This window comes from Sesamum indicum, linkage group LG9, assembly GCF_026168435.1.
Source record: "Sesamum indicum cultivar Baizhima isolate 11 linkage group LG9, ASM2616843v1, whole genome shotgun sequence".
NCBI classification, from domain to species: Eukaryota; Viridiplantae; Streptophyta; class Magnoliopsida; order Lamiales; family Pedaliaceae; genus Sesamum; species Sesamum indicum.
In genome coordinates, this window is record NC_142665.1 from 9,659,474 (window position 1) to 9,731,562 (window position 72,089).

Here is a 72,089-nt window from a genome sequence, read left to right on the forward strand (position 1 = left end):
TGATCTTAGGATTTTCCTCCTTCGACCTTGTAGTAAAAATCTGATACACATCAACCATATTTTAGTTATTGATTCAATTATCATATATATACATATGCATATATAATCAAAGAGAGCAAAATCATGTATAATCAACCAATATTGAATAATTTCATTAGTTGATTATTGATTAATTCTAATTAGTTGTTATATGATTTTTAAAAAAATGAATGCTTTAAATTAGCAATCAATATTTTAGTATTGCAAACATTCCATAAAAATTGACTAGGTTGTAAAGGACATATAACTATGGGTTTACATTTCTAGAATTTTGCATCAAAATTGATAACCTTATTTAAAAATTTCTTAATTTATCTCCCATTTTTTAAAACCTTAAAGAGGGGTTTCAAATTTTAGATCTTATACATAGGGGTTAAATTTTGTGTTGAAAGACACCATCTATTTGAACTTCTTTTTGTGTTTCCCTCTAGCATCTTGACCTCCTTTTCATTAGTATTGATAGATTGTTCATTGGATCATGTCCTTGCCATTTAAAATAATTTGTGTAAGAACTATTCAAATATATGATTCAAATAAATTTAATAAATAAATTAATTTCAAGACATTGTTTTTAAGGAGCTCAGTCATTTTTAAATATTTTGTTTTTATTAGTTCTGTCTTTTAATATATACCTACGTCATTGTATGTTATTTTTATTTTTACTTCTCATGTGTTAATTCATAAGAGTTTTGTTTTACATAATAATAGAATAAGCTGGTCTACTGTGGAGTCGGTGACATTCCCAAATTTTCTTTAAGATGTACTCCTGCGGTTTCCAATTTGTAAATTTTACTCTCTATTTCTGTTATAAAATATAATACTCACACATACATTGGGTTTATTTAAATTATATCTTGCTAATCGAATTATACTCATTTTTAAATTTTGGCATCTAATCTCTTTTTTTTTGTATCAACTTGTCATCTCAACTTTGCGAAATTTGCGGTACCATAAATGATTGTTTTTCTGCTGATCTTTTTATCGATAAAACATCACATGTTGTGCATATGTGTAAAATATCGCGTCACATAACCATTAAATACCACATGTGCATTGCATGTGACTTTTTTTTACAAAAAACCTTGGAGGAAAAATAGTTATAAATGACAAAGTGTAAAATTTCGTAAAGTTGAGCTGGTAAATTGACAAAAAAAAAAAAAATAGATTCTAAATTGTAAAAACGGTCATAATTCAAATGGGAAAGAGTAATTTACCCTTTCTTTTTTGTCAGTCAGAGTTTTAATTGAATTTGTATTTAATTAAAATAGTATGCATTTTTAACCATGTCATTAACTTTTAGTTGTTTAATATACAAGATAAATTACAATGACTTCCCCTAAAATTTGGCATAATTACGAATACCCCCTTGTTGTTTGAAAAGTTACAAATACCCCCTAATGTTAACAGCCGTCTAACAGTTAGCCTATTTAGTTCGTCTCTGTTACGTTTTCATCCATTTTTTGTAATGAACCGACAAAATGCCTTTGTGGACTAAAAATTTTAATTTTATTTATTTTTTAAAATTTTTATATTTCGCTTATCGACTAAGTAAATAATTTTGTTTTATAATTTTTCATCCATCCCGTCCTTTTTTTTTATAATTTTTTTTCAAAAAAAATAGAAAAAAAATACAGTAAAGGCATAGTTGAGACTTTTATACCTCCATCCAAATATTATGCAATTTCATCAAACATTAAATTATATTTGTAATTTTTCAAACAATAAGAGAATATTTATAATTATGCCAAAACTTAAGGGATATTATTGTAATTTACCCTAATATATATTATTAATAAACACGTCGATATATATATGATAGCTCATATAACTATTATATTAAATATTTACGATAATGCTTAATCCTATATAATTTATTTGTTGCTCTTAAAACATAATTTTATTTGAAACTACTTTTGAATTATTATGCGATATGCTTATTTAATTAATGCATTTTATTTTTATAAATGTATATATATTTCAATCTTGCTTACACAACTTAGTTGAACTATATATATTTATCCTATATCCCGTGGGCATAAATGGAGTTTTCATTCATATCATAATTACTTTTAAAAATAAATGTGATATATACTCATATATATTATTTGAAAATCATATATAATAAGAAGCATCAATTTGTTGATCATACATTATTCATAAGATATATAAAGAGATATAATTTATATTAATTCTTTTCTAGATTTTATGATCTTTTGTTGTATCTAATAAAATTTTCTCATTCAATAACTAATGTAATTTTTATTTTTTTGGGGGGAAAATGTTTATATTATTTGGGTGCTTTTATTGATAATTGACGTTGCTTAATTTTTTTATTTTTATAATGAATTCTTAAATTAAATTTATATAATTTTTTTAACATCATTAGTATTTTCTAGAATGAAGTTATATGAACTTTTTATTTAGTCTATCTCCAAAATTAATTACATAACATGAAAAAAACCTATATACTTTTATAAATTATCTTTGTGCATAGCACAAGACACACATTCATATAATCCGCTCGATTTGAAGAAACTCGAGTTTGAGCCAACTTGAGCTTGGGCTCAAATATTCTGTTCTCAGTTTGTGAGCTTTTTTTATTTTAAAAATTTTATATATTTAAATTCATTTTCAATACTATATCAACTTTATATTTAAAATTAACCATATATTATAATTAATATCATATATTTAATTTTAGATAATAATAAACTATGGTACTTTTATTATATATATAATTTCTATACAAAAACAAATATAATCACCCATTTAGGTGCATATAAATTTATGTTAGATTCAATATCCATTTGTAATATCTTATAAATTCTTACAATTAACTTATAATTTTTTATATTTATACCAAAATATATAGTATGCAATCTATTTTATTGCTTATGCTAAAGGCCTGAAATCAATAAAGAAAATGAAGATGGGTCCTCGCTCCCGATCGAGCAGAATTTCCTCCTCTAAGAATTTATGAAGCATCCTTCCTCTTTAGAGTGGGGGACTGAATGATGGGTATGACCCAATAAGTTGCTAGGCTTAACCCAAAGAGGGGGCACCCTACAGTCTGGTTTGACCTAAAGTGGTGGCCCGCTGGGCTCAGCCCAAGAGGGAGCCCCTCCCAAGCCAAAACTTGTCCGAGGATGAAGTCTATCTAATCCAGCTTGGCCAAGAAGGAAGCGCAGTCCAGAGGCCCCCAAAGCTATCTCTAAGGAAGGTATGTGCCCTTGAGAGGTCGGACTCTTGAGTCTGAAAGGACTCTTCACCAGCAAGGAGTCCACGCGAAGAAGGAGTCCCCCTTCATCCGGGGACTTGCTGCTTAAGGAACAGATAAGGAGGAACCTTATCCAAGAATCTCACCTTCCTCGTCATGTATGCAGGTAGCCCTCAGCAAAACTCCTGTTAAAAAAGAACTCCTATATAAATAGGGGAGGTATCCCTCGACAAGCAGTCTTTTCACACTCAAGAAATTCTCTTGCTGCTACTCTGCTATTTTGCTCCATAATCTTGCTTACGAAACTCTTGTTTCTCCCATAATTTCTTTTCATAATTTACTTCTATAATTATTTATTCTTAAATTTGATACTAACTTAAGCATCGGAGTACTAATATGTTGTTTTGCAGGTCCTCTTTCTTAGAAGATTTCTATCAATTCGCCCAGATCCAGAGGCCTTGGACTTGTGCTAAAATTCTACGTATCAACAGTATATATATGTTCAATGTAATATTTTAAATTTATATTGATAATTAACTTTTTTAAAATATTAAATATATAACAACACAAGCAAATTTCATGTAAATTTTTTTACCAATTATGTTAGAAATTATAACAAATTGTAAATTTATGGACTTTATACAGATTCTATACTCAATATAAAAGTTATAAATTTTGAGTAGTGTTTATTTCAAATAAAAAAAATTATAATAATTCTGATTATAATTACATAAATCAATTGAGAAATATAAAACGTGATATGATAAGTATCGAATCAATCAATAATATTAGTGGTAATAATATTTCATAAGTTCAAAGTAGTGGAGAATAACATAATTATGACTTCTATATATGGGCATCTTTTTTTTGTTCAATTACCAAAATAAATCTCTTTTGTTTTTATATATGTGGGTGAATTATATTAACATATATTGAAATTAAGTTCAAATAAATTAATACCTTTTGTTATTTATAAAATTACGGATACATCTTTTTAAAAAAGTGTTAATATATCATACTTTAGAGGAATTTATATAAATTTTCACCATTCAATAGAAAGTGTACTTATAATTACAATTATAACCTAAAAAAATATAAGTCTAATTGTACAAATGCCAAATAATAATCGGAGGCCCAAATAATGGCAAACTCATTTTTCCATTAAGGTCCAATATTTGTTTGTTATTGAACATTAATTTAAAAGAGAGTACTCAGCCCGGCCCAATTGAAAGTAAAATAGGGTTGTAAAAGTGGACATTTTGTTATCGTTGTGAAATGCAAACACACACTATAAATATGGAACATTCGCTGAAAATGAAATAGAAAAATAACAAGGAAAAACAAAATTTATTTGTTCTATTCTAACGTTCTCATCATCTCAGGATGCAGCATTCCTTCGCCTCCAGCCCCCCGCCTCCAGCCCCATTTTCTTCTTTGTTTAGGTAGGGACCTCCTGAAAGTCATCAACTCAAAGCAAGTATTTTCTTTCTTTTTTTTTTTAAAAAAAAAAAGTTTCTTAATTTAGGGTTCTTGCATTGTGAAATTAAATGTATCTTGGTTAAAGGAATTTCTTTGTCCGACGGAAGATTTGATATGGGTACTTCTTGAAGATCATCGAATTCTTGAATTACACGGTCTTACTCTTTTTTCACCCTCTCCTTTTTGAGGTTTTGGGTTAATTATTTCAAGTTTCTTGAAATTCAACTACTACATGGGTTCTCTTGTATGCTATGGATTACTATTATGAGGACAAGGGTGCAGGATTTAAATGCAAGAATGCCAGTGGAGACATTGATGTTGGTTCAAAACTTGTGAGGAGAATAGCCAAGAACACTCCCATCATTCGAGATTCTCAGGGCTCTTTCCTTTGGATATGGTTGTTTTTTCATTTGATTATATTCTATGGTGATGTTGTGATTTTGGTTGCTCTAAAATACTTGGTACGAATTTTTCTTGTTTACCTATTATCAATTATGGCAGGAAGATAAAAAGGAGGAGAAAATTCACACTCTTCTTTTCTGCTCTCACATCACTGATTCTTTGTGTTTCTTCTCAACGGGTATGAATATATTTTTTTTGAACTAATAAACTGGTCACTTTTATCTGATATTGGTATTCACATCTTTGAGGCTTCTTTCTTAAAAAAGACGTAACTCTTCTTATTCCACTTGCATCCCGTGTGTCTTCAATTCATTGTATATTTCTAGTTATTCTTCTATCATTTTGCTTTAGTGATACATATATCTGGTCTTTATATTGTTTTCTTTTTGGGTCTGATTGGTGGTCTTTTCCCATCTTACAATGTAATTTAATCGCTTTTCAATGCTTTCACAAGATATTCCTACTGGCTTTTAGACTGGAATCCATGAGATTATTGGCATTCCTTTGGTGAATATGTTAGTCTTTTGCATGTTCCTTGAGCCATGCTTGTGTTAAATGCAATTCCTTTTATCAGATTGTGATGAGTTTAATGACATAGTCACATTGTTTCTCCAAATCTGCCATGAGGGCCTTATATGCTTTGGATTGGATTCATTTTGGAGTGTTAGCAATAATATAAATGTATGCATGTTCTGTTTCAGAAAAGTTCTTTGCTGGAAGTTATAAAATATAAATGCATGCGAAGCTGTATTGGAATTGATTTTCTTTTTTTGGAAAAAAGTTATCTGCATTAATGTAAAAGAATCATATGTACATTTACAAGCTTTTTAGAAAAGGTTTTTTTGGAAATGATTATCTATCTGTGTAAAAGGTTAGTGATACCTTTTCAAGTTTTCTGGAAATTGCTGCCTATGGTCCTTGGTTCACGTAGGACTTTGGTACTGAAACGTTTTGGCTCCACTTGTTAAGGTATGGAGCTATAAGTGCAAGATACTGTTGTTGTCATTTACACAATTTTAGAGTAAGACAACTGCTTGAAAGTAATGGGAACTCCATGTATGTCTTCACTTAGATCTGTGATTGTGCGTGCACTTTAGGAGCAACAAGATTATGTTTTCCATCAATTTGCCCATCTCCTCTCTTTAATGTGTATACGTGATTCACTGAAATCTAAGTGTCGTCCGTCCACTCTCTTGTACTCTTATTTGAGCTTGATTTTAAGTATCTTATTATTTTCTTGGGACTATGAGGAAACTTCCTAAACCATTTAATGGACCAACATGATATTTTCCCTTATGTACCATGTAGCAAGGTGTCTTGGTTATGCAATATCTGATTTTATGCCTTTAAATTAGAGAATGCCACAATGATGCATCTATGTTGTTTTCTTTCGTGCCTTCATAATTCTATCTTAATGCAAAGGATATCTGTCCTATTATTTATAGTCTCTTAGAGAAGTGTTGTTACTGGTAATTTAGAAGGATCTGTTGAAAGCACTGTACTACAAGTTTGACGCATAGCAACGCGGTCAACTAATTGGTCCCTAAAACCTATATTTATTTCAGTTGGTCATCGTATATCGAATATCTCTTGCTAGTTCCATTAAAATAAACTGGACCATTTGAACTGATTATGGAGGCGCCATGTGATTTTTTTTAGCCTCAACACATGTAGCATGCAACTATAAAACACCGTACTTGATATATCATTTTTCAGTTATACGTGTAACATGCATTCATTTGATTTTACAAGTGAAGTATGTGAGTAGTTTAAATTTGGTTTCCCAATTTCGTGAAAAGAAGATAACCTTGTCTCGATAAGGATTGTGTGGGAATCAAAAGGTTAAGTAGGAGTTAAAAGCTCAATATGTGTTGGCTGCTAAAGTGTGCTTTTTGACGACATTTTAGAACCTAATGCTAGCCTACTTATCTTCATATTCCTCTCTTCAAGTTTCTAACTCAAAAGTAACCGGTGCCCCTATTAATTCTTTTTTGTCAAATTTTCTTCCATATTTTGAAATTAAGAACGTTGAACCATTGATTTTAAACTTCATATAATTCGAAGCAATATTTTAGTGCTTTGATTTCATTGAAAAGCCACGCAATCACCATTCTCGTTTGGAAATAAACGAATTATGGATTTTTTAGGCTGCTCCAAATGTGAAGGATGCAAGGATAGGGTAGAGACCTAAATTGGAGAATAAACCCTCCTCTCTTTTCGTAAAATTATTCTTGGTTCATTTATTGTGTTGGATTTTCTTTTCATGCGCTTGCCTTTTAATTTTTTATTTTTAATACACTTGACATTCTTGTATGGATTTGCAAAATCGATATTGGTTCATGTTATTAGCCTCTTATTTTTGCAGGTGTATCATAGAAAAATTTGTTAAAAAATCTATTTCATACAATCATGAGTTAATTTATTTGTCAACTTTGAGGATTTAATTCTATGCTAAAATACCAAATGGTTGTCTAGATGCCAGTTTAAAATTTCTTTTCCAGAGGACTTGGTAAATCTTTTGTGAGGATTGAAATTTCATGAGTTGATAAATGGTTTTTGAGGAACACATAGTTTTTGTAACTTAAATAGTGTTTGAAGAACTTTTTAATTTTTATTTTTAAATAATATTATTGAAAATTGGCTTTGTCCACTCAAAGATAAGTTTTCCTTGTCAAGTGTTCTTCTGTTATCAATTCATGTTCTCAAAATCGATTTTTATCTTTTACTCAAAAATTTATTTTTCTTGTCAAGTATTTTACAATAAACTCATATTTTCAGAATCAGCTTGGAGTGGACTTATAAATATTGAAGACTAATTAATAAAATACTTTGATTAGCAATAAATGAATTCATTTAATTGTTTCTGGATGAAAGCATGAAAAGTCATATGTTTGAACTTTAAGTAAAGTTTGTTATTGAATTTTATTTTCATAAAAGTTACAGACTTTGAAACAATTTTTGAAATATTTTGAGAAGCATTCAGTTTATTATTTCTAGTCAAATAGCAATCATCGCCATATTTGTTTAGATTTCCAATAAAGTACATTATTAACTTTTCTTTCAATAAATGATTACTCAGCTAAAACTTGTCAAGATGTGTTGAAAATTCTTTTAAAAAAATTTTACCAGTAATTTTAAAACGAAAATGAGATTGGCATCTAGGACCGTTGTGCAATTTAGTATATGATATTTTATGTTTTAAGTTCACGAATTAACTACTTTCTGATTGTATGCCATAGAATTTTCACCGATACTTAGATACACCTGCAAAGTTAAGAGTCGATGATATGAACAAATATGGTGTTTTTGTAAAATTTGTACAAGAATCTTAAATGTATGACAAACAAAAAGATTTTAGAAAACAAGATGCATAATGATCAAACTGAGAATAAACCAACATATTTCTCATTTAGGCCTCAACTCCAAACTGTCTTGCATCTGTCATATTTAAAGCAGTCTCAAAATTCGTGATTCTATTGCTTCCAAATTAGAATGTTGAGAACGTGAGAGTTTCATAGAAATCAGACACTTTTGGGTTTGAATTATACAAAGAAAATTGCAATGGTTTCAACTGTACTTGATTTCTAAATATGAAAAAATTTGATAAAGAAGAAATTGATAAGGACAAATTTCGCTTGTTTGGCCAGAATAATGGCAAAAAGGAATAGTTTTAAGTAGCCAATATGAAACAGTTGAGTGTTTGAATTTTCTATTTCAACCTTTAAATTCTTGCATAGTTCTTAGAGAGAAGATGTTATTTATGTAAGTTGTTGTTGCATGTTTTTCTCTTTAATTGTTGATTCTGCACTTGTTTGTTCTTTCAGTTAACAATTTAATGCCGGTGAAGATGATCTTGCACTAGGTTTTATGTCCACTCACTGATTTGGAGTGTGACCCTTTTGCACTAGTTTTCATGTTGATCGGGTTCAAGTAGTTCGAAGTATGAGCTTGAAGAAATCAGCGACCATCTTTATAGTAAATAAGAATCAAGTGTGTTTGGTACTTTGTGAAAAATTGTACATTATTGAAACTCAAATTGACTGTTTGTTGGGAATTTATTTTTATATACTTCTACCACTACTCTACTTACAATTGGAACACTTTGAAACTCTATTCACCATATGGAGAAAACACTGCTAACCAAAAACAAATAAAAGAAAAGAAAATTCTTTATTATAGTTAGTCATAAAATATATGTGATATTATTTATGTTTATGTCATCAAAACAATAGTATTATACAATTACATTTTCAAAACAAATTGATAAAGAAATTATTTACTTGTATTATTTCTAATTCACTTTTTAAATTTAATTGATACTACTCAATATAATATATTTTCCAAAATTAAAATTTTGTATTTCGTATTCACCAATAATTACATTTCATAATTTTGAATCAGCCAATTAATATGAAAATAAAAATAATAGTATTCAAAAATTCAATAGTAAAATAAAAATAATTAGTTAAAGCTTGTTATTTTGGAGAAGTTTTATTTAATAAAAGATTAACAATATAACTCAATAAGAGTACAATATGAAAATATACCCCAGTAAGGGTACGGATATTTTCTTACTATAGGAATAAACACTCGAGAGATTCTCACTATTTTAGTGGCCCCTTCTAAAGTCTGTCTTCCCAATAAGGCATAAAAATTGCTTAGGAGTAAGTCCTTCCAGAGATCACGCAGGCTTCCAGCACTAAAGGGACCTCCTGAGGCTCCCATCCTAAGCCCTCATTTACATTATTATTTTTTACATCTTTTTATGTATTTTCAAACACTCATAGGAGAAAAGGGCATATCCCACGTTCCTCGCCATGTACGCGGGAAACCCTCAACAAAACTCTTGTTACAGAAGAACTCCTCCTCTATAAATAGGGGAGGTACTCCTCGGCAAGTAGTCTTTTCACACTCAAGAAATTCTCTTGCTGTTACTCTACTATTTTGATTCATACTCTTGCTTATGAAACTCTTATTTCTCTCATAATTTTTCGTCATAATTTACTTCTATAATTATTTATTCTTAAATTTAGGACTAACTTAACCATCAAAGTGCTAACGTGTTGTTTTGCAGGTCCTCTTTCTCAAAACATTTCACTCAATTCGTCCAAATCTCATATCAAGATCCAAAGGCTTTGAACCTGTGCTAAAATCGTACATATCAACAATATATATATGTTCAATGTAATATTTTAAATTTATACTAATAATTAACTTTTTAAAATATTAAATATATATAACAACACATGCAAATTTTATGTCATTTTTTTTATCAGTTATGCAAAAAAAATAAAAATTATAAATTTATGAACTTTATACAGATTCTATACTCAATATAAAAATCATAAATTTTGAGTGGTGTATATTTTAAATAATAAAAATTGTAATAATTCTAATTATATTTACAGAAATTAATGGAGAAATGTAAAACGTGATATGATAAGTATAGAATCAATCAATAATATTAGTGGTAATAATATTTCATAAGTTCAAAGTAATAGAGAATAACATAATTATGAATTCTATATATGGGGATTTTTTTTTGTTCGATTACCAAAATAAATATTTTTTGTTTCTATATATGTGGGTGAATTATATTAACATCTATTGAAATTAAATTCAAATATATTAATACCTTCTGTTATTTATAAAATTATGGATACATCTTTTTAAAAAAAGTATTAATATATTATACTTTAGAGGAATTTATATCAATTTTCACCCATGAATAGAAAGTGTACTTATACTTACAATTATAAAAAATATAGATGTAATTGTACAAATGCCAAATAATAATCGGAGGCCCAAATAATGGCGAATTCATTTTATCCATTAAGGCCCGATATTTGTTTGTTATTGAACCTTAGTTTAAAAGAGAATATCGGCCCGACCCAATTGAAATTAAAATAGGGTTGCAAAAGTGGACATTTTGTAACCGTTGCGAAATGCAAACACACACTAACACACTATAAAATATGGAACATTCGCTCAAAATGAAATAGAAAAATAACAAGGAAAAACAAAATTTATTTGTTCTATTCTAACCTTCTCATCATCTCAGGCTGCCGCATTCCTCCGCCTCCAGCCTCGGTTTCTTCTTTGTTTAGGTAGAAACCTCTTGAAAGTCATCAACTCAAAGCAAATGTTTTCTTTCTGTTTTTTGTTTTTTAAAGTTTCTTGATTTAGGATTCTTGCATTGTGAAATTAAACGTATCTTGGTTACATTAATTTTTCTGTCTGATGGTAGATTTGATATGAGTACTTCTTGAAGATCATCAAATTATTGAATTACACGGTCTTACTCTTTTTTTGCCCTATCCTTTTTGGAGGTTCTAGGTTAATTATTTCAAGTTTCTTGAAATTCAACTACTACATGGGTTCTGTTGTATGCTGTGAATTACTACTACGAGGACAAGGGTGCGGGATTTAAATGCAAGAATACCAGTGAAGAAGTTGATGTTGGTTCAAGACTGGTTGGGAGAATAGTCAAGAAGGCTCCCATCATTGGAGATTCTCAGGTCTCTTTCCTTTGGGTATGGTTGTTTTTTCATTTGATTATATTCTATGGTGGTGATGTTGTGATTTTGGTTGCTATAAAGTACTTGGTATGAATTTTTCTTGTTTACCTATCATTAGTTATGGCATGAAGATCAAAAGGAGGAGAAAATTCACACTCTGTCTTTTCTGCTCTCACATTACTGATTCTTTGTGTTTCTTCTCAACGGATATTAATATATTTTTTTCTAAACTAATAAACTGGTCATGTTTATCTGTTATTGGTATTCACATCTTCGAGGCTTCTTTCTTAAAACAGACGTAACTCGGCTTATTCCACTTGCATCCCGTGTGTCTTCTAAATTCGTTGTATATTTGTAGTTATTCTTCTATCATTTTGCTTTAGCGATACATATATCTGGTCTTTATATTGTTTTCTTTTTTGGTCTGATTTGGTGGTCTTTTCCCATCTTATAATGTAATTTAATCGCTTTTGAATGCTTTCACCAGAGATTCCTACTGGGTTTTAGACTGGAATCCATGAGATTATTGGCATTCCTTTGGTGAATATGTTAGTCTTTTGCATGTTCCTTGAGCAATGCTTGTGTTAAATGCAATTCCTTTTATCAGATTGTGACGAGTTTAATGACATATTCACTTTGTTTCTCCAAATCTGCCATGAGGGCCTTATAGGCTTTGGATTGGATTCATTTTGGAGTGTTAGCAATAATATAAATGTATGCATGTTCTGTCTCAGAAAAGTTCTTTGCTGGAAGTTATAAAATATAAATGCATGCGAAGCTGTATTGGAATTGATTTTCTTTTTTTTGGAAAAAAGTTATCTGCATTAATGTAAAAGAATCATATGTACATTTACAAGCTTTTTAGAAAAGGTTTTTTGGAAATGATTATCTATCTGTGTAAAAGGTTATTGATACCTTTTCAAGTTTTCTAGAAATTGCTCCCTATGGTCCTTGGTTCACGTAGGACTTTGGTGCTGAAACGTTTTGGCTCCACTTGTTAAGGTATGGAGCTATACGTGCAAGATATTGATGTTGTCAATTACACAATTTTAGAGTAAGACAACTGCTTGAAAGTAATGGGAAGCCATGTATGTCTTCACTTAGATCTATGACTATGCATCTACTTTAGGAGTAGTACCATTATGTTTTCCATCAATTTACCTATCTTAGTGCCATCCATCCACTCTCTCATACTCTTATTGGAGCTTGATTTTAAGTATCTTAATATTCTCTTGGAACTGTGAGGAAACTTCCTAAACCATTTAATGGACCAACATGATATTTTCTTTTAAGTACCATCTAGCAAGGTGTCTTGGTTATGCAGTATCTGATTTTAATCCTTTAAATTAGAGCGTGCCACAATGATGTATCTGTGTTGTTTTCTTTCGTCCCTTCGTAATTCTGTCTTAATACAAAGAATATATGTCATATTATTTATAGTCTCTTAGAGAAATGTTGTTACTGGTAATTTAGTAGGATCTGTTGAAAGCATTGTACTATAAGTTTGATGCATAGCAACGCGGTCAACTAATTGGTCCCTAAAACCCATATTTATTTCAGTTGGTCATCGTATATCGAATATCTCTTGCTAGTTCCATTAAAATAAACTAGACCTTTTGAACTGATTGTGGAGGCGCCATGTGATTTTCTTTAGCCTCAACACATGTAGCATGCAACTATAAAACACCGTACTTGTTTTATCATTTTTCAGTTATACGTGTAACATGCATTCATTTAATTCTACTAGTGAAGCATGTGAGTAGTTTGAATTTGGTTTGCCAATTTCGTGCAAAGTAGATAACCTCGTCTCGATAAGGATTGTATGGGAATCAAAAGGTTAAGTAGGATTTAAATGCTCAACATATGTTGGCCGATAAAGTGTGCTTTTTAACGATATTTTAGAACCTGATGGTAGCCTACTTATCTTCATATTCCTACCTTCAAGTATCTAACTCAAAAGTAACCCGTGCGCCTATTAATTCTTTTTTGTCAACTTTTCTTCCATATTGATTTTACACTTTGTATAATTCGAACCCAATATTTTAGTGGTCCTTTGATTTCTTAGAAAAGCCACGCAATCACCATTCTCATTTGGAAAGAAAAGAATTATGGATTTTTGAGGCTGCTCCAAATGTGAAGGATGCAAGGATTGGGTTGAGACCTAAATTGGAGAATAAACCCCCATCTCTTTTTGTAAATTTATTCTTGGTTCATTTATTGTGTTGGGTTTTCTTTTCATGCGCTTGCCTTTAAATTTTTTGTTTTTAATACATTTGACATTCTTGTATGGATTTGCAAAATCCATATTGGTTCATGTTATTAGCCTTTTATTTTTGTAGGTATATCATAGAAAAATTTGTTGAAAAATCTATATCATACAATCATGAATTATTTTATTTGTGAACTTTGAGGATTTAATTCTATGCGAAAATGCCAAACGGTTGTTTAGATGCCAATTTAAAATTCCTTTTCAAGAGGACTTGGTAAATCTTTTGTGAGTATTGAAATTTCATGAGTTGATAAATGGTTTTTGAGGAACGCTTAGTTTTTATAACTTTTAAATAGTGTTTGAAGAAATTTTTAATTTTTATTTTTAAATAATATTATTGAAAATTAATTTTTTTCCACTCAAAAATTAGTTTTCCTTGTCAAGTGTCTTTTTGCTATCAATTCATGTTCTCAAAATCGGTTTTTATCTTTTACTTGAAAATTTATTTTTCTTGTCAACTGTTTTACAATAAAGTCATGTTTTCAAAATCAGCTTCGAGTGCACTTCCAAATATTGAAGACTAATTAACAAAATATTTTGATTAGAAATAAATGAATTCATTTAATTATTTTTGGATGAAAGCATGAAAAGTCAGATATTTGGACTTTAAGTGAAATTTGTTATTGAATTTTATTTTCATAAAAGTTACAGACTTTGAAATAATTTTTGAAACATTTTGAGAAGCATTAAGTTTATTATTTCTGGTCAAATAGCAATCATCGCCATATTTGTTTAGATTTCCAAGAAAGTACATTATTAACTTTTCTTTTGATAAATGATTACTCAGCTGAAACTTGTCGAGATGTGCTGAAAATTCTTTTAAGAAATTTTTACCGGTATTTTTGAAACAAATAATGAGATTGGCATCTAGGTCCGTTGTGCAATTTAGTATATGATATTTTATTTTCTAGTTCACGAATGAACTAATTTGTGATTGTATGCTATAGAATTTTCACCAATACTTAGATACATCTGCAAAGTTAAGATGTCGATGATATGAACAAATATGATGTTTTTGTAAAATTTGTACAAGAATCTTAAATGTATGACAAACAAAAAGTTTTTAGAAAGCAACATGAGAACAAAACCAAACATAATGAACAAACCAAGAATAAACCAACAAAAATAATGGAGAGTTATTTCTCATTTAGGCCTCAACTCCAAACTGTCTTCCGCCCGTCTATTTAAAGCGGTCTCAGAATTCGTGATTCTATTGCTTCCAAATTAGAATGTTGAGAACATGAGGGTTTCATAGAAATCAGACACTTTTGGGTTTGAATAATATAGAGAAAATTGCAATGGTTTCGACTTTACTTGATTTCTAAATATGGGAAAATTTGATAAAGAAGAAATCGATAAGGACAAATGTTGCTTTTTTGGCTAGAAAAATGGCAGAGAGGAACAGACAGATATATAGGTTATCATGTAGTTTTATATGATGTCAAAGTTGCACTCTTTCTTAAGTAGTCAATATGAAACAATTGAATGTTTGAATTTTCTATTTCAACCTTTAAATTCTCGCATAGTTCTTAGAGAGAAGATGTTATTTATGTAAGTTGTCATTGCATGTCATTATATTGCATGTTTTTCTCTTCAATTGCTGATTTTGCACTTGTTTGTTCTTTCAGTTAACAACTTAATGCCGGTGAAGATGATCTTGCACTAGTTTCCTTGTCCACTCGCTGATTTGGAGTGTGAACCTTTTGCACCAGTTTTCATGTCGATCGGGTTCAAGTAGTTCGAAGTATGAGCTTGAAGAAATCAGCGACCGGCTTAAAAAATTTATGTACTTGTTCTTTCAAATTATAGTAGTGAGAACGCGGAGCTTTTATAAAAATTATAGCTGACCTTTGATTTTGAAGTGTATAAAGAGGAATACAATGATTTTTCAGCTTTTCTTATTTTCAGACATGGGAGAAATTGACAGAGGAATTGCACAGGAACATAGAATACTTTTTAAGATAGAAGAAGAGGGAGAGAGAGAAATGGATCGATATATAAGTTGCAATTTGGTTTTAAATGATGATAAGGTACATTATCTTAGCCTGTGTGTTGAGTAGAGTGTTTAAATTTTTTACATAAACTTTAGATGTTCCACACAAGTTTTAGGAGGACGAGGTTATTTAGGTCAGCACACATGGCAAATCAATGATATGCTTAAAGTCCCTCAACCTTTAATAGACAAGTATAGACTAATTGTTGCACATGTTTCTGATTCTTTTTCTTTTGTTGTTTTCAGACTGACATTAAAATGAAGTTGAAGAATTTTTCGAGGGCACGAGTTGAAGGACATTTGCAACTTTCTAATGTAGAGAGTCTTGGTTGTAAATTAGAATACCTTGTTCATGGGAGCTTTAGCCTTCAGGGTAAATTTGTATACTTTGTTGTAAAGCTTATCCTTTAGCCAAAGAAATGAAAAATTTCTTCCAAGAGAAAGGGAAATTGTCGCCTGATTTGATAAATCATAATAAAGTGTTCACAATCCAACTCGTTGTATCTCAAAGGCTGATAATCAAACATTAAAATTCAGAAGTAATAAAAACATAATCTTTTAACTCATCACGAGCAAAACCAAAACTAAAACACATAATCTTCACTTTTCCCTTCAGAGATATGTAAGCATCATTTAATCAGGTGGTGTTCAAACAGCTCTTTCGCTTTTGAATTTGAAAAGGAAATAATAATAATTATACCAATAATAATAAAGGACATATCGGAAAGAACCATTCATGGCCTGCTCATCTTGTGTTCGAGGGCTGTCATTTGTCGTGACTGTTGGCTTATAACAGAGCTTGTTGATGGAGTCTGAAACAAATCAATTTCATATCCATCGGAGTATGATTCCATTCCTTCAGCCACAAGTTGCCAAACCAAGCCGCCTCCAATTCCTCCACTTCTTGCGAGACTAAAAATGTTACTATATATGGCACTGAGGAATGAGTCTCTTGACGCTATGCTGAAACCTGGATCTTTACTCGACTTGCCAAATTCAGTGAAAACCATTGGTTTCTTCAGAAGGGTCCTAGAATCCGTCCAGTGACTTGTCATCCACCTTCGCATGAATGCCATCTGCGCATCATCATCCTGCCCCGATAGCCTGTTACGAAATCAGAGGCTAAAGTCATGATCTTTAATCATGACAAATCAGAAACTTTGTTGGAGATAGTATGCTTACCAGGCATCAGGATATGCATGAATAGTTGTGAAATCAATCTCCTTGATAAGATTGCTGCGAATGAAATCTGTACCGACTTGGTAGCCCGGATTGTATTGTTTCCTGTCAGTAATTGAGTCTCCGTAGAACCCTTCCATGCCTATTTCCAGCAGGTGTTTGTTGTCAATGGATTTGACATACGAGGCCATCTCTTGCACCCAAGCCTGCATTACATAGATCACAGTGAATAATCAATAAAACTGATCACTCCTGATATATATATATATATATATATCAAAGTTAATTACTAAAGGTTATTGATTTATTATACATTGACGGTGTTGCCAGAGTAGTCTGCTTGGCAGCGAGGTTCATTTATGAGTTCCCAAGCCATGATTGTTGGATCATCTTTATAAGCAACTCCAGTGATTGTGTTGATTCTGGTAAGTACTTTCTGCAGTACATAAACGTTCATTGGAGTTAGCAATTTTGAAGAAGAATGAAAACGACATTGTGGAAAATCATTTCCATGTAATTAGGAGGATTATAGATGTGCTGGTGAGAGTAAGTACCTTTGCATGATTCTTGTAGTATTGCTTTACAACGACATTGGTGTAGAAATCATCATCAGTGCTAGTTCGGATGCCGGCATTTCTAGCCCAATCCACATACTGAGGTCTCCCACCAAAATCTTGATAATTGTTGACCAAACTAAGAATCAGGCGAACCTTGTTTTTAGACGCCTCCGAGACCACAAAATCAAGCGCCTGAAAGACGTTTTCATCATAGACACCGGTCGATATTTGAAGAGCTAATTTTTTGCCTCCATCACTAAATGCCCATGTTCGACAAACAGTGAGACCAGCAGCCGCAGCCTCACGAAATACATTTGAAACTTTGTACCTTTGGCTCGGCTGTGCAGCAACTTGCATCATCCAGTAAGCGTTGAATCCATTGAAGAGAAACAAAGAATTGTCCAACACAAAATGTGTTCCTCTAGTTTGAACAAATCCTGAAGCTAAACTCATTCTTGCCTCGAATGCAAGCAAGAATAGGCAAATAATTAGCAAACTGCATACACTACTAGTATTGTTAATTCTTGCAGAGAAAGCCATTGTATACTATGGTCTGAATAGAGATGTGGAAAATGGAGGAATGCAGATGATTATTTATAGGCGTCGGGACAGGCGGCCGACGAGCTGCGTTTGTGGCGGGCGGGCTACGTTACATGGAATGGGAGAGGGAAGAATTTAGCGGAAGATAAATACATGCATGCATGTCTAGAGGTTGTTTGAGGAGGTAAAGTAGGCGGTGGATAGAATAAAAAATGTGGGTGACGAATCAGTTTATACAGTTGGTAGCTAGTCATAGTTTTGTGCATGAGAAATTTTGGAATCCAATGGAAATTCCTTAGATCTGCCTGAAAAAAGTGTTGCTTAAGAATGAAACAAAGCTGATATGTTTGCAAATTGCAATCCATGTGGTTAGTTTCTTCTCGTTTTCTTGATTTTTCTATTGTTAAGAAAGTAAGGGTAGCACCCCATAAACTCGTCAGTCAGGATTGTGTCTTTATAATTATGTATGTCGGTCATAATTTTTATAATTGATTTATTGTCGTTAAGAATCAAAAAGTAATCATGTGTACTTAATTTCTTCTGATTTTCTTAATTCAATCAATTTATATATATATATTTATATATATTTGCAATCTGAAGAAATGACATAAACAAGTGAATTTATTTTGTGGTTAGTTATTTATTTGTCAAAACTACACATATTTCATACGTACACGAATTTATTTTCTAATTCTATTACGTAACGTACATCTATTTATAGAAAGTGATTAGATCTATTGATACGTAATTGTGAAATGTAGGTGGAGGACAAACTGCAACAGAAAAATTGTTGAATGATATATATATATCAGACCTTTCATTAGGAATTTAACTTATATAGCAAACACAAATAAATCAGGAAAATTAATTACCTGTATTAATTTAATTTGACGAACATAGAGAAATCTATATATATATATAAATATATATAGGCTTAAAGGCAATTTTCGTCGCCTAACTTCAGGCCATTCTCGTTTTAGTCCCCTAAGTTACTAGGGTTCCATTTTGGTCCCGTAAAACTGAAAAACTCTCAATTTTAGTACAAATTTGGTCGGAAAGTTGAGTCACTCGCCGAAAAATATTATATGCCAAACATGTGACTTTCTAAATTGAGGCTTCCATTGTGATTGGCTGAAAAAGATGATGTGGTGAAGACATGGCCTGAAGTTAGGGGACTAAAACGAGAATGACCTGAAGTTAGGGGACGAAAATTGCCTTTAAGCCTTTTATTTTCAGTCAATCACAATGCAAGCCCCAATTTAAAAAGTCACATGCCTGGCATGTGACTTTTTCCGGCGAGTGCCGACCAAATTTGAACCAAAATTGAGATTTTTTCAATTTTACGGGACCAAAATGGAACCTAGTAACTTAAGGGACTAAAACAAGAATGACCTGAAATTAGGGGACGAAAATTGCCTTTAATCTTATATATATGTATATAGCAGAATGAAGTTTAACCAAAATCAAGTTAATTTTGACCAAATACTAATTTTTGATAATTTTTTGAATTTTTAAATTATAAAAAAAATTATTAGTTAGAAACACCATCCATTTTAAATACATTTAAGTATTTATTATGCTATTTAAATATGTACATCGAGCTACAATTATTCATTCGTACTTTTTGCTGGATTTTGCATAAAGTCTGAATCTTCTGTTGCAGAATAACATATATAGAACTGATCCATATTTCCCCCTGCAGCTCATCACAAGATATGAGTACTTATGCACACAATAAAAATGGAGATGGGACGGTGAGGATTTAGCATATTGATGGGGATATGTATGTTAGCATTCCTAAAGCAGATGCAGTTTTACTGAAGCTCGATTTCTTAACATACATATCATGTGTGTTCTTGATCAACAGATATCTCTCACACCATAATATATACGCTAAATTGAGATAACGCCAAACCATATCACGTTTCCATCCCTGATTCGTTTCTTCCCACAGTTTGTGACCCATTATCTGGATGAAACTCTTGAGAAACGCTTATGGGGCGCTGCCCCAAAACGGGAAGGTGATCGTTGGAGTTTAAGGCTTGTGCAAGAACAAAATTATGACTGTTGGTCATCCTTATTATGCCTGTGCCATCATGGAACTACACAAATACTAGCTACTTGATTGTTCTATCAATAACCAACTAAACAATGAGTTGAGACCTAGAAATGTACAAGGATGTCCAAGATTTCATCAGGCTGTGAAAAATTCAGTTGCCCATATGTTTAGTTAGTACTATCTATAGGTATCAATTTTCTGATATATGAACTGAATTCTTCTTTACAAGAAACAGCAGATTAAGGCAAAAGGTAAAAGAATTTAATAAAGAAAAGGGAAAAAGATTAATTTGGTCCAATAAGTTTCTCCGCGTTCAATTTTAGTCCATTATGTTTATGCATTTTCAATTAAGTCCAGTAACTTGCAGAATCGCTTAAATTAGGACAACAGACGGAATTTTGGACACTTTTACCCCTAAGCAGATTTTAAAAGAGTTGTTTTAGTCCATTTACACTAAAATTCTAATTTTTCATCCATGCTTGCCAAAATGGTATCAGAGCCAAGGTTTATTGAAAAAATATATGATTATATTATATTTTGATATTATTTATCCACTAATGGAGGAGACTCTTCGAGAGAAAATGGAACTGAACGAAAGTTCAAGTTACTCCGAAAACAGGGAATATTTCCAGATTCTGAAAATACAAAGAAGAGAATTTCTCATGGAAATTCTTGACAAGTGTTATAATGGTCCTAAGAGGATTGATCCTAAACTTCTCACGCTAGAAGAATAACAAGAGTGGCTGAGAAACTTTGAGGTTCGACAAGTACTACCAGGAAATGCAGTGAGGCGACGACACTCCACTGAAGTCCATTTTAGAATCCCAGCCAGGAGAAGCAGAATGGGTAAATTCCTACATAATTTTATTTCTAAAAAATTATGACTGATTGGAAAGAACTCGAACCGGATACATCGAAAATCTCTTAAGATCTGAGGGAGATACAAAAGACAGTTCAAGACTATGGACATAGGTTAATCTATATACCTATGAAAATAGAATTTTTGAGCCAAAAGGTGGACGAGATCCTTAAGATTCTTCCCAATCTACACAAAGGCCTTGCAAATCTAAGGGCAGAAATTACATATCTGAAAAGAAACCTAAGGGAGAACCCTGAGATGTCAAGATCCAAACAGGACCGAATCAGGGATGCCCTTGGAACAGTACCTCTTCTACACCAGAAGGGTAAGGCCACGGAGATTCCAAAGCCGAAGTTCAGAGAAGATCTGATCATCGCATCTATAAGATCTATAAAATAATAGAGGTACAAGAGCGGATCTATCAGATCTACAAAAATTGGCAGAATCCTTTCCCAACTCGAGATTGTGGATTTGGTCAATATCCAAACAAATAAAATCACTCCTGCACTACCACCACCGGAGGAAGTACATGTTCTAATGATCCTCGATAGGATCAACCGATGAGAGATAGCCACACTAATGCCACTCCAACTTTTGTGGGAACTAGGCTAAAGGAAAATCTAGGGAGAAATCCAAAAAGAGTGCCTGAAAATACACCATGGGCAAGGACCATGCTCCAGCCCTTACATCCATATGGCACTATACTGAACCTGGATATTATCGATTTTTGAAATACCGAGAAATTGATAGAGGAATGGGTTGCAGCCATCAAGATAGCAACAACTATCCTAGAGCTCAACAAGGAAAACTTCATAAAGCTTGTGGAGTTGAGCTTGGAAGGATCTGTGAAGATCAGATGGGATAATACCCCAAAAGATTCCAAAGCCAACATCCTTGCCGGAGATTCAAAAGGAGCGATAGCAGACCGGCTATGAAGGCTTATCAAGATACACTTCATTGGAGATGGATACTTCGAAGAAAGTAGAGCAGAAAAGGCTAGAGAATACGCACAGGCTCTCTTCAGTCTTGAATTAAGAAGTATTTGTGCAGTAGATGGATGTATGTTCCGCAAGTATTTCTTCCAGAGTGGAGTAGCAACAGAAGCGGCAGCTCCAATGTTCTTCACAAAGATATGGAGTCCATTGAGGAAAATATTGATCCAGTTATACAAAATACCTTAAGGACAGCTAGATTCAGTGGCGCGAATAATATCTTTCCTTAAAGACAAACTGAAGGATTGGTGTTATCAATCATCCATCCAGAAGACATGAAAAGACTGAGAGGTAAAATCAAACGAACTTCTCTCTATTGTGGTAACAATGATTTTTCAACTATTATAGGAGAATCAAGCGAACCAAGGAAAAGGAGGAAGTTGAATGCCAATATTATTATTATAATATTGTCGTTATAAAATCTCATGAAGATGTTCTTGCAGATTTCCTGACGAGAGATGGAGGCATCTAAAGCAAACTCCATCATGTTGAGACTCAGGCACCTCTGAAAAAATCTCGAGGAGCCTGACAGGAAGTTCGGACAGCTAGCGGTGAAAGCCCAAGTTGCCGGACAAATTCAAAGAGCTGATTTAGACACAGTCCAGGTCGCAATAAGGAATTCCTTATTAGCATCTACATCGCTATGTAACGACTTACGAGAATCAATTCGGAAGGCATCACCTTTGGGGATGACTCACGAGTTGAGGGAGCATGACCCTAAACATGCCCTTAGAGTATAGGGCTCTAGACCTGTGCGTCGGATTTAAGTACCTATTGCACAAGGCCATCACTAGACTTTGGTGAAACGACAACAATTGAGTCACAGGAAGTGCAAACTCCTGTAAATTCAAGTCAACCCAGCACCTCTAGGGTAAAAGAGGGGGAGATTAGCCTTAGACCGATGACGGACACTTCTAAGGTTAATACTAACGAGTTAATATCTTCTTCTGCGTGACTGGACTATCAGCGTATGTGAAAAAAATTAATTTCTCGCAAAGGAGTGAACCTGGGCAGAACAACCCCTACTTAAAGAGAGGCAATATTCTGGAGATAAAATTCGTACCAGTAGCTCTAGAAACTGCAGGAATGGGGTCTCATCCAGCATTCCATTTTATGAAGCTGCAAATGCCAGATATGACAGCTTTCAACAAGATCAAAGCTGACTCTGGAGAAGCTCCCTTGGTATCAGCCATTAGTGAAGACAGTATCTCTACCAAGAGAACGTGGGAATTATGGGTCTGTCTCACAGAGATGGACAAACTCAAGTATCCATTTCAGATTTTTTCAAACAAAATGAATGCATCGTTCCTGTTAAATTCCATGACAAGAAAAAGCACTCAGTTCGCAGAAAGCTTATTTAAAAAGAAAAGGATGTTAATCTGGGAAATAAGGTGCTGACGATTGAAGCAACAATGATGAAGACGTGCAACATATTGCATGTTGGGAAATGACATAATCATTTATGCCCTTGCTGTGAAAAACAAGAGAAGCCCCTGTTCGGGATAAAAATTAGGGTCACACAAAATAAATCCAAACCAGACTAGGACAAGTGAAAAGAAAAATTTTTACAAAAAGAGGTAAAAATAAAAAAATATAAAAAAGCAAGGATAAGACTGTCGGCAGAAAACGAAGCAGGAAAGCTAGCTGGAAATCATGTGACCGACAAACCATTATGACCAACAGCTGAAAATTACTAGGGGATAACGAATGCAATGATGTCATCACAAAACAAGTTTCGATTCCGAATTTGAAGTCCGCGGACACCTATAAATATAGATGCAATGAAGCAGAAGGGGGACATCAGAAAAACTTCTCCTACTCTTCAAAGTATTAGAAATACTGAGTCTTTTAATCTTTTGTAGCATTTTAATCTTTCAGTTTATGGGGGTTTCCTCAACAAGTCAAGTCCTCTACACTATGAGAAGCTAAACAGTTGTCTCCTCCAACGGAGGAATAATATCTATATTATATTCTCTATATTTATTCAATAAAAGTTAGGCTCCTGTTCAACCTGCTTGTCCAAAATTATATTAATTCCCTGTATTGGAGTCCCTTTTACGCCCTAAGGTAGGAAACGAAATAGAGTTGTGCTGTTTTGTTACTGAAGGAGCCAAGTTCCTACGAACCATCTGCTGCGGTAGTATGGTTGGAAGAAGTCCGTAAAATCGAGGACTTGGAATACCCCAAGATAGAACGGTCAAAGCAAGCAATGAATTTATGGGGTCTTAATTTATTTCGAAAGCATGTTGGGCCGTTTTAAGAGCATGAAAATGGATTATCTAATTATTTCCTTTGAAAGGGTAAAAAGATCACAAAATAGGCTGATGGACTAGATTTATGCGAATTTGAAAGATAATGTACTAAAATTGATGTTGTCAAAGTTAGTGTACCAAAATTGAATCGAGACAAAATTAATGTACTAATTTTTTTTTTTTTCCCTAAAGAAAAAAATAAGATAGCCCCAGTGTGTGTTATTACACGGATATTCCTGGCTTGTTTTACGATTAAAAACTCGTGTTGCCCCTAGAATACGTAAAAGCGCTGGAGTCTTTAGCGAGTATGAGTAAAACAAACAAGCCGAGTAAGAGTAGTGCTCACTTACACACTCTGGACAGAGATGAGAGGAGTCGGGGGGCCCTTATTGTGCATCAGCGATCTGCTAAGCGACGTCGGAGACGAAGATTTGGGTTCGCCCCAGCACCACGCGCCACCTAAAGCCGTCGCTGAAGTTTCCAATCTTCCGGCTACTGATCTCCCCAAGCTCTTCCAGGTAACCTCTCTCGCCGGCCAAGGCCCTCACTCTGAATTTGTCTGTTTCCATGAATTATCTAGGAATGTTTGATTTGAAGGATGTTGTTCTGAATTTGAATTTTTGGGTTTTAAACCATGGTTTTGAAACAGTGTAATTTTCCTACGGAACGAAGATCATGGATTACAGATTCTTTGGTCCAGAGAAGAAAAAAAGAAAGCTTTAATTTTGAGTAAAATGCTTAATCAGTACAAAGATTGATCATCTTGGTGAAGAGAATCTGTTAATCGAAACTATGAGGATTGAAATTTTGAGTTTTTGTGTAATTTTTGGCTAAACATTTGGTTTTGATCAATAATCATTCCAAAAACACTAGTTCCCTTTCTTTTCGCAAATTGGATGGCAGGCTCTAACTTATAATAATCGCTATTAATTATGAGCAGATAATCTTAGCCCAAAGCAGATTTCTCATTACCTATTTCGTGTATCTTTAATCCGTTCAGATAACGTTGGTTGCTTGTGTCAGGAAAACTTCAATGAGCTGAAAGGAACGCTTGAGGGTGCGGACCACTCTTGGACAGCTCTCACACTTAAGGTAATCCGTGCCCCTTCTCTTCAGATGCTTGTGCATGAACAATTGTTGGTTCTAACATTTTTTCTGCTCCATTCGCTATTTGAAGGTTTTACAATTTTTTGCAGTTGAATATCTTAAAATAGCTTGAATGTTGTTGCATGTCTTTGTTCTATGCCGTAGTGATTTTGTCATCCCTGTTTCGGTTTCTTCTGTATTTTGGTGGTGTTCTTGTTGTGCAATTAGTCATTTGATTTCCACATGAATGGTAATCTTTAGCCAGTTTATGGACATATATTACTGTCTCACTAACTCAGTCCACAAAAGTTGATAAGGCTGATGCTTTCGCTCTTTAACTGAATCGTAGCTATGTTCTGCGCTGGATGCTGCAAACAAATTGGTCGACTCTACCAATTCTCGTGTAGCCACTTTGTCAGAAAAGTTTGAGGAGCTTGAGCAAATTGTGAATCGGAGAGATTGTGCCATAACAGCAGCTAAAGCCATCCAAGGTTCTCTTAAACTATAACAAGCAATTATAGTTGATAATGCCATGTAATGCCACAACACAGCAAATGATGTGAAGTAGTGTTTCAAGATAAGGAGTTTGCCATTGTCATACATCTATTGATTTACCCTATTTACTGTCATCCCACATTTATTTCATTGTCTGATTTTCATCAAAGAATTGAGACAGTGTCCGGTTAATGCCACATGGATGATGACCAACCTGTTTCAGCATGAATTCATTCTTTTTTTTTTTTTTTTTTGAGTTTACAAGAGAAGATTGGAAAAGACTATTCTTCCTCCACCAGCCTGCAGACAAGCACTCCTGGAGATTCTTCCCATAATTCAAACATGGTAATATGTTGTCCCTTCTTAGGCAAGTTGTCTGCACATTGGTTCCATTCTCTTTTTATATACCTAACTGCACTCTGCCATGGCATTCTCAAGAATTTCCTGCAGCCTATTGAATTCCACACAAAGGGATGCTCATCAACTGTTGCATCCCTTACCATATTAACTGTCACCTTTGATTCAACCTCAACAACAATTTGCCACAGTAAATGATGTGAAACAGTGTTTCAGGATAAGGAGTTTTCGGGTGTAATACATCTATCGATTTACCGGATTGAGGGTCACCCAGCATTTATTTCATTGTTTGATTCTGATTAAAGAATTCTGACATGGGAATAAAAAGATAGATGTATTACAATATCACTACAATTCTTACCCAAATCAAGTTCAGTCGTACCAAATGAATCAAAGAGTACTACAATTCAACCACACGATAAGTGTATTGTATTTATTATATGATTGAATAAGTCTGACCAAATCTAATTTAAATTAAAATTTTCTTACAATTGCAATTCCCACGCGGGTCTAAGTGTTCCGACAGCTCCGCCTCATTCATTGTCTTGGTACCCAAATCCAATTGAATCCGCATCTCACGGTTGTCCTATTTGATTGAACCACACGATTCAACTAACTCGTACACGTTGAAACTCTATAAATACGATCCACTCTTTACGCTTGCTACACTCACTAAGATCACTTTCTATCCAGTTCACAAACATCATTTTCTTCATTTACTTTTAGTGCTAAATATGGAAACCGACAAGGACCTTGTTGAATGTTTATCCATATTTAACATTGAAAGTGTAGGAAATAACCCTCTAGTGGTACTCGTCGTTTCACAGAGAAACCCTAACAACTATTACATCAATTGTGGAGTATAAACTCCTTAAAAATACAACCCGTATAAAACTTGCAGAAATGTAAAAGATACAACGAAAAGGAAGATAAAAGCAACTGTTTGAAAGTGGCTCAGGTTTTAAGCCAGATCCAGAAAGATAAAGGGACGCGGTCACCATAAAGTACCGTTCCCAAAAACAGCCCTCACAAACCCACGGTTGCACCTCCCGAACTACCCAAGACCTTGAGTCACACAGACCCGACACTACACCCGGAAGAACACACAGTAGATGTCACAGAGATATGTCAAGGAGGAGAATATCAGAAAACAGATTTCAGTTCGCGCACCGAGCAGGGAAAGAAAAGCCCCCTTTTATAGAGTCTCAAGTAACTGCCGAAGGAACACAACCGTTTGGGGGTTTTCTTGAAGCCATTAGATTGGCTTCAGAAAACCGCCGGACGGTGGCGATTCTAACCGCCATATGGTATTCGGCAAGTGAGAGAGATAGAAGGTGAGTCGGCGGAGAAGAGGGGAGTGAGGGGAGAGAGAGGGATATCTGATTAGGGTTTAGAAAGAGGAGAGTATTTAAGTAGGCTTAACCGGGTCGGGTGGTCGGGTTGAATCGGGTAGTTGGGTGGGCCTCTATGTGGGTTGTGGGCTTGTAAGTTTGGGCTCCGGATTTTGGGCGATATGTATAACATACCCCACCGTGGACCAAATACCCGATGGGTAGGTCAGGGGTGTTGGATCTGGTCTTTTTCATCATTGCCGAAAACAAATTCTCCGTGGGTGTACCTGCAGCACAAAACTATAGGCAACAGAATTTAGTCAGGATTTAAATGTAGTAATTTTAAACACTTACAGAATTTCTCCGAAGGCAGGCATTTGGTGCCCATATCGGCAGGATTTTCTTCAGAGCTGATTTTTTCAAGTTTGATTACATCTCTCCCTACTATATCTCTAATGAAATGAAACCTTACATCTATATGCTTGGTCCTATCATGAAAAACGGGATTTTTGCATAGTTGAATGGAGGATTGACTATCAGAGAAGATAACAAGTTTTTCTTTTGAGAAACCAATTTCTTTTATGAGTCCATCAAGCCATAAAGCCTCTTTGAAGGCTCAGTAGTAGCAATATATTCAGATTCAGTTGTTGATAATGCAACAATGTGTTGTAATTGGGATTTTCAACTAATGCATGAACCACAAAAAGTGAAAACATAAGAAGATGTGGATTTACGACTATCTCTATCGTTTGCATAATTCGAATCTACATAACCAACAAGACGAGTATCATTCGAATATTTAGAGAAATTGATTCCAATATTATCAGACTCACGTAAGTATCTAAGTAACCATTTCAAAGCTTCCCAATGTGGGGAGCCGGGGTTGGACATAAAACGACTAAGACAACTAATAGAGTAGGCTACATCAAGTCTAGTACACACCATTAGAAACATAATGGAACCAATCAAATTCAAATAGGGGACATTGTCCATTTTCCTTATTTCTGAAACAGTTTTAGGGTATTGCTCTTTACTTAATTGAAAATGAGCTGCCAAGGGCACAGAGGTGGGTTTTGCATTTTCCATAGAAAATTTTTAAGAACATTTAGAAGGTATGATCTTTGAATTAGAGAAATAAGAAACTGTTTTCTATCCCTAGCAATATTCATACCAAGAATCTGTTTTGCATTGCCAAGATCTTTCATCTCAAAAGCTTTACATAAATCCTTTTGTAAGGTAGATATGAGGTGTAAACTAGGACTAGCAATTAATATATCATCGACATATAATACCAAGAATATTGGGGAATCATTCACATGCTTGAAATAAAGACAGTGATCATATTGACTTCTAGTGAATTTTAGAGATAGCATGAATTCATCAAATTTTTTATTCCATTGACGAGGGGATTGTTTCAGCCCATAGAGTGATTTTTTCAGCAAACACACATAATCAGGTTTAGAGATATCAGTAAAACCAAGTGGTTGATGCATGTAAATATTTTCATCCAAGTCACCACGTAAAAAAGCAGTTTTAACATCCATTTGTTTTAATTCCCAGTCATAGTGTGCAGTAAGAGCAAGTATTATGCGGACAGTGGTGTATTTAACAACAGGTGAAAAGATTTCATTATAATCTATACCTTCTTTTTGTGTGAATCCTTTGGCAACTAATCTAGCCTTGTATTTGATAGGATTTTCTTGTTTTATCTTGAATAACTATTTGCAATCAACAATAGAGGCATTTTTCAGTTTAGGGACAAGAACCCATGTTTTATTGTCTTTTAAGGATTTCATTTCCTCTTTCATAGCACTAAGCCATTTTTCTGATTTTAAGGCTTTTTCGACACTCGAAGGTTCTATAAGCTCGGTATTAAAGCTTGTGTGAAAGTCCCTAAGCTTAGTCGGTATCCTTGGCTGTTTTCTATCTCTATCTCTAGTAAGTAGATAGTTGTCTAAGGGGTTCTGGGTTTCTGAAATTTCTTCTTCTTGGTTGTTTCCTAGTTGTTCATTTTCACCTAATTGATCCTGATTGTTCCCTAATTTCTCCCCTTCTTGGTTATCCTCTAAATTGACTTTATTAAAGGTTGATTCCTTTTCTATAGGTTTTGTTTTCTCTAGACATGGCATTTCATTCTCACTAAAAGTGACATTCCGGCTAATTAAAACTTTAAACCCTGGTTGACTCCTAATCCAAAGCCTATAGCCTTTAATACCCTCAGGATAACCAATAAAAACACACTTAAGAGATTTAGGATCAAGTTTATCAGAATCTTGAAGAACAAAAGCAGCACAACCGAAAACACGTAAAGATGATAAATCAGGTATTTTTCCATTCCACATGAAATCAGGAGTTTTTCCAAGTAATGGCACAGAGGGAGACATATTAATGAGATGTGCAGCAGTTAAAACAGCTTCTCCCCAAAAGGATTTCGGCAAACCAGAACTAATCAATAGACATCTAACTTTATCAAGAAGCGTACGATTCATACATTCAGCAATTCCATTTTGTTGAGGAGTATAAGGATTAGTCTTGTGCCTTTTTATACCAAATTCTTCACACATATCAGAAAAATTTTTGTTGCAAAATTCTAGTCCATTATCAGTTCTAAGAGATTTTAACTTTTTCCCAGTTTGATTCTCAACAAAAATTTTCCATTTCTTGAATTTTTCAAAAACTTCAGATTTATGTTTCATCAGAAAAATAAAAACTTTACGAGAGAAATTATCAATAATAGACAGGAAATAACGATTTCCACCATGGGTGGGTACATTACTAGGTCCCCAAACATCAGCATGTATATAGTCTAAAATACATGGAGATATAGATGGATTTGGGGAAGGGGATGCAGGAAAATGTACTCTATGCTGTTTACCCATAACACATTCATCACAAAATTCCATTTTGTCTACTTTGTCATTTAAAACACCATCTCTTTTTAAAAACTCAAGACCTTTTTGGCTAATGTGGCCTAATCTCCTATGCCATAAGGTGGTTAAATCACAATCAACGACAGATGCAGCAAGATTATCATAGGATGCAGTACATATGTAAAGATTCCGTTTTCGTTCAGCTTTGAAAACAACTAATGAGCCTTTCATAATTTTCATGAGGCCTTTGCCCCACCTACCTTCTAAACCATTTTCTTCTAATGGAGCACATGATATGAGGTTATGACTTAAGTCAGGAACGTATCTGACATTTTTCAAAAGCATTTTATAACCTTCAAAACATAGTGAAATGTCACCAAGACCCTTGATTTCACATTTTTTCTCATTCGCCATTGAAACAAAACCAATGTGCTCATATTTCAAGTTTGTGAAAATATCTTTGAAAAGGACTCATATGAAATGTGCAACCAGAATCTATAAGCCATTCATGCATATCAAAGGTACTCACAGAATTTACTTCATAAACAACGAAAACTTCACCATTTGACTCAATAGACACATTATTGATTTTTTCTTTATCATCATGGTTTCTATCCCTATTCTCACGTCTAAATATAATGACCTTTGGTTCCACAAATATAACACTGTCTATCTCTGATTTTGTCATCTCTAAGGTTTTGTTTCTCGTGATCTAGACTTACTCCTATTGTTTTTATTTTTACTTCTGCTTCTACTATTATACCGAGAATTTAAATTCCTAAACTTTGTTCTACCCCTAACGGAATTAATCTCATAATGGTTTTGGCTAGGTTTATTGACCTTGAGATCTAGTTCTTTACTCTTAAGTCCGTTTACTACAGTTTCTATATGAATACTATCCCTACCGTATTTAATAGCAGCTTTCATGTCAGAATAAGATTCAGGGATTGCATTCAGAAGTACAATGGGAGAATATTCATCAATGTATTTGTCACCAGCAAGTTTGATATCTTGAATTAGCTTAGTGAAATCATCAAGGTTTTCATCAATATTCTTGGACAAATCAAGTTTATATCTGAAGAATTTTTCCAACAAAAACAGTTTATTAGGAAGAGAGATTTCAGTAAACAGTTCCTCTAATTTATCCCATAAAGCTTTTGAAGATTTCAATTTTCCAACTTTTCGTAAAACGGTATCGGATAGATTTAAAACAATAGAGGAGTATGCAAATTCATCATTTTCTTGTTTCTTTTCCTCAGAAATATTTTCAGCGTATTTGCCATCAATGGCTTTAAAAACTTTTTGTTGAATAAGGATGCCTTTCATTTTTTGTTGCCATATAGAGAAGTCGATTTTTCCGTCAAATGGTTGAAGGCTGTAACCAGCCATTTTGAAAAAGATTTTAAGAAAAACAAATTTCGGGTTCTTGATAAAACAGGAAAGAGAAGAAGAAAAAAAAATCTCAGAACAACAAATTTTAAACAGGTTTCTACACAGCACTACAAAACACAGAAATTACCAAAGAGCAGAGTAGGCAACAGATACAGTAATTCACAGGGTTATACAGGTAACGAACAACAACATACAGGCAGTAACAAATATACAAGAAATCGACAATAAATTTATAATCAGTTATCAAACATCCACAAAAAAATCAAGATGAGTAGAAGTAATAACAGAAAACAACCGAAAATATAAAAACAGGTATAACAGAACCGGGGCTCACCAGACTAAGTCCCGCCCAGATACCCGACGACCTCAGGGGTCCGGCCAGAAGGGATATTAGGGGGTTCCACCATGGTAAACTGGAGTAATATGCAGAAATAATAACAGCAGTAATATAAGCAGAGGAAAAAAGAATGAGAACCAGAGAAGGGGTTTATCGGAAATTTACCGTCACCACGGATCAGCACGGATCACAGAGTTGGCTCTGATACCACTGTAGGGAATAACCCTCCAGTGGTACTCGTCGTTTCACAGAGAAACCCTAACAACTATTACATCAATTGTGGAGTATAAACTCCTTAAAAATACAACCCGTATAAAACTTGCAGAAATGTAAAAGATACAACGAAAAGGAAGATAAAAGCAACTGTTTGAAAGTGGCTCAGGTTTTCAGCCAGATCTAGAAAGATAAAGGGACGCGGTCACCACAAAGTACCGTTCCCAAAAACAGCCCTCACAAACCCACGATTGCATCTCCCGAGCTACCCAAGACCTTGAGTCACACAGACCCGACACTACACCCGGAAGAACACACAGTAGATATCACAGAGATATGTCAAGGAGGAGAATATCAGAAAACAGATTTCAGTTCGCGCACTGAGCAGGGAAAGAAAAGCCCCCTTTTATAGAGTCTCAAGTAACTGCCGAAGGAACACAACCGTTTGGGGGTTTTCTTGAAGCCATTAGATTGGCTTCAGAAAACCGCTGGATGGTGGCGATTCTAACCGCCATACAAGTATTCGGCAAGTGAGAGAGATAGAAGGTGAGTCGGCGGAGAAGAGGGGAGTGAGGGGAGAGAGGGATATCTGATTAGGGTTTAGAAAGAGCAGAGTATTTAAGTAGGCTTAACCGGGTCGGGTAGTGGGGTTGGATCGGGTAGTCGGGTGGGCCTCTAGGTGGGTTGTGGGCTTGTAAGTTTGGGCTCCGGGTTTTGGGCCATATGTATAACAGAAAGCATTAATCATAGTTGATAACTATCAATTAATAAAATGATAGAATAAATTTTTTTTTTGAGTGGATTACAGATCTTTGTGACTCCACTATAAATAAGGAACCACGAACTCAAGTGACGCACTAATTGATCTCTCTCAAATGAAATAGTAACCATAAAAGGTCATAATCATGACCTTACTTGAACAGGATTTGTTCTATAGGCTCGTACCTCTGTATCCTTGGGTTCTAAGGAAACAGGAAATCAAGTCTGGTGGATGAAACATGGCTGCTTGGCCAGAGTGTGATTAGCAGTTCCCATGGCTTCTAAGCCATTGGGGTAGTAGAGGATCGTTATTAGCTGGAAAGCTCCGGCTGAGATGGCCTTGCAGCTGTCTGACAGACTCCTCAAAACAATAAATTTGAAAAAATACATAAAAGGTCACAATCTTGAAAATTGAAAAAATTTAATTTTTGGTTCTGTAATTTAGCTCCGTTCACTTTTAGTTTCAATGATTCGAAAATTTCACATCCAGTCCCGTTATTAAACAATTGACAAAACTGGTCATGCGAGACTCTCGTAAACATTAAATAGGAGTTTTTAGGGGAAGAAAAAAACATGTGTGTCTCATAGAAAAATCTCATTTTTTGTCTCATAATTTAGCCCTGTTCACTTTCAATCGCAATGATTGCAGAATTTTCCATTTAACGATAATAACATAAGATTTTGTCCTTTTTCATCATTTCTTTAAATATTTGATTGAAATGACCACATGATACTTGTGTAGCGACTAAGTTGGGGTGAATTGGGGGGAATTATTACATTTGAGAGACACATGCTTTGGTTTTTGAGGAACTATAACTACAACTTTTGGTAAGAGATGAAAAATAACAAAATTGGGAGAATTGAGTTTCTCATGCTAAAAATATGGCTTTAACAAGTGATTTTACTGCTGCAAAATCAAGTATCATGTGTTACAGTGATAAAAAAATGTGTAAGAAAAGTGAGAATTCTGGCACGAATTTCTTACTTTAAAGTGATCCTCAAAAATATTATTTAAGGTAAAATTATAATTTTGGTCATATATGTTAAGGGGGTTGGCAACTGTCGTCTGGTAAGTATTGCAGTAACAATTGATGGGCGTTTTGTGTTCTTAACTTATTATCTGCCAACATACCTAACAGTAGGGGTGTCAAGATGGGTTGATACCCATGGGTTCAACCCAAATTATATTTTGTATGAGTTGTATATGAGTTTAATATGGGTCTAATATGGATTTAAATCGATCCAACCCATAAACTAAAAATAAAAAAAAAAACCAATAAGAACCTACTTTTTCTCTTTTTTCATATACACACACTCTCACACACACAAACTCTTCTTTCTTCATACCAGCAGCCGTGGCACCCGTTCCTGCGTGCATATGATAAATAATATTTTACATTTTAAAATATATTATGAATAAAAAAAATATATATATAAATCAATATATCATATTTTTAAAAAGAAAAAAAAAAGAAAGAAAGAAAGCAACTTATGGGTATTATTGATATAACGATAAAATTCATGTTATGGTTTTATGACAGACATTTATGAGAAAAATGTTTTTTTTATATATAGAATAGATACACACACACACACACATAGAAAATCACGCTCTCTCTCACACAACCCTCTTCCCCTCGCCCCTCCGACCCGAACACACACTCACACACATAGAGAGTTATTTAATATTTTATTAGTAAAAAAAATTATATTAATATAATTATTTTTAATATACTAATATTAATATGTCGAGTCGTGATTTAAAACTATTTCTTTACCACAAAAAAGCCCAAGTCGCGATCTCTTTTTCTTTTTTTCTTTTCGTTTGAATAATTTTGTATAATTTTATTATATATATAATTAATTTTTAACAATATATTAAAACTCAAAAAATTATAAAATTAATATTGTATTAATTTAAAAAATTATAATTAAGTGTACAAATATAATATTGTATATTTTTGTACAATTATAAAAAGTACAATGAAAATATACAATTATTCTTGGCAACCCGGTACCGACACATCTGATTGTGTTGAAGAATTTCTTTGTTGGGCTTGTTGTCGTGCACGCGTTTGGCCCAATCCATCTCGTTGTGAATACGTGTTGTTTGATTTGGACCAGGGCGCGAAGAGATGCGAATAGTAGGATCGTGGACCACGGTACATCCCAATAATTTTCGGAATGCACAGGTTCAAATGACTTAGAATATGTATTCTTATAAGCCATTATATTGTAATAATCCTTCACTATTGATGCAACATTAATCATGTATGCAGCGCATACCTTTTCAGCATGACTGCAAGGAATACCAAATTGAGTCCACTTGTTGCAAGAACATTTTGGGTTCGCAATTTTGACAACATGGGTATTGACTCCATGTCCACTGTGACGTCTTGTAACAACTGAGGCGCACTGTTGGAATTGATGGTATTTGGTGACAGTATGCTCAACAGAATTTTGATGCCAACGTTAGGTGGCACGAAATTCGGACATTCAGGTACAGCTCTGGTGATACCAGCATGGCGGTCAGAAATAAGGCAGATACCCCGTCGCCCCCGTATAATGTGTCAGTTCAATTTTCTAAGAAACCACTTCCAAGATAAATGTGATTCTTCATCGACAATTACAAAAGCAGGAGGGAGTACTTGTTGATTTCCATCCATGGCAGCAACAATCAACATCTTGTGCTTGTACTTTGTGTATAGATGGGTCCCATCTACACTCATAAGTTTGCGACAGTATTGGAACCCTTCAATACACGGCGTGAACGCCCAGATGACGTATCCTATCACATATGCACCGGTTGATTTGTTGCGGGCTTCGTGTTGCCATTCAACAATCGTTTCTAGATTATATTTTTGGAGAGCTCCCAAGTATTTGGGTAGCTTTTGAATTAAGCTCTCCCATGTGCCGTAAATAATTTCACGTGCCATCTTCAAACTATACTATGCCTTTTGGTATGGTATATCGTACCCTGTATGGTCTTTCACAGTTTGGATGACATGCTTTATTCCGTACGACGGGTTGCATTTTACCTGTCCTAAAAGTAAAGAAGCAACATAAACCCTATCTAAATTACCATGTTTGAGGGACATTTAATTCAATATACATGTATGGTTCCCTCCATATTTTGTTATTGTCCACCTTCCAATTTTTTGTTTCAACATCTCTCGCAGCTCCCATCTACACCATATACCTGAAAAAATAAACATGAATCAGTCGAATAATTTTGTATGTTTATACATATATAAAAATATATATATACCTTCGCTGCTATGCTTACACAATACTTTTCACTTGGCCTTCGAACTCTCAGCTACTCAATACTCGCGTCGTGCATATCGTATCGAGTGATCTTTCACCGCCTCGATTAAAGCTTCTTTATTTTTGAAAAGCATTTCCACATCAAGTCTCCTTCGTTTTTGTTATAAAATTTTGCATATTTCATGTTCGGTACATCAATGAAATTCACTGGTACCTCCGAAAATATTTGTTCAAAATATGGTATAGAGCGGTAAAATGTTTGCTGAGTAGTTCGATGTGGCATAGCTGGTTGAGAGGATGTTGATGTACCTTGTGCAAAATTTTCAGGCCACAATGTTTATGTCAACATCTTGTAGTCCATCCTCTTGCGAAATTGGATAATCGACTTTATCCGGTTCAGAAGCAGCCTCTTAATCATAAGCCAAAGTGTCCACAAAAGGGTCTTCTGGCTCGGCATCGTCTTGCGCAAAATTTTCGATAGGGTCTTCTGCCTTAACATCATTTGGTATAAAATGGGAGGTGGATAGAGTATGTAAGTGGGTGGGTTCTGTGTAATTGAATTTAATATTATCGAGCCCTTGCGTAACAGACACCATATTGGGAGTATAACACTCTGTATCATAATTCGATGTGCCTGCACCAAAATCGATGTTAGAAGTACCTGCACCGAAATTAGTGTTATACGTACCTGTGAAATTTTCATAATTGGAAGATGAAGGGAATCCTTGGCTTGATAACAACGCCATGTATTCCCCCCACTGTTGACTCACCTGTGAGTTTTCATCTCCCTACTGTTGAGTCATATTTTGGTCGATAGCTCCCCAATCTTGGCCAATTTGTGGAGTATCATCGTGGTGGATTTGTACAGTCTCAACGTAAATTTCCATGACTAGGAATCCACCTGCAGGATCGGTGAAAAATGACAACGTATCGTCATCTTTAATTTGTTTGAGTGTTTCCTTTATTCGACCGAGGTATTGGCACGAATGTTTTGCAGATACTTTCAACGAAAATTGGGATCTATCAACACCAATTTTTTGATAGATTTTTGATAGAAATTGATCATGGGTATATGAAAGAGGGATCCTCATCACTGCAATGAGTGTATGATCATATGCAATAGACCATCCATCGCTCGATAATTCACCACCAAAATACACAAATTTACACTCTGTGAGGTTACACAAATTAATTTTTCGTACAAATGGATAGACATTCTGTTTACGGCCCTCGTGATGGAACTGTATTATCTCAACAAGCCCAACATCGGTCCGACGATATTCTTGAAGGTGACCTAGACGCGGTTCTACAGCCACTGCGTGCGGATGGTACCTTTTGGACTCATTTTCAACAAAATAATCTTTCCATACGTGTACAAGGAATCTTTTACCAAATAGGATTTTATGGAGTTTACCGGTGCGGGCGCCTTCAATTAAATCAACATCTCATCACTGCATTAGTGGAGAGGTGGAGATTGGAGACCCACACTTTTTATTTTCATGTAGGGGAAGCCACAATTACCCTACAAGATATTCAAATAATATGGGAACTCCCAATAGATGCCGAGCCGGTGACTGGAGTTGATATCGACCGCACAACACAACAATGGTAGGAATATTGCCTTACTTATTTAGGCTTTAGCCTGGGTGCAAATGCGTTCAAAGGCTCAAGACTGCAAACATCCGCAATTATATCTCATTTGGCTGCGGTCAATGTCAGTTATAACACTCCCCACGACGTCGTCGTCCAGTCCGTCTGTGCTATTGCGTTACTTCTATTTGGGGGATTGATGTGCCCAGAATCCTCAGGTAACTATGTATCATTACTATATCTCTCAAAATTAGAAGATGTAGAAACAGCGAGAAACTATAGTTGGGGAATGCTGTGCTAGCATTTTTATATCGCGAATTATGCAATGCCATAACATAAGACAAAGCAGCAATTGGTGGCACACTGCAATTGATGCAGGTAATATTTAGTTAATAACTCTTACACAATTTTTTTGCTATTAATATTAATTAACAACACATAGTTGTATTATTCGTACAGATTTGGGCATGGTCATGGATTACTCCACCTTGCCCTGGACTTGGTGCCCAGCAACTATTTATGGGACAAGTCCAAATGGGTGACAATCGCTCGCTCCCAGCAACACCATATGGTGCTACTTGAAATTGTCAGCACACGTTCATTCGAACAGTACGGGGAACTGTCCGGGTCATAAGAGAAATACTGGATGAGATGCAGGCGGATTAGGTAACTTATTTTTAATATTATACATACATTTATACTGTGAAATGCTTATTAATTTACATCTTTTTATTTATTACAATTCATCTGACAGCCGTATGACATGGACTCGGATGCTTTTAATTGAACCCCCAGTTGTGGAGGTCATCATGTCCATTCATATTCTATGCAATAGTTGAAATGCATCGTCCCGAACATGTTATTTGCCAATTCAACATGAGGCAAAATGTACCAGAAGCAACGGATACCCGGGATATGAGCCTCCATAAAATTTTTTGTAAGAATCACATAGGCGCAGATTGGTACCTACAACACATACAATATATCACTAGATTACAAAGACGATATGACACGGTTGTACAGAGGCCACCCATTTCCAATAGAAGAGAAACAGAACAAGGTTATTGAGAATGGTACTATAACATAACAAGAAATTTTGTGTCGTCATCTACTGATAGATGTGTGGAAAGCGGGTACCGACTTGGAGAAGCACCTATGTTACAAGTTGTGGTACGTTGGTATATAATATTGCATATTTTATTTTAATTTTTTTTTAACAACACAAGGCTCATTATCTTTCTACAATTCAAACAAATGAGGTGAATGCCCTTGAAACTTTATGTTGATCTAGACCACTAAATATTGAAGGATATAGTCAATTGGTGGATAGATTTGAACATGGGTTATATATTATCAAGGAAGCTATAACCCAACAGCCACAACAAATTGCTTCTCCATCTGATGATGCTCCCACAAGATCGCACAGGCAAAGAAGAAGTTCTAGCCGAATATCTACTGGTTCAGTTGAACGTCATGATATTGGGGTGGATATAGTTGGTCCTTCTATAGTATATACACCCTAAGACTATTACATGCCTCAACTACCTCAAGATTATACATGCCTCAACCGTCTCAAGATGAATGATTTCAATCGACTTCATATATGCCAAACCAAACACAAGATTATTCTTCACAAGTATATCTTGGCCTTGGTCTTGGTATTAATCAACCATATGCACAAGGATACAATATTTCACCAATTCCATTTCCATCGTTTGGTGCATATCTTGACAATGTGGAATCTAGTTTTGCAACAACATCTAGTTGGTTCGGTGGTGATGAAATGAGGTGCAAAATAAGCCAGTGCAAAATGTGGGTGAGGAAATAAGAAGACCTCGGCGTCAACGCAACAGACGCAATTGTAGAACGGCTGGACATTTTTTACATTTGAAATTGTATACTTCATTGTATTTTTTAAAATTGTACAGAAAAAAACACACTATTACATTTGTAGCCCTAATTGTAAAATTTTTAATTAATACAATGTTAATTTTATAATTTTTTGAATTTTAATATGTTGTTAAAAATTAATTATATATAATTAAATTATACAAAATTATTTAAACGAAACAAAAAAATACAATAGTCGGGATTCTAAATCACGACTTCAATCACGACACCAAGTCGTGATTTGAGACCGCGACTTGGGCTTTTTTGTGGTAAAGAAATAGTTTTTAATGTCGAGTCATGATTTTAAATCACGAATCGACATATTAATATTAGTATATTAAAAATAATTATATTAATATAATTTTTTTCTTACTAATAAATTATTAAATAACTCCACACATACAACCCTCAAATCTCAATTATCAGCCACAATAGTGCAATTTTACCAACAAATGCAGAATGTGTGGTCTCGACTGGCTTGAAGGTCCAAATTTATAATGTTATTCTTATTATTTTAAATTATTTAGTGATTTACTTTATATTTTTATGTGATTATTTTATTTCATATTACAACTTATGATTTGAAGATGAAGATGAAAATTGTCTCTCAACAAATATAGAAAATTTGGTTGCATGGTTTTATACTCATTCAAGATGAGCATTCAAAATGTTATGAATTATTTTGATAAAATATAGTATTTTGTTAGACAGAATCTTAATGTACATGGTTATTAGACAGAAATGACGTGTAATACAAATTTAGTCGAATTACATTACAGGTGGTAATTATCTTTTTTAATAGTTCAAATATTGTCCTTTGTTCTTTTCGTTGTGTGAAATTTTGAAAATTTTTTAAATTAAAAATTAATAAAATGATTTATAATCCGACCCACCCATTTGCAGCCCAACCTATTCTATTTCCATTCATTTAAACTAATTTTGGATCCAAACCCGACACAACACGCCCATTCGCCACCCCTACCTAACAGTCAACTTTTATTAAATATACTATTCTCAAGGAACTTGTATTTATATGTCCTCCATCTTAGCCCCTTCCATCCGATGGGGAAGTAATTCGTAGGAGATGAGAATGGGGTGTCATTTGCGATGTTTCGGGCATTCACGAGCCCAGGGGCTAAGAGGGACCTCTGGTATGTGTTACTTATATGCTTTTAATTTTCGTGATCTAGTCATGTATTGATTCAGCCAAAGCGTTGGGGCAATGAGCTCCATTCCGTTCATATATGTGGATTGATTTATCAAATGGGAAAAGTCTCATGTTCAGAAAATCACATTACACGAATTTTTTTCAAATTAGTTGCAGCCACGAACCGCTTGCCAAAAATTAGTTTCAGGACCATTCGCCTTTATGTCACCCAAAACAAGATTAGCTTTTTTCATGAAAAACCAGAGCTTCTTTGTAATTTACTTTCTTTTTCCTTAAAAATGAGTGTTGCATGGAGTGCAGGCTACAAACAACAAATCATTTTATCTTAATTTGACATGACTAAAGTTATTTGTCATTACTGTGCAGTTTCAAAGATTTACTACAACATAATAATGTCAAATCCAGACTATAGTAAAATGTTCAATGATGCCATGGCAGCTCACTCCACAATACTAATGAGAAAAGCCATCAAAGTGTATGATGGTTTTGCGAGTTTAGGTTCAATAGTGAACGTTGGTGGTGGTACTGGTGCAGCACTTGCTATAATTCTTGCAAACTGTCCTTCCATACCACAAGTTGTGCAAAATGCATCATCCTACAATGGTCAGTGACCCGCCTGAATAATATGACCCTGCTTAGCGATCTGAATTGAGTCACGTCCCCAAGCGAACCTTCAATACGAGTTGAGGATCAAAGAAGAAAACTTTGAGTCGGGTTCTTCCCGGACGAAGACCTTCCGATGCCCAAGTCAATAGGAGATCGAAATAAATATTTGTACTGCAATAATTGCTAAAGTAATCGAATGCTAAAAAAATTAGCTCACTGAAGACATCTAGTATTTATAATGTTGACATTGGACATGGGTAGGGATACGTGTCATAATCCTAGGCTCCCAAGCTTCCAATCGGATGATTCATCGTTATTCTAGTGTCTGGATCACATGGCGGATATGTTTACACGTTCCCAGATATAGATCCCACATGTGGATTTCCAGCTGCGGGTTTTTAGACATACTTTAAGTTGTAATACCTCTTTTACCGTTAATGAGGGGTATTTCTATCTTTCGGTAATTCTACCCTTATCATGACTCGCCCACTCCTTTTGTGTAATGAATTACATCAAAGGAGTCGAAAGGTCTATTTCAATCTGCAGGGCGATTACCTCGGTCTACATGACAACACGTGTCATTTGACAATGGTCATCTCGATCCACGCACCGTCATGTGTCGCCTCATGAGTGGTGGCTTTGTAAAGTACATGTCCGCCTCTTCTCTATATATATAGAAGACCTATTTAAAAAATTTTACCGACTTCGTCATCTGCCAGAGATCGCTGCCTCCAATCTCTCGATCTTGGTCTTCATCTTCGATTTCGATCTCGCCATTTCAAGGTACCATGTCTTCCTCAAGATCCTCTAATACTGGTTCAAATTCTGCATCTTCTACTTCCTCCCCTCACATGGATGCTCCCCCAGTTTCCATAAAGAGCCCTTTTAGGAATAGGCCGCGACGTGATCGCCAGGTAGAGGGATCCGATCCTAATGAAACTCATACTTATGCAAAATTTCAATCAATGCTTGAACATAGTCCCTGGATTGGTATAGTTAGCACTGTAAAACAACAAATTCATCGTATAAAGGAGAAATATTTCATCCCCAATAGCTTTGAGATTATTATACCCAGGTCATTTGATCGCATGCATCTTCCTCCTCAAGGTTTCTATTCTTTCTCACTTCAGCATTTTGAGGCTAGATTGCGTCTGCCCTTGGGCCCCTTATGTAGCTCAAATTCTTACTCATTTGAACCTGTGTTCTATGCAATTATCGCCAAATTCTATTCATCATATCATCCTTTTCATCATCATAATGAGAGTCCATCGTTTCGAGCCCAATTTCGACAACTTCTGGTGGTTATACTCCTTCACAACTTCTAAAAGATTAGGAGATAGGGATTTTTTCTATCTGTCAGCTCGAATATATTGTAGGTCCCTTGACCCCCTTACATCTAATGTTGGCCCTTGGAAGGAAAAATATATTTTCATTCGACCGCCTCCGGGTCGCGAGTGGCCTTTTAATCTTAATTGGAGTGTAGATAAGCCAGAACCTGTTATTGAGGGAGGGGGGCTGGAAGGAGATCAGATAAGTAGTCTTACTTCTTATCGATATAATCCAAAGGAAATTATGGTAGAGGAAATTCTGTGGCTCGTGCATCTGACTCTAGCTCCCCTCCAAGTTAGGGGTTCTTTAGGTGAATCCTTCCTTTTATTCTTATCTCATTACTGTTAACAAACACCTCTAACTTGTTTCTTCATACACAGATAATATGGTTATTCAATCTCGCATTACCTAACGTATAAGGGTTGCAGCTCAAGTCGCACCTCCTGCTTCTGTCACATCTATGCAACCAGAGCCTGCATCTTCTGCTACACCAGAGGTAGGAAATTCTAAGGAGATGGAACCAATCGAAGTGGGGAGTGAGGATACACGATCACAAGGTCAAATTGATCGTAGGAGCAAGTCCCCTTCCCTAAATACCGACGTTGCGTGGTTGCAAGATCATTCCCCAGTAGAGGGTAGTAAGCCAAGGGGAGCACAGAAAAAACGTAGGGATCACAGTAAGAGTCCCATGAGGTCAGATAGACAAGTTAGATCTCGATCTGTTGGGATCGAGCAACAATCTGAAGAAGCTAGAGAGGATGAGAGGAATACTGAACTTCTCAACGAGGTTGCTGAATGCTGGAGGTAGGCTCGCGAAGATTTGCGTAGTCCGAATCACTTATTTGCTTAGCTGAAGGGTGAAAAACTGGTCCTTGATTGGAAGGTATCTTCTAGTAGCATAGTTTTCAAGACTCAATTAGGGCAAGATTCATGGGAGCTGTATAATGCGACTTGTCTTCCATGCAATCAAGTTGCCCTCTTGCAGACCTGGTTCACTTGCATTGAGGAGCATTGTGCGCATTCTTTAATACGGGTAACACTCTTTCTACACATTTGTTCGATCTCGATCCAATGTCCCTGCTGACTAATATCTTCCTTAGGCTGCCAACTTTTTTCGAGGTCTATCCCTCAAGTGTTTAGGTTTTCGGAGAAATCAAATAATGGCTGAACACAGAAATCGTGAGCTTCGGGGCAAGATAACAGAAATCTCTGCTCCTGAAGACGACCTGGAGAAGCAGCGAGCAACTTTGGAGGCCCGTAATAAAGAGTTGGTGGAAAAGATGGCTTCTGAAGTAGCTAAAGCCATGGCAGCAGGTAAGGAGACCAAGTTCGAGGCGGGACATGCTGCTGGGAAAATCGTGGGCACTATAGAAGGTCACGAAGAGTTTCTTAACTCTGAAGAATTTGCGACCCGAATTCGAGATACTCGTCTTCAAGGTGCTCGCAATTTTCTAAAAGAGCCCGCCTTTGAATCGGCCTTAGAGATCAAAGCTGCGGATTATGTGATGCAAGGTTTTGATAGATGCAAGGGCTAGGTAACGACTTTGAATGGGTTCGCATCCGATTTTGATGTATCGCGACTAGATCCTGGCGGTGATGCCAACTTACAACCCTTTGCTGATGAAGAAGTTCCTCCGGCCGTTGAAGATGGTTTCACAATTCTCCTTGATGCAATAGAAGATAATTGATGCTCCCTCTTGATCGATCGAAATGTTTCTCTTTTGTAAACATTAATTTTTGCTATGTCTATTCGAACAGATGTGCGATCTTCCTGAATCGTTGATCTTAATGTCTTTCTCAGACCTGTGATTTTGGCGACCTTTCTCAGATTCAATTTTTAGCTGCATGTGATTTAAAAGATAGAATCTTTTACAGATACATCGATCGTATATGCGAGTAAGTCTATCATAAAATGGGGTAGAACAAATCTTTCGCAGATTCGTTTTTTGATCTTTCACAGATACAATAAACGGACTTATCTTATCACAGATACAAGAGAATTTTTATGTAGGTCGCCTTTTTCAGGCACATAAGCATAACAGAAAAATGATCTTTCTCAGATTGTATGTGTTATTTGGGCGTTTTTCAGGCAGATGTATGCATAAAAGTTTCTAAAGTTTTGGATGTTCCATCGTCGTGGAAGGTTTTGTCCATTTGCGTCTTGGAGCCTCTACGTTCCTCTTTTCTTTATTTCGACCACATTATATGGTCCTTCCCATCTTGGATCCAATTTTTCCACATGTTTAGAAACTTCCACTTTCTTTAGGACGAGGCCGCCCACTTGCAGTTCCCTGGGTCGCAATCTCTTATTGTAATTCTTCAATATCAAGAATTTATGTGGAGTATTTTAGCGAATGCAGCGTACTTCTTTTCTTCCACCATAGTGAGACCAAAAGACCGTTCTTCTTTGTTGGTCCCTGGGTTGTAATTTTCTATCCTTTGAGATTTCTCGCTTATTTCTGCAGGAATTATAGCTTCAAAATCATAAATTAAACAAAATGGGGTTTCACTTGTAGTAGATCGTGGGGTCGTTCGGTAGGCCCATAATACACCAGGTAGCTCTTCATCCCACAATCCTTTTGACTGCACCTAGATTTCAAATGTTGTAGAATGGTTCTGTTCGTCACCTCTGTCTACCCATTTGCTTGCGGATGACCTACAACTGTGAGATTCTGCTGAACCTTCAATTCTTTTAGCCAGGCAGTAAAGTAATCTGTTTTCCTTGAAATTGAGTACCATTATCTGATATTAGTATTCTTGGTATCCCAAACATGCAGATTATATTTTTCCAAATAAAGTTTATCATTTCTCTTTCAGATATTCCAATTAGGGCTTCAGCTTCCACCCATTTGGAGAAATATTCGACCTCAACCACTATAAACTTCTTCTAAGCTCGAGCAGGAGGGAAAGGGCCTAGAATATCGATCCCCAATTGGTCGAAAGGACACGCGATCTGGATTGGTTTCATTGGTGCTGCCGATGTATTGCGAGGCATATTTCTGGCAAATTTCACACTTCCGAACAAATTCCTTCGCATCATTTATCATTGTCGGCCAAAAGAATCCTTGCTTTGATATTTTTTATGCTAGCGACCTGGCTCCTGAATGGTTACCAAAGCTTCCTTCATGAATTTCTTTCATAACATACTTGGCCTGGTCGTCGTCTAGACAGTTGAACAATGGTCCTTCTATGGTTCTCTTGTAAAGGTGAGGTTCAAACAGCGTGAGCCTGGGTGCTTTAGATTTCAACCTTCTAACTCGTATGGGATTGTCAGGTAGGGTCCCTTCTTTAAAGTAGTCTATAATCTCATCTTTTCAAGGGCAAGGTGATTCCACAGTGTTAACTTCCATAGTTTCAGGGATCGCTGGTCGGTCTCTTATTATAATAGTGATTTTCGATCCTTGATACCTGATAGGAGTGCTCCAAATTTTGACAAGGAGTTGGCCTGATCATTTTCGCACCTTGGGACTTGTTGGATGGAACATTTGCCAAAACGTTGCATTAACGACTTAGCCTTCTTTCGATATGAAATCATAGATTTCTCTTTGGATTTATACATCCATCGATCTGCACTGCTACTAGTTTTGAATCGGTAAACATTTCTAAGTTTTTTACTCCAGCTTTGTAAGCCAATTCTAGAATTGCTCCAGCTTTGTAAGCTAATTCTAGACCCAGAACCAAAGCCTCATACTCTGCTTCATTGTTGGTTGTGGAGAAGGACAGTCTAGCCACGACCTCAATCTCTACGTCTCCTGGTCCTTGAATCAGTATTCTTGCTCCTCCATTACTGGCATTTGAAGATCCATCTACTTGTAACATCCAAGTACTTGGTTCATTTGCCAATTCCATTACGAAATCTGCTAGAATTTCTGCCTTTTTAGCAGTTCTGATTTGATAATCGATATCATACTCGCCTAATTCAACTGCCCATTTTATCAGTATTCCTGAAGCTTCGGATCGCGATAATATACTTTTTAATGGCTGATTGGATAGCACCACAACTTTGTGCGAATGGAAATAAGGTCGCAGTTTTGAGCTATTACTACTAAAGCCAACACAAACCTTTCGATTATAGTGCATCTCTTTTCTACTCCTTGCAGCATCTTACTTACATCATATACCGGGTTTTGGATTTTTTTATCTTCCCTTACGAATACTAAGCTAACTACATTATCTGACAGAGCTAGATAAAGAAATAATATATCTCCTTCCTTTGGATTACTAAAAGAGGCGGTGACCTCAAGTAATTTTTTAGGTTCTGGAATACTAGCTCGCACTCCTCCGTCCGTTTAAACTCCTTTGCTTTCCTTAATATTTTAAAGAAATGCAAATTTCGATCTGCTGACTTAGAAATAAAGCGATTGAGCGATGCGATCTTACCAGTAAGTTTCTGGACTTCTTTTATTGAGGTTGGCGATTTCAGCTTTAGAATTAGTTCTATCTTTTTTGGATTGGCTTCTATTCCTCGATTGCTGACCATGTAGCCTAAAAATTTTCCTCCGCTAACCCCGAACGTACATTTGCTTGGGTTAAGCTTCATTTCCATATGTTCTCATGATTGCGAAGGCTGCTTCCCGGTGTGTAAGATGACTTTCCGACCGCTGGCTCTTTACGAGCATGTCATCTACGTAAACCTCCATGGTTTTTCCTATTTGGGGTGTAAACATCCTATTCACCAGTCTTTGGTACGTGCACCTGTATTTTTTAGTCCAAAAGGCATTACATTGTAACAATAAATACCTTTTTATGTTATGATAGATGTTTTATCTTGATCTTCTGTTGCCATGAAAATTTTATGGTACCCTTGGTATGCGTTCATCATGGAAAAAAGTTCATATCCTGCTATTGAGTCCACCAGTTGATCGATCCTTGGTAGAGGATACAGGTCCTTTGGACATGCTTTGTTTAAATCCGTAAAATCTATGCACATTCTCCATTTGCCAGATGCCTTCAGTACTACCACAACATTTGATAACCAGTTTGTGTATTGGATTTCAGAGACGTACCCTACTTTCAATAATTTATTGACTTCTTCTTCGATGATGCAATTCTTCTCGACCCCAAACGATCTCTACTTTTGTTGTACTGGTCGCATCGTAGGATCGGCATTCAATCGATGGACTATTACCTTCAGACTTATTTCTTTGAAATCTGATGGGTTCCAGCCGAACATATCTGCGTTGCTCCGAAGAAATGCAATTATCATGGTTTCTAATCCTTCTGCCATTCTTGACCTAGTTCTGGTTATTTTTGAAAGATCTCCTTGTACCAGCTCTATCGCTTTGTGTTCATCTATGGGCTCTATTCTTTCGTTCATTCCTTTTTCCCATCCATCCTTGCTCAAACCTTCAAATTTCCTCTTTTTTTCAGCCATATCTCACTTTTTCAGGGACATGCTATAGCATCTCTTAGCCTCCACTTGATCGCATCCACCTCTCCCACCCCATTCTGTGTTAGGAACTTCATTTTCAAATGATAGGTAGAAACATAAGTGTTTTTGGCTTTGGTTCGCTTCCGATGGATACTGGTAATTCTATTGTACCCAACCACTCGACCTCGCTTCCGCCGAACCCGACAAGGGGTGTTCTCACAGGTTCCAGTTTTGCTCCATCTAAACCCATCTTTCTCAATACCTCTAGGAGGATAATGTCAGCATAGCTCCCATTATCCACCAGTACCTTATGGACAGTGAAATTGGCGATGTCCATCTTGACGACCATGGGGTCGTTGTCTGTTCCGATTCTTTCTCTAGCATCTTGAGCTCCAAACACGATCTCCTATTCTGTAGTAATGTTCATGATCTGTCTTCCTCTATTCGACCAATTTTTCTCTTTTGAACCTTTTTCTTGATCTTTTAGAATATCCTGCTTCTGAGCCTCCTGCTATAGTATGTATGATGCCTTTCACAGGCGCATTTTCCCTTAATCTTGGGTTTCTTTTTTCTTCGTCTCCTCTCTCTTGTCTTCTTTCATGGCTTCTAGACCTACTTCTGCGACCTCCTCCATCACGACCTCGCGGAACTTGGTTTTTGAAGTATCCTTAACGTACTAGTCGTTCTATTTCGTCCTTTAGTTGATAACATTCTTCTGTGTCATGGTCCTTCTCTCGATGAAACCGACAGTACTTGTTCGAATATTTTTTTGCAGGGGTGAATCTTGTATGCCGTGGCCACTACAGAACATCATTTTTCTCTACCATCATCAGGTTTTTTGCTCGTGTCATGTTTAGCGGCGTATATTTGTGGTATTTTAGCTAGTAGGGGGGTTCTCTATTTCTGTCCTATTTTGGTTGCTTGTCTCCTTCCTTCCTCTGTCGGTCGTGATCTCTCCCGCGGTCCGAGCTAAATCTCCACTCCCCATCCTTCATGGCGTTCATCTCTTTTTCATCTATATATTGCTGTGCTAGGCCCATAAGTTGTTCCACATCTGTAGGGGGGTCCCTTGCTAGAGCAGATGCAAATGGTCCTTTTTTTAAACCATGGATGAGGATGCTAACCATCATATCAATCCTCAGATCTTGTACCTCCAAGGTTTCATTATTAAATCTTCCCATAAAATTCTTTAGTGTCTTAGTTTCCTGCTGTCTTATGGTGAATAAATGGGTTGCGGACCTTTTTTGTTTTCTTTTACTCACAAAGCAGAATGTGAATTTCTGCACCAATTGTTCATACGATTCTATGTTGCCGATGAGAAGATTGGTGAACCATTCTTGTGCTTTACTTGTGAAAGTGGTAATAAAAATTTTGCATTAATAGGACCTGATTGCCCATAAAGATTCATTACCAGATCGAAAGCTGCCAAATGCTCCTGTGGGTGTTTGGTTCCATCATACTTAGGGAGGTCTGGCATTCTTGAAATTTGGGTTTACGATTTCTGTTAATATCTTGTTGCTGAAAGGCGAGTTTTTGTGGTGCGATACTATCTCCCCCCTCCGTTTGAGTTCGTCTATCTTCTTTCCTAATATCGCGATCTGCTTGGTGGTCCCCTCAATTGGTTTGTGTCTCGACTGCTTGACCCGACCTTTGACGTTGCTCGATTTTTTCCAATTTCTCGTTTACTCGTCTCTTTTAACACCGTTCCATGTTGTTTCTTTTTGTAGCTTCTTTTTTCAATAGGCGTTGTCCTTCTGAGTTCATAGACCACGATAGCGTTTCGTCCTGCTTCCATCATTTGCTGTAATTCTAGTCTCGTTAACTGGATAGTTGGTTCCATGGCTACTAAAGTTGTCTCCATGCGTAGCAAATTTCCTTTCGAGTTCCCTTCCATGTTCTTCTTTATATCCTCAGGGGTATTTCCCCTAGACGGTGCCAAATTGATCGGCCTAAATAATATGACCCTGCTTAGCGATCTCAATTGAGTCATGTCGCCAAGCGAACCTTTAATAGGACCTGAGGATCAAAGAATAAAACTTGGACTAGTCGGGTTCGTCCCCAACGAAAACTCTCCGTCACCCAAGTCAATAGGAGATCGAAATAAATATGTGTACTGCAATAATTGGTAAAGTAATCGAATGCTCAAAAAATTCCCTCGAATCAGACATCTAGTATTTATAATGTTGACATTGGACATTGGTAAGGATACGTGTCATAATCCTGGGCTCCCAGCCTTCCAATCGGAGGACTATCGTTATTCTAGCGTCTAGATCACACACCGGATATGTTTCCACAAACCCAGTCGTAGATCTCACATGCAGATTTCCAACTTTGGGTTTTTAGGTTTCAAGACATACTTTGAGTTGTAATACCTCTTTTACCCTTAATGAGGGGTATTTCTATCTTTTGGTAATTCTACCTTTATCAGTCAGTGTATTGGAGGGACGAATGTATGTCATGCTTTCTTCTTGAAAAATGCTATAAATGAAGTTTTGATGCAGGCATAGAGCACATTAGAGGGGATATGTTTGTTGAAGTACCAAGAGGAGATGCCATCTTACTCAAGGTATATATATATGTGCGCCATATATAGTTTATATATGATTTATTATTTTTATGTCTTTTAATAAAGCTTAAAGAGTATAAAGTAAAATAATTTGGTGTTTTTATAATTTTCTAATAGTTTATTCTGCACAACTGGGATGATGAGAAATGCAATAAGTTGTTGAAGAACTGCTACGAGGCATTGTCAGACAAGGAAAAGGCAATGGTGATGTCCTTCCAAATAGCCTCCAAACTAGTGCTCATGCAAAGTATGCCTCTGCATTGAACACAATTATGTTGACTATGTTGGAAGGAAAGGAAAGGACAGAGGATGAGTTCAAAGTCTTGTCAACAAAAGCTGATTTGGTAGAGTTCAAATTTGTTTGTTATGTGTATGGCATTGGGTTGTGGGAGTTCATTAAGTCAGTTTAAGCTCATAATAGTCGACAATATATTTTCAGGGGGAAATAATAGTTTTAATCTCATAAGTCAGACTCATGCCACTTTTGGTCCCATTCATTACGGGATTAGCATTTTTATTACCATAACTTATAAAAATTGACACTTTTGGTCTTCATGCACTTCTCCATTTATAATTTAACGATGTAGGTCACGTGCCTAGCATGTTGTCATTAAGTATTTTTTATTAGAGGAAAAATTTGACGTTTTTTTTAATAGTAGCATATGAGTGCTTCATTTGGCCTACTTGATTCACTTATGAAAGACATGATTCTTCGTATTACTTCTATTTGACTTCAACTTATAGGCTTCATTTACTTATAGGACAATCCTTTACTAAATAAATGATTAAAAAGCGCAGTGTTAATTGTATGGTGTTTGCTTACTTGTACTAAGAAGAGCTCACTAATTTTATATTTCGTTTAGTTTGATGGTTCCATGTCATTTTGGTTGCAAAATGATAATTTAGTCCTTGTTTTTCAAATTTAAGGCGACAACAAAAGGTTTGGCCCCAAATTATAGTATTTGCCCTAACCTAATCTTCCACTGGTTGGAGATTTTTTGCTGGAGAGGTCCAAATTGAAAGTTGCCGATTTCATCTAGACCTAGGTATAAATTTTTGGATAGTTCTGAATTTGTAATTTGAAGCTCCAAATGTTGTTCTTCGATTTCAAAACTAGAATTTTTTCGAATTTGTTACTTCAAAGCTTGTAAGAATTGGAATATAAGAAATAGAGAAGGGTGTAGAAATCATTATCAAATGTAGAAGTTTGAAATCTTGAAGCAATCTATACGAATTTCTGCAGAATGTTATAGCTCTGTTTTCTGGATTCTTGTGAAAGAAGCTGGATACAAATGTATATATAGAATTTTAGGTGCCAACTGCCTATAACTACCGTGCTAGTTTACTAATAAAAGTGTTCAGAATGAAATAGCACTTGCGACTTCTATTCTACTGCTGAAACTTATAAATCGCATAAAACTGCTAATAAAAGCGGGAAGCCTCTTTCACGTTTCTTCATCACCTTCTGCAGGCCTGCTGTTCGTTGAAGAAGAAACTCAAACTCTGCAGCATTGCTATCATCTGCTTGATGTATTTTAACATGCCCTCCTCAAGTGAAACTTGTTGATATATTAACAAGATTCAACTTGGAAATAAGAAATATGAATCTTGGCCCTGGTAAAGTTTTAGTAAACACATCTGGCGACTGTACCTTGGAGGAAATATGCACAGGATTAATGAATCCCTGTTTGTATTTTTCTCTTACCAAGTGACAATCAATCTCAATATGCTTGGTTTTTTCATGGAAAACCGGGTTAGCCGTGATATATAATGCAACCTGATTTTAAAATAAAACTTGATAGGTGTAGGAGGGATGATTTTAAAATCCTGCAGCAAGTTAAAGATCCAAAACAGCTCACATGTGGTTGTCCCCATACTCCTATATTCTGCTCCAGCTGCCGATCTTGATACGGTTGTTTGCTTTTTGGTTTTCCAGGAGATTAGTGATCCTCCCAAAAATATACAATATCCAGTGAGTGATTTTCTTGAGTCCTTGCAACTTGCCCAATTTGCATCGCAGAATGCCTTAAGTTCAAAGTTGTCATCTGTGTTGAGTTGCAGTCTTCTGTTCATAGTTCCTTTGAGATATCTAACCAAATGAAGTGCTGCATTCCAGTGTGATTTATATGGGAATTGCATGTATTGGCTTAGTTGTTGTGTCCCATGAAAAATATTCGGTCTGGTAAATCCCAAATACAGCAATCTTTTCACAAGTCTCCTGAAACTTTCAGGATTTTTCAGCTGTTCCTCTTCTGAGCTGCTGAGTTTTATTCCCATAGGTAGAGGTGTACTAGTTGCCTTAACTTCTGATAGCCCAACATCATCAATTATATCCTTAATATATTTTGTTTGGGACAAGACAATGCCCATGTTTGACCTGCAGATTTCAACACCAAGGAAAAATCTGGCCTCTCCCAGATCTTTTATAGTAAACAGATTATGCAGGTAATTTTTGATTTCAGAGATAGTGTTTTCACAAGGTCCTGCTAACAAAACATCATCTACATAAACTAGTAGACAAAAGAAACCTTTTTCAGTTTCTTTAGTAAATAGGCAATGATCAAGTTTGGATTGATTGAAGCCATAATTTTCTAATTGTAAAGTGAATTCTTGATTCCATTGCCTAGAGGCTTGCTTAAGATCATACAAAGATTTCTTTAATCTACAAACATGATCCTTAGGCACACAATAGCCCTCAGGTGGTGACATATGGATTTCTTCATTCAAAAATCCATGCAAGAATGGATTATAAATATCTAGTTGGTGTAAGTGCCAATGACATTTTGCAGCTACAGCAAGTAGGGTTGTAATTGTTACTGCTTTAGCTACGGGTGAAAAACTATCTAGATAGTCTACCCCTTCTATTTGGTTGTATCCCTTGGCTACAAGCCTAGCTTTGTATCTATCTATAGTCCCATCTTGTTTAAGTTTCAACTTGTATACCCATTTACAACCTATAGCCCTTTTTCCTTTGGGAAGTGCAGTAATTTCCCATGTTTGATTATCTTCTAAGGCCTTAATCTCATTATCCATAGCATCAACCCATTCTCTTGTCTTAATGGCCTCACTAAAATTTTTAGGCTCTCTAGGGTTATTAGCAGCAGTAAGAAAGCATTTATGTAGGTAAGGAGAACACAAAACAGCAGGTATATCAGTTTTAGTCTGTGCATGAGTGCATACATAATCATTGAATCTAACAGGTCTGTTAGTGTGTCTATTTAATCTTCTGGGAACAGGTAAATGGTCAGTCTCATTATCTTGTATTTCATTAGTATTAATATCATTATCAGTTTCATTTATGTTTGATTCTTGTTGATGGTTCTCATGATAGCTTAAATTATCATCAGATAGTATGTTAGGCAAAGAACAACTAATAGGATCAGTAGAATAGTTAGCAAAAGGAAAAACATTCTCATTGAAAATAACATCTCTAGACTCTATCATAGTCCTTTTATTAAGATCATAGACTTTATATCCCTTTTGATTAGGAGCATATCCAAGGAAAACACATGTTATACCTCTTACATCAAACTTACACTTGTGAGGTTGATTATTAGCAGCAAAGCACATGCATCCAAAAGTTCTGAATAATGAATAATCAACAGGTTTATTGAAAAGAACTTCATAAGGAGTTCTCCATTCTAATATAGGAGTAGGTGTTCTATTTATTAAAAAGGTGGATGTTAAAATAGTTTCTGTCTAGAACATCTTGGGTAAATTGGCTTGAAACATTAGACATCTTGCCACTTGTAATAGGTGTTTATGCTTTCTTCAAACTACACCATTTTGTTGTGGGGTGTAAGTACAAGTAATTTGGTGTATTATTCCTTCTTCCTAAAAATTTTTTTGGCATTGTTCACTTAAAAATTTAGGTCCATTATCACTTCTAATCGTTTTGATTCTTTTATTAAATTGTGTAAGAATCATCTTATGAAAATTCTTTAGCAATTCTAGAGCTTGTGGCTTATAATGCATAAGGTATGTCCATGTAGATCTACTAAAATCATCCACAATAGTTAACATATGAGTGCATTTAGATATTGAATACTCATTATAGGGACCCCATAGATCAATATGTAAAAGATGAAAACATTCTTTAGAGAAAGAAATGCTTAAAGGAAAATGTTGTCTCTGTAGTTTTGCCTGTGGGCAAATTTCACAACATGTAACATGTTCTTTTTCATTGTTGACTAGACCAGTGTGTATCAATACATTGTGAGATAAGTGGCCTAGCCTTTTATGCCTAGTTTCTACAGAAATATGTGATGCATTAAGACCAAAGGTACTAAGGCTACACACAATATCCTTTATAGTATTGCTGTCAAAGGATTTTCTGTTCAAAATATAAAGTTTTCCTATAAGAAGGCCCACTGCAATAGTGTCTTTAGTCTTGTGGTCCTGCATCAGACAATAAGAGTCAAGAAATTCAATTTTAATGTTTGATGATGCACATAAACTGCTAACAGACAATAAATTGAAGTGTAAACTTGGGACATATAAGATGTTTTTCCAGATCAGTTTATCATCAAGCTTCATATCCCCTATGCATATCACTATATGTTCTGTTCCATCAGCAAGATGGATGTATTTACTGCCTATTTCAGTCCTTTTATTGGTTAAGAGTAGATCATTATTGCACATGTGAGTGGTGGTGCCACTGTCTATTATCCAAGAAATTTCAGAACTGATGGTGAAGTGTTTAGTAATTTTACCTAAGTAATCAACGTAGTTTCCATCAGTGAGTGCTAGTGTTTGAGGTTTGAATCCACCCAGAATTTTGTGCAATTCAGACTTCAAGACTTGAGCTATTGCTTTCTCATCAATCATCCTGTTGGTTTCTTCCTTCATTTCTATGACAACAGCAGCTTTGTTGATTCCAGTAGCATTCCTCTTTCTTTATTCAATTAGGCTCTTGTACCAATCGGGGTACCCATGGATCTCGAAGCATACTTCCTTGAGGTGCCCTTTCTTACCACACTCCTTGCATATTTGAGACCTCTTGTTAGCAAAGTTTCTTTTGTTTTGAAAGGTTCTTGGAAATTCTTGTTTCTTGAAGGCTTGCATCGCCATATTCTGAGATGCATACTGAGGTTCTGTGTTGGTATCTTCCTATTTTTCAATTCTAAGTACCATAGAAAAGGCTTTGCTCACATTAGGATAGGGTTCCATCATAAGAATTTGACTCCTTACGTGGTCATAGGAGTTATTCATTCCCATTAAGAACTACATAAGTTGATCCGAGCTCTTGGCATCTGCGTTTTCCTTTGCTGCAGCGCATGTGCAAGGACAAGTGCAATTTGGAGTGGGTGTAATGCAGGCCAATTCGTCCCATAGCCTCTTCAATTTTGAAAAATACGTAGAGAGATCCGAAGAACCTTGTGATAGTGATGCGAGTTTCCTTTTTAGACTGTACTCCATTGGACTGTTGCTTTGTCCATATCTGTTTTCAAGTTTCGCCCATAGTTCGTTTGCTATTTTGTGTACATAAAGCTCTCCACAATATTTCTTAAAATTGAGTTCAAGATCCATGAGGTAACTAAGCTGTCTGCCTTAATCCACTGTTCGAATTCTTTTGTATTTCTTTCTGGTATTTCTGCATCCTTGTTTATGAAATTCATCTTCGTTTTAGCTGTCAAGGCCAATTTTATTGACCTGCTCCATGATAAGAAATTCGAGCCGTCAAAGGGGGTGGTGACTAGACTCAATCCAGGATTGTCACTGGGATGGATTTTGAGAGTATCAAGATCTTCTGTCATTCTTGATTTTCTTTATGAATCTTGTGATCAAGATGAAGACGCAACAGATTTTCTTTGTTTGAACTGATCAGAGACCATTAAAATTGGCTCTGGTGCCATGTAAGAATTGGAATATAAGAAATAGAGAAGGGTGTAGAAATCATTATCAAATGTAGAAGTTTGAAATCTTGAAGCAATCTATACGAATTTCTGCAGAATGTTACAGCTCTGTTTTCTGGCTTCTTGTGAAAGAAGCTGGATACAAATGTATATATAGAATTTCTGGTTCCAATTGCCTATAACTACCGTGCTAGTTTACTAATAAAAGTGTTAACAATGAAATAGCACTTGCGACTTCTATTCTACTGCCGAAACTTATAAAATCGCATAAACTGCTAATAAAAGCGCGAAGCCTCTTTCACGTTTCTTCATCACCTTCTGCAAGCCTGCTGTTCGTTGAAGAAGAAGCTCAAACTCTGCAGCTATCATCTGCTTGATGTATTTTAACAAAGCTTCCAATGTCATTTTTCGATTTCAACCCGATCTAGAGTAATCAAATGGAAGAAAAATCTGGAAAAATGGGTCTCCAAAATTCAATGAAACTTCTTTCCTATATTTTTCGGATTGGGTTCAAGTTTTTGGAAGAACAAAAAAAAAAAGAAAAAAGAGGCATGAACATGAAACTTACAGATGGTAAGAATGCAAAAATGGGTGAAAGAAACAAAATATACTTGCTGTCACTTTTTCACCACAAATTGAGAAAAGGGGTCAACCTTTTACTTATTTAATATCACCTACTTATTTAAGTGAAACAGTAAATAGTACTCAACTTCAGATCTGTACAGGGCCTCATATAAAAAAGTAAACATTATATTAACCTATATTAATTTCCTTATACAGGCTAATATGTCAAAGTAAATGGGGCCATAGAAATATGGGAAGGATAGGATTTAATGATTGTGAGCGAAGAGAGAAATCACTATATTTCTTGCCTGAATTTCCTTCAAAATTTATTTTTTCCCCTCAATGCAGTTATATATTTCCCAAATATAATCTCAAGTTGGAAAAGAAATCAATTTTTTTTTCGGGTCAAAAATACTCAATGATCACATGCTAGGCACATGCGCTACACCGTTAAATGGTGCAATGTTATTATTAAGGAAGAGCACCATTTTGGTGTCTCTTCTTTTTTTGATCTGTTTTTATCTATACTTTATATTAAGGAGAGCACTTAAATAGTGTCTTTCCCTTTTTTAGTCTGTCATTTTTTATTTTTTAATTATTTCAACAGTGTTTCTTTTTTTCTCAACTTCCATTTTTCTCTCTTTCTCAACTTCCATGTCTTTTCTTCCCTACTTTCTTCCCTACGTTTAAAGTCCATCAATACTCATGTAATAAACATCCAACATTAACAGTCACATAAACTAAACTACATGTTCCAGTCTCACATTGAACTCCACACTCATTTCTGTCTAGGATTCCTGCTGCTACTAGAACTTCTACCCACACCTTGACCACCAAGGTTTGATGAATTGCCTACTGCAATATTTGCTATGCATGATTTCAAGTTGGATAGAGTTATGAAATTCTTTACTGCTTTGTGATTTTTATTAAGATCTGTATTTTGTTTAAAATCTGTATTATTATATTGTTGTATATTACGGGTTGTGTATCCACTATTATTGTAATAGTTGTTAGGGTTTGGAGAAATATCTAAGGGGATTTTCTCCCTACATTGTGGGAACTTTCTCGTACGTAATTAATCTCTTTACCTACATCAGACATATACTCAAAAATAAGCTATAATTATGAGAATCAAGGAAAGGGAATAGAATTTCCTCCACTCTCAACAACCCTAATTTCCTAGTTTTAGGGTTATTTGGGGGTGGAGTAAATAACATAGCTAAGAAACCTAGTTTACTAAGCCGTCTCTAAAGTGCAGTAGCCAGCCTTCTAATTAACGATTAATATTTCACCTAACCAAAGTCATTAATTTGCCGTCTAATTTTGGATATTTCTACCTACTGTGCATTTTGAAAGATATAATTCTTGAAGGACTAGGCAATTTTATAGGAAAGATTTATGGGAATCCAATCGCGAGTTGATAATTTTGAATCCAGAAACTATTTGCTTAAATGGTTAGAAAAGTGCACGTGACCAGTTTAACTGAGTGGACATTTTCAGTTATTTTAATAAATTTTCACCAATTTTATCCTCAATCCTCCAAGGGTGGAAAGAACTTATAAAGTTTAATTAGCTTTTATCATAGTTTAAAGCATTACTTCAATTTTTGCAAAACTTGTATTGTATTCAAAGTTACCTCTAAATATTGGGAATTCTAATCCAGGATGGTTTTACTTATATGACAAATATAATTATTTATCGTATAATCGATGTATTTGGAGGAGAGTGACCATCTAACACGGCAATTATATCAAACTTACTATATAATAAATTTGATTTTATTATACCTAATTTAAGTATCAATTCTCCCTAAACCTTATCTCAACGCTGGCTAAGAGCAATAGAATCCAATGTGTTTTATTGGTAAACCAAATAAGATAATGTTAGAAGTTGGATTTATCAAGTAATTGATTAGGTAAGGAATTGAGGTTATATGGGTTTAAGCAATTAAGCTGATTCAATTAAATTAAACTGACTATTGTTACTATAGAAAAAAGCCGAGTACCTAACATTCAGATGTAATCCCTCGTCTTCAGTTGGCATGCTTGATTCGTGAAAAAATCGGCCGGGCGAGTAGCTTTTCTATAGACTTTTTCTCCTTTCATTGTATCCGTGCAGTAACCTACTTAGGATATACTAGTTTCGGCCATGGTTAAAAGCATCAGGCAATGCGTATTTAGATTCCTCTATTCGACTCGATAATATTCATTGATATTTACTATTATTTGAGTATTATATGTATCATATTATATTTTGTTATATTGTATAGTTCTTATATTGATTGTACCGAAATATTGTTAATAATATTATTTGATAACATCGTATTATTGGAATGTTATATATTAATAAGATTAAGCTTTCTTAATAAAAACTCTAATATGATTAATTTCATGTGCTATTACATATATAATAAGCAATATAAGAAAAAGTGGGATTAATGTGGAGCGGATTTTGGAACGATATTTTTGTACTTTGAATGATTTTGAGAACACAAAACCTATTTAGACTGCACTTTGAAACGAATTTGGAACGAAAGGGAATCCGTCTCTGCTGTTGGCTTTACAAACACACAGGAACAATTTTCTCCAATTGGGATGGTGATGCATCGGTCGTTGAAAATCATTCCAAATATCGATTTAGTCCCAAAACTTATTAGTTTAGAAATTGGAACAATTAGTTATGCTTTTAGGTGAAATTTTGGAACAATATTTGTAATACTCGTAATTTATTTTTGGAACAATTTCTTTTTTTAATTGGAATTAATTTAGGAATGGTCTTTGGAACATTATGTTGCAACGGGGTATTGAATTTGGAACATATTTGTAAAACTATGTTACTAATAGAATTAGGAACGGTTTGTATAATTTGAAACACATGCGAGATACTGATTAGTAATTTTATTTGGAATGGTTATATATTAATTTGGAATGGTTCATCCAATTTAGGAACACTTTTTTGGGGCAATCTTTGTGACGAATTTTTATTAAATTTGTAACATTTTCTTTACCATTACTAAATCCGTTCCTAAGTTTTGAATTTTACAATTTTTTTATAAATTATTAATATATTTAATATTTTAATAAATTTACAATTAATTTAATGAAATTTAAATTAACTTTATCTGTAAATTTAATTAATTGAATAAATATAAAATAATGAAATGTAATAAATATTATGAAATAATTAATAATTAAAAAAATACTATATTAATATAAAAAATAATTTAATTATAAAAATAAAAAAATATAAAGCCCAATCTAAATGGTCTGCGTCATCTTTATTCTCGGCCGGCGGATTCGTTGGAGGCTGGCTACAGTGGATGAAAAGGCCCGCATCTCCCGCATCATATCCATCATTTCAGCCATCATCGTCTCGAGACAGCCGATGCGGTCCTCCATGACTGGGTTTAGTAGTGGCGATGGTGATGCGAATGTGTGGCTAGAGACGTGGGCCTCAAAACCAAGGCCGAATACTCGGCCCTTGTTTTTTCCCCCAACTGCAGCCAGCTACATCAGTTGCTCCGACATCGAAAACCAAATCCCACGACCATATTTCTCAGCATATATATGATCGAATATCGCAGTGGGCTGCTCATATATTCCCATGCGACCACACCACCTACCCTAGGATTACTATTGCACGAAGAAATTGATAAGAGACTTGGGCTTACCTGTTGAGAAGATTGATGCAAATAAGAATGGTTGCATGTTGTACTGGACGGAGGACAATGATCTGGACTACCGCAAGTTTTGTGGAGAAGCTAGCTATAAGCCGACCAAGGAGTGAAATCCTAATCGCAAGAAGACACCATATGCCATTCTCAGGTACCTCCGATTACCCCTGTCCTGCAGAGATTGTATGCTTTAGAAGCTACTGTCGAGCAAACATGGCATGCAAACTATCAGATGAAAGAGGGATTCATATGTTATCTGTCTAATGCAGAGGGGTGGAGGTATTTTGATCGTACATATCCTGATTTTACAACAGAGCTCCATAATATTAGACTGGGTTTGTTCACAGATGGGTTCGCACCGCATGGACAATATGGTCTTATGTACTCGTGTTGGCCGGTAATACTTACACCGTACAATCTCTTCCCAAGAATGTGCATGAATCCAGAGTGTATGTTCCTGACGATGGTGATCCCCGATCCGTCCAATCCGAAACGTCTCATCGATGTTTACCTGGAGGCTGATCAAGGAGTTGTAGAATTTATGGCATGTGAGTGTACTGAGACGCGACAGTGCGAAGAACGAGATATTTCCAATGCAGGCCGCGTTGATGTGGACTTTAAACGACCTACACGCTTTTGGGATGGCGTCTAGATAGAGTTCTGCTGGTGTTATGGGGTGTCCAGTTCATATGGAAGACACATGTGCATTCTACCTGCAGAATGGTCGGAAGGCATGCTACTTTGACTGCCACAGTCAATTCCTCGCCCCGAACCATCCCTACAGTCGGGACAAGAAAGAATTCACTAAGAATCGAGTAGAGAAGAAGGTTGCACGACCAAGATCGACGGGAGAACAGATCCGCGAATGGGTTGAAGGGTTCAGTCCTACGATTGAGGTGCCGTTGTCACTCCCAGACGGATATGGTACAGAGCATAAGTGGACAAAAAAAAGCATCTTTTAGGAGCTCGAGTATTGATCACCCATCTGATACGATACAATCTTGATGTCATGCACATTGAGAAAAATGTGTTTAACAATATATTCAATATTGTGATGGATATAAAGGAAAAAATAAGGATACTCCGAATGCACGGAAGGACCTCAAGATCATATGCACTCGACTGGAACTTGAGGTGGACGAAAGAAGGCAGAACATGATGCCCAAAGTTGTATATACCTTGACCAAAGAGCAAAATTTTCTTAAAATATGTTTTGAAACTTTTTTGAAAATATTTTTAGAAAATATTTTCTTCAAATATTTATTTGTGCTTCATGCGATTTATGAGTAATTTATACAAGTTAAAAAAATTTTATGCAATTTATTTGTAATTTATGATATGTATATGTAATTTATACAATTTATTTGTAATTTATGCCATGTATGTGTAATTTATGCAATTTATTTATAATGTATGCAATTTATGCGATGTATGTGTAATTTATGCAATTTAATAAAATTTTACATAATAATCACATTAATAAAGAATTTTGGAACAATTCATGCAAAGTTAAAAATAATACATTAATAAATGTAAATAATCATAAATTATGTAATAATAAAAAAAATAATATAAATTACAACAATATTCCCATAATATTTTTACATAATAACGAAATAATCATGAAATTAATTTAGACCAATTTCCCAAATGATAACGTTTTTACATATTAATCAAAAAAATTAAAATAAATTAAAACAATATTCTCATAATATTTTTACATAGTAATCTAAATTATCACAAAATTAATTTAGAGCAATTTCTCCAATATTAACAATTTTACATATCAATAAAAAAAATGATCGCTGTTTACCTGGAGCTGCGATCTAGGAGTTGCAGAATTTGAGTGTACTGATGCGCAACAGTGTGAAGAACGAGATAGTCCCAATGCGCTACGTTGATGTGGATTGTGAACGACCTATCCGCTTTTGGGATGGCATCTGGATGGAGTTCTCTGGTGTTATATGGTGTCCAGTTTTTATGAAAAACACACATGCATTCTACCTGCAGAAGGGTAGGAAGAAATTCTACTTTGACTGCCACAGTCAGTTCATCCCCCCTCACCATCCCTACAGTCGGAACAAGAAATCATTCACTAAGAATCAAATAGAGAAGAAGGTTGCACGGCTAAGATTGGCGAGAGAACAGATCCGCGAATGGATTGAAATGTGTTTGACAATATATGCAATACAGTGATGGATAAAAAAAAAAAAATAACGAAGGATTCTTTGAATGCATAGATGGACCACAAAATCATATGTAGCCGAATGGAGCTTGAGGTGGATGAAAGAAAGTCGAACGTGATACCCAAAGCTATATGTATCCTGACCAAAGAGCAAAAGTTTATGGCAAAATTTTCTTAAAATATTTTTTGAAAATTTTTATATGTAGTTTATGCAATTTATGTGCAATTTATGCAATTTCTGTGTAATCTATACAAGTTAATAAATTTATGCAATACATGTGTAATTTGTGCAATTTAATAAATTTATGCAATTTATTTATAATTTATGCAGTGCATGTGTAATTTACGCAATTTAATAAAATTTTACATAATAATAACATTAATAAAGAATTTTGGAACAATTTATGCAAAGTTGACAATAATACATTAATAAATGTAAATAATCATAAATTACATAATAGTAAAAAGAATAAAATAAATTACAACAATATTTCCATAATATTTTTACGTAATAATGTAAATAATCATAAAATTAATTTAGACCAATTTCCCCAATATTAATACTTTTACATGTTAATCAAAAAAAGTAAAATAAATTACAACAATTTTCCCATAACATTTTTACATAATAATGTAAATAATCACAAAATTAATTTAGACCAATTTTTCCAATATTAACTATTTTACATGCCAATTAAAAAAATTAAAATAAATTAGAACAATATTCACAATGTATACTAATATTTTTACATAATAATGTAAATAATCTCAAAATTAATTTAGACCAATTTTTCCAATATTAATATTTTTACATATAATAAAAAAAATTAGTGTATTATTTTTTATTAATATATTAATATCGATAATGCAAAAATTTAGACTAATACTTTTATATAATTTGTGTAGATAATGTCTAGTGGTACATCGCCTCTACCGCATGGTCGAGGACGTGGTCGTGACCCAGTACCATTAGATGCTTCCCACTGACCACCCACACCACCGGATATGCCCACATTGTCCCCCGCCCTACAGATGATGCTGTACATCTGAAGCTGCTTGTATGGCTGCAGATGATGCAATAGAACAACCGGCCATACCGACGGCTGCTCCACCACCACCACCATCAGTCCCCTCACTATCAGCTAGACAGTACATCAACCTCGATGACACAAGGTAAGTTTGTTTACCAAATTTTTTTATTGTTAATTATTTCATTTTGAAAATATTAATTAATTATTTAATGTCAAATTAATTTAACGTTGGACTGGCGATTCCACGAGTGCATCAATGCGATCGTGTGGGGATATTTTCCCCACCCGTGGCAGTGTCTGAGGCAGGTGCCGCCAGAGCACCAACATTTCTAGTTGGAGAGCATGAAGGTAATTAGTTTTTAATTAATTTAATTTTATCTAATATATAATCTAATTGTGTAATTTATTTTACTAATGATTTGATTAATCTTGTTGCTGTAGATGATCTACTAGTGGGACTGGGACGATGAGTCCATGTTCCGTGTCTTCCACATATGGGCTAGGAAGTACATCCGAAAGATTTTTTTTGTTGCCCGGTCTAGCTTGGTCAGGCCAACGAGGTCTGGCTCCAGCTCCAGGCGAACTAGGCCAGTGAGGGCTTCCAGCAGGAGTCCTCCAAGAATAAGGTGTACCGGGCGGCAAACCCCACGGCGTCCTCTACTGTGTACCGAAGGGAGGGGTCTTCCTCAGTCGGCATGCACAAGCGGAAGTTAGCAAGTAAATAATAATTTATGTTTGTTAAATCATTATTTTTAAATATGATGCTAATTAACTAGTTTTTCTTATATAGGAGACAAAGCTCGGACGGTTGCCCAAACAAATGGAATTATTGGAGCGCTGCTACAAAAAGAAAGACGATGGAGTTTGGAGCGTGCCGAGGGCGGCGGTGGTGGCGGTAAGTAGCTAAATTCTTCATTTAATAAAATTACTAACAATTTTGCTTGTTTTATAGGAGACATTCCAGAAGATGCTGGAGGATCATCAGCCCACCCACGGCTGACGACCTCAGTGCCCCCACCGGGTCCGAGGCCTTGGTAGCAATGACGGAGCAGCACATGTGGCTGGCTGCAGTCGGAGGCAAGAACAAGAACCAAGTAGTCGACCTTGGTTCTGAGGCCCACATCTCTAGCCGCACATTGAAATCACCATCGCCACTGCCACTGCCATTGGCGAACCCAGCCATGGAGGACCACATCGGACTCCTCGAGATGATGATGAGGAAGATGCAGGCCTCCTCGTGGATTGCAACACCACCTCCGACGAATCCCCCGATTGAGAATCAGGATGCTAGGAGGAGCGTTTAGATTAGATTTTACATTTCCTTTTTATTTTTGTAATTAAATATCTTTCATATTAATATAATAATTTTTAATTATTCATGTATCATAATATTTATTAAATTCTATTATTTTTTATTTATTCAATTAATTAAATTTATAGATAAAATTAATTAAAATTTCAATAAATTAATTTAATTATATATGAAAATATATTAAAATGTACAAATTTATTTATTTATTCAAATTTATTAAATATATTAATAAATTATAAAAAAAATTATAAAATTTAAAATTTAAGAACGATTTTAGTAATGCTAAAGAAAATATTACAAATTTTACTAGGACCCGTTCCAAAAACCGTGACAAAGGTTGTCTCAAATAAGTGTTCCTAAAATGGATGGATCGTACCAAATTGATGGATAACCATTCCAAATAGAATTACTAATCAGTATCTAATATGTGTTCCAAATTACATAAATCGTTCCTAATGATATTACTAAAACAGTTCTACAAACATGTTCCTAATTCACTAACTCGTTTCAAATAACAGTTCGAAATATCGTTTCAAAATTGATCCCAATTAAAAAAAAGAAAAACACTTTCAAAATCAAAGAAAGAGTATTACAAATCCCGTTCAAAAATTTCAATTACAAAAATATATTATCCGTTCCAAAAATCGTGACTAACCTTTTCAATTCCTAAATTAAACATTTTTTTGGATAAAAACAACATTAGGAATGGTTTACTATGACCGGTACAGTTACTGTCCCAAGTTGCTCCGGTCTTGCCTGAACCGTTCCTAAATTTTTGTAACGTTGACTGTAAGGACGGATTTCTAACCGTTCCAAATCCGTTCCAAAGTCCGCTCCAAATAAGTTATGTGTTCTGCTGACCGTTCCAAAGTAAAAAAAAAATATAAACGTTCCTAAATCCCGTCTTTTTTGTAATGAGAATTTCTCTTAAATTAAACAGACCAGTATTAGCTTTGAAAAAGAAAAGTACCTAAAATACACATTTAATTAGTAATAAATTTTTTATGATATCTCGACTTGGTATGATATCACTGGAGGTCCTTCTAAAGGACGCTTATATGAATTTGGAAGTAGCTCGTCATCTACATGTGCAAGTTTAGTCAATTCTACTCTTAAAGCATTTAAGGAGAAGCTTAATGAGTTAACAAAAATTGTGGAGGACATGCGCTCTAATGCTACAAAGATGGAAGAAGAATTTCTAGATAAGAAAAAGAAAATAAAAAAAATTACTTGAAATTGTTCTTGAAGAAGCTCGGAAGAGGAAAGAAGATGCTCGAAAGAGGGAGGCAGACATACAAGAATTAGTTCAAAAATTACTTCAAGATGTGGGATACACAAACCATCAATTTACTGGTGGGCCTGGACAGCAGGAGCAAGAACATTTCAGGAAAGATCCTTAGTTTATTTTTTCTGTTGGTTGTTTATGACTTAGTTTATGTTGATTTGGGTTGTACTTTGACTTACATTTATTGATTTGGGAGTGCAGACATTGATATTATTTGGTAGTATTTGGATGAAACAATGACAATAATTATATTATTGTTGGTTGTATTAATCTTTTTTGTTAATATTTATTGTTCTTGGTTTGGAAAATTTAGATTTTGGTATTAATTTAATGTATTTGATGGTATAATGACCAGGATATTAATTTGGGTAAAGAAATTAAAAATCTATCAGAAAAAAAGAATAGAGAAAACTAGAGACGGATTAGAGACAGAATTTTGGGAGTTTAGAGACGTTAATTTGTAAGGATTTACAGACGGAAAGTTGTAAGGTTTTACAAATGGATTAGAGACGGAACATTTTGTGCATTTCAGAGACGGAATTAGAGACAGAACTAACAAACAAAAACTTCACCTATAGAGACGAATTAGAAAAATTACTCTTTTTATTGACGGAATCAGAGAGGGATTGCCTATGGAAATCAGAGTCGGATTACTATAAAACTTTGTTCTTGTTTATCGGTAGAATCAATGACAGAAATGTTCAGTATCAGAATTAGAGATGGAATATTTCCATTGCTAATATATAGCCACTGGGCTTTCAGCCGCAGAGCGTGGCGATGGCTTTTTTGGTCGCTAATTCATTTTACAAACGAAAATCATGGTTTCAGAAACATAAATTTCCGTCTCAAATACCCTGTTTTTTCATAGCTCTTACTAAACCTGGATTAATAAACTTGCTTCTAGTTACTTGTCGCACTTGGTATCTAGAAAATTGTACTTTCTATAATTAAATTACAGTGGTATCTAGCAAATTGTACTTTCTATAGTTAAATTATAGTTCCAATAAGAAAAAGCATAAAAAGTTATTTATTCACAACAATCAGGCTAATTCAATAAAAATTATTTTCATATCTTGCTTATAAATTCCTAAATTTTTTGTTGTACTTGCGTGAGCTAGTTGTAATGTGTCTGAAAATCAAAACACAATAAAATTACCAGAAAGAAGAATATATATCTTATAGGTAAAAGAGGGTAACAATCTCTATTTATCTCTGATTCTTCTCTTCAAGAATGTGATCCTTGATTTTGACAATTTTGGAGGTGGAGGTTGATTTTTAATCTCCTTCGACGTTGACTTTGATCTTTAAATAACTTTAATTTGAGAGTCCTTTGACTTGTTCCTGAAGTAAATTCTATAAACTTGGAGCATTTGACTTGACCTTGAATTTGTATTGGTCGATTTGAAGCTTCGATCTTTCCACCAAAGTGGATTTGTGTCTTGATAATTTTAATTCTCTATTTTTCTGATTTTTTCTTGAATCAAACATTGAATTTGAATGATTTCTGCAATGAACGCCTTGATTTTTTGCTTCGAACGTCATTAATCTTCCTTAGTTTGTGCTTGAGAGTATTTTGGGACTTCTTGAAACTCTCTTGCTTGCGTCTTCACTTGTATTTTCAATTGTGTGTCATGAATGAGCTTCAATGAACCCTTTATATAAGTGTCAAAGAGGTAGAGTTGTGATATACTTGAACACCTTTTGTATTATCTCTTTATAATTTAATTTTAGAAGACATGCATCAAATGTTTGACATGACATGATTGGTCAATTTAACATTATCTCTTTAATATTTGTATTTACTAAAAAGAGATAGATATCAAATTATTTATCTTGATGTGATTGGAACCTACATGCAGTTGTTTCATGTCGTGCCATTTGATTGGTCGAATCTTTTAATGCAAAGCATGATTTAATTGGTTGCAATACTTCAATTTTGGTACTTGTTGATCATTGATTTGATACTAAATATATATTAAAATATTATTTAAATTAACTATTTACACTTGGAGTTGATTTAGTAAGTTACAAAATATAAACAGAAAAAAGAATATAATTGATAATTAATAGGCAAAACTGGTCCCGTAAGTATGGGGGTGTGGCAAAATTGGGACCGTAACTACAGGATTGGCAATTTTAGTCCTGTAAGTATTGAGTTTTTGGCAATTTTGGTCCTTCTGACCCAAATTACCCAAAAACGCAGTGGAGAAATTTGGGGCTTAGGGTTACAATGTCCACATACGCAACTCAAACACCTAGGAGCTTGCGTGGCTAATGACGTGGCTTCAATGAGAAAAGAGGCCAACTAGGCCAAAGTTACACAGTCGGCAGCACGCCTGGCCTGACACATGGCACAAAATGATGACATGGCAAGCGGGTAAAAAATTGACGAGTAAAAACAGAGCTGTAAAACTCTCTTCCCCAAATCGCAATACATTTGCCCAAATCAAAAAAACCCTAAAAATTGTTCTTTGAGCTCGAATCTACAATTGATCGTCGATTGAGGAGGAAGAAACCTGATTGAAGCAATGCCACTTCGGGATCCTGAGTTTAACGATTTTCCTCCACCTTCGTACGATAAGTTTTGTATGTTTTGAAAGAATCTGAATTTTAGCATTCAATATAGGGTTTTTTGTGGTCCCAAAAACTGAAAGTGGTCCCTTGTGTTTTTATTCCAAAATTTCCAACACTATGGCCCTATTATGTTGTTATTGTCTGGGCTATGTTCCCTCTCTAACATTTTCGTATTACTACATGATTTGTGGTTTGAGTTGTTCGAATGATCACTGAAGAGACAATGATAACAATTGTATCCTAGTGTTGTCCTGATTCTTGAGTAAGTTGTGATTAGTTAATTGCTGCTTGGATTAACTGATTTTATTGCACATCTTTTCATGTATGTGTGTGGTCTCTAATTTTATTTAGGATGTGGATGGTAATGATGAAAGATTTTCCCCGTTTTATGTTACATTATCGGCATGATGTATGTTTTGATGGTTATAACTTGAAAGTAAAGTTGAAGCTGATGCCACAACAGTTTTCATGGAACCTCGTCTTCTTTTGAGGATTTATTTATTTGGTTTTCATTTTCGTTGGTTGACTTGTTAAGAATCATAAACGTGAGTAATTGTGGATTGAGCTCTACAAGTGGACAATTAACGGTAAGCTCTCACTGCAGATAAAGCAGTCTTTGGTGGAAAACTAGAAATTAATCCTTATAGTTGTTTTTTTATGGAATTAAGTGTAAATGTATTTATTTTTTTTTCTCTTTTTGTATGATTTTTTATGAATTTTTCTGTGATTAAACTTTTAACTGGTTCTGTTTTGTGTTTGATTGTTTGTGTTCCTTTTTTGTTTTTCAGATAATAATATCAGTTTGTTAGCAACCATTACATTATATTTTTGGGGAATATAATGTACAAATTTGATTCTGAAGATGTGTATGAAATGTCCATTTCAAAACTGAATGAAACGACTAGTGAGGTTAGTTATTTTGGTAATAGGACATATTTCACAAAGTTTGGAGATGTGTATTGCAAACTAAGTAGTGATGATGTTTTGTATGATGTGTGTGCTGGAATAGCTCCTGAAAAAGAAATCAATATATATGTTGAAGTTGATAGAAATGTTATGGGCAGTCAGGTTGGTGAATATAGTACACAACCTCAGGAGGTGGGTTAACTGAAGACGGTGAAAATTTAAAAGAATCTGAATCCTTTGAAGATAGTGACTATAATTTGAGAAATGATGAGATGAATACTCAAAAAATAGGAGAGTACATTGATGAAGAGGCTTTGGAAAAATAAATAGAAAGAGAGGTAGAAGAAACTAATATTAAAGAAAAAAATGAAAAAAATAAAGATCATGACAACGGTAACAATGAAGAGGGTGAGGAAGACCTGTTTGGGGGTGAGAATGACTATCACAATGGAAAGGGTATGATGATGATGAAACAGGAGAGCCAAAAATTATTTTCAATCCTATGGAACAATATGATCCTACCTTTGAATTAGGTATGATCTTCAACACTAAACCTGAATTTAGAAATGCCATTCACAGTCATGCAAAAGGGTGAAGAAGACTGTCAAGTGCAGCAAATGCGGTAAGGAGAAACACAATGCCCGAAGATGTCCATTGAAGAACCTGCAAGAAGATACACAAGTCACTGATGCATTTAGTCAAGTGATAGAAGAAATTAAAGGAAAAGAGGCTCATGCAAGCGAAAAAATGAGTGTAAGACTAAATATCTAAATCTGATTTTAGTGCATTAATCTCATACTTATCTATGAAACTTTTCTGTTATAGGTTGAAAAGGAGGCAGGTGACAAGGACACTCTGACTAAAGCTGATGCGTTTGAAGGAGACAAATCTATGGTAAGAAACATCACTACCCATTCCATTTTAAGTTTACATTCATTATTACTTAATAACTTTTTTGTAGAAGATGAAAAAACAAATTTCAACTAACGAGATGACTAAACCTGATGTGTTTGAAGAGAACAAGTCTATGGTAAGAAACTTCAGTACCCATTCATTCCATTTTAATTATACATCTTCTAATACTTAATGACTTTTTTTTCAGAGCATGAAAGAACAACAAGTTTCAAGTACTGCAGTCCATCATACAAGCCACAAACTGTAGCTTCAGTAAGTAATTCTCAAGTAATTTCAAAAATTTTATTTATCATTTACTTATTTGATTTATTTCATTCTCCTTATAAGTAATACATGAGAACCCAGCTTCAACATAACCAGTACCCAAACCATCAAGCCACGCCGTTATAAACAAAAAGTTGCACATAAGCAACCATGGAAGCAATCATACATGTCTTCCACATCCCAACAACAAGATGCAGCTCAAAGCTCTAGGCCTCCTCCACCAACTCATCTGCAGCCACCAGTCCTAAGAGTTAATATTAGAGCCCCACCAAGATGGAGAGGGAGACAAGAGGTTTTTCCAAAACAACCTTTACATCCAGAAACCAAACCTCTTCTGTCAACATGCACATTTTTGGACAAGGATGGCAAGAAGTATGTTACATTATCAAGATTGAACAATGTGTTATCACAATCAAAGGACAGGGGAGACAGGGGTCAGAAGAAATATGGGAGGAATTCACCTTTTGTCTAAGAACTTTTCTGTATTGATGGAAACATCTTTTGTCTATAATCTCAAGATACTTGAGAAACTTGAGGAATCAA

At 35.0% G+C, this 72,089-nt stretch overlaps 2 protein-coding genes, 3 long non-coding RNA genes and 2 other non-coding genes across 10 annotated transcripts in view; 5 read left to right on the forward strand and 2 right to left on the reverse strand.

Annotated features, from left to right (window-relative positions):
* The first annotated feature begins 4,536 nt into the window (after positions 1 to 4,536).
* LOC148786873 (uncharacterized) lies at positions 4,537 to 9,214 on the forward strand. The gene is made up of 2 exons (XR_016067559.1): positions 4,537 to 5,315; positions 8,962 to 9,214. It is a non-coding gene; the product is annotated as an uncharacterized LOC148786873 (long non-coding RNA).
* Positions 9,215 to 11,054: 1,840 nt separating this feature from the next.
* Positions 11,055 to 16,360, forward strand: LOC105171192 (uncharacterized). Of its 2 annotated transcripts, none has more exons than XR_848553.3 (4): positions 11,055 to 11,244; positions 11,467 to 11,670; positions 15,553 to 15,954; positions 16,164 to 16,360. It is a non-coding gene; the product is annotated as an uncharacterized LOC105171192 (long non-coding RNA). The 2 variants fall into 2 exon arrangements; XR_848552.3 differs by having other exon boundaries at positions 11,078 to 11,244; positions 11,474 to 11,670.
* Positions 16,361 to 16,457: 97 nt separating this feature from the next.
* Positions 16,458 to 18,715, reverse strand: LOC105171191 (mannan endo-1,4-beta-mannosidase 5). Its single transcript, XM_011092223.3, has 4 exons — positions 17,651 to 18,715; positions 17,410 to 17,532; positions 17,100 to 17,302; positions 16,458 to 17,021 (listed from the first exon to the last, which is right to left on the reverse strand). Exons 1-4 carry the CDS (start codon positions 18,191 to 18,193, stop codon positions 16,652 to 16,654), a joined length of 1,239 nt encoding a protein of 412 aa, XP_011090525.1. The 5' UTR covers positions 18,194 to 18,715; the 3' UTR covers positions 16,458 to 16,651.
* Positions 18,716 to 24,641: 5,926 nt separating this feature from the next.
* LOC105171193 (uncharacterized) lies at positions 24,642 to 26,041 on the forward strand. The gene is made up of 3 exons (XM_011092224.3): positions 24,642 to 24,873; positions 25,379 to 25,447; positions 25,791 to 26,041. Exons 1-3 carry the CDS (start codon positions 24,721 to 24,723, stop codon positions 25,947 to 25,949), a joined length of 381 nt encoding a protein of 126 aa, XP_011090526.1. The 5' UTR covers positions 24,642 to 24,720; the 3' UTR covers positions 25,950 to 26,041.
* Positions 26,042 to 33,341: 7,300 nt separating this feature from the next.
* LOC148786874 (small nucleolar RNA U3) lies at positions 33,342 to 33,555 on the forward strand. The gene has a single exon (XR_016067658.1). It is a non-coding gene; the product is annotated as a small nucleolar RNA U3 (small nucleolar RNA).
* A 7,431-nt stretch (positions 33,556 to 40,986) lies between these two features.
* Positions 40,987 to 51,573, forward strand: LOC105171194 (uncharacterized). Its single transcript, XR_016067208.1, has 3 exons — positions 40,987 to 41,093; positions 50,918 to 50,982; positions 51,100 to 51,573. It is a non-coding gene; the product is annotated as an uncharacterized LOC105171194 (transcript).
* A 19,256-nt stretch (positions 51,574 to 70,829) lies between these two features.
* The window catches only part of LOC148786875 (uncharacterized), a 6,667-nt gene continuing 5,407 nt past the window's right edge, over positions 70,830 to 72,089 (reverse strand). The window contains exons 5-6 of one of the 3 annotated variants that reach the window (XR_016067205.1): positions 71,713 to 71,790; positions 70,830 to 71,030 (exon numbers count right to left, since the gene is read on the reverse strand). This is a non-coding gene — a long non-coding RNA (uncharacterized LOC148786875). The remainder of the gene's footprint in view (positions 71,031 to 71,712; positions 71,791 to 72,089) is intronic. The other 2 variants (XR_016067206.1, XR_016067207.1) reach the window with 2 other exon arrangements.

What these genes read in the sequence shown, in the direction of transcription:
- LOC105171193 (XM_011092224.3), top strand. Translation starts at nt 24,721, where the DNA reads ATGAGAGGAGTCGGGGGGCCCTTATTGTGCATCAGCGATCTGCTAAGC. An exon ending in ATCTCCCCAAGCTCTTCCAG is followed by an intron (nt 24,874 to 25,378) that starts GTAACCTCTCTC and finishes TGCTTGTGTCAG; the next exon opens with GAAAACTTCAATGAGCTGAA. An exon ending in GGACAGCTCTCACACTTAAG is followed by an intron (nt 25,448 to 25,790) that starts GTAATCCGTGCC and finishes ACTGAATCGTAG; the next exon opens with CTATGTTCTGCGCTGGATGC.
- LOC105171191 (XM_011092223.3), bottom strand. Translation starts at nt 18,193, where the DNA reads ATGGCTTTCTCTGCAAGAATTAACAATACTAGTAGTGTATGCAGTTTG. An exon ending in ACTCTGGCAACACCGTCAAT is followed by an intron (nt 17,303 to 17,409) that starts GTATAATAAATC and finishes TATGTAATGCAG; the next exon opens with GCTTGGGTGCAAGAGATGGC. An exon ending in CATGCATATCCTGATGCCTG is followed by an intron (nt 17,022 to 17,099) that starts GTAAGCATACTA and finishes ATTTCGTAACAG; the next exon opens with GCTATCGGGGCAGGATGATG.